Source organism: Rhinoderma darwinii, unplaced genomic scaffold, assembly GCF_050947455.1.
Source record: "Rhinoderma darwinii isolate aRhiDar2 unplaced genomic scaffold, aRhiDar2.hap1 Scaffold_1020, whole genome shotgun sequence".
NCBI lineage: Eukaryota > Metazoa > Chordata > Amphibia > Anura > Rhinodermatidae > Rhinoderma > Rhinoderma darwinii.
Genome location: NW_027461902.1, coordinates 19,396 through 91,484, shown reverse-complemented (window position 1 = coordinate 91,484; position 72,089 = coordinate 19,396). Strand labels below are relative to the sequence as shown.

General features: G+C 45.8%; 1 protein-coding gene across 1 annotated transcript; it reads right to left on the bottom strand.

The window, feature by feature from the left end:
* Positions 1-32,418: 32,418 nt before the first annotated feature.
* On the bottom strand, positions 32,419-45,247 carry LOC142698338 (gastrula zinc finger protein XlCGF66.1-like). The gene is made up of 5 exons (XM_075847900.1): positions 45,159-45,247; positions 36,552-36,706; positions 32,698-32,883; positions 32,490-32,613; positions 32,419-32,435 (listed from the first exon to the last, which is right to left on the bottom strand). The coding sequence occupies exons 2-5, from the start codon at positions 36,672-36,674 to the stop codon at positions 32,419-32,421; spliced, it is 450 nt and encodes a 149-aa protein (XP_075704015.1). The 5' UTR covers positions 36,675-36,706; positions 45,159-45,247.
* Positions 45,248-72,089: the final 26,842 nt, after the last annotated feature.

Below are 72,089 nucleotides of genomic sequence, written 5' to 3'. Positions count from 1 at the left end.
AGGGGTATTCCCAACACGGACATTTCTCCCCAGGATATGCCAGAAATGTCTGGTAGATGCGGCTCCACCTCTGGCCGTGCTCGGCTGTTTCTGGAACTCCTATACAAGTGAATGGAGAGAGTCGTGTACATGTGTGGTCACCTCTCCATTCATTCTCCACCTGGATGTAGTCATCACCTCACCAGGCGGGTCAGGTGACCCCCGTTCTCCACATAGAGGTGGGTCCCCCATATATCAGACATTTATGGCATATCTCAGGTGAGAAGAGTAAAATGAAGACACACCCCCCCCCCCAGACAATGAAGACCTGACTCCTGACAACCTGACACATGGCGGATAGCGGGGAGACATTGCTGACATCTCACAAGACGTGGTGCAGACTATGCAGTCAGTGTTTGATATGAACTGTGAGGTTCTGAAGCAGCTGAGGTAACATTATATATAGGGAACATGCAGTGTGATCTCTTATCATCATGGAAGGAATAAAAAGAAGAAAAAACGGGTACTTTTCCAGGCGCTGCCGGTCGGAATATCATCCGTGATGAGTGCGATCCATATGTCTCATGGATGGAGACAAGGTCAGTGGTTGAAGGATTTATTGGTGCAGGTATATATAACAGCAGCGGACTGTTTCGGAACCGGACCGGTTGGGGTGGGTGGGGTGTGGGTTATATAACCGAGTTAACGGTCGGTTTGAGGTAAGAACTACCGGGTCAGGTATACAGGTCAAATCTGATAAACATACGTATGAAACACAAATAATTATAAACAATTAGATAAAAATGTTAGATAAAAAAAGTGTCTGTTGTGTTAAAAACTTATTTGACTTCCAATTATTATATAATAAATAACAATTAAAAAATTCCTTTATTATTATTAATGTGTGTGAGTTGGTAAAAGGATCTATGAAGAAATCTTCGATAATTTTCTTATTATATTAATAGTTTAAGATCCATCTGTGGTTTATTTCACATCCGTGATTGTCATAGAAGAAGCTCAGCATACAAATGGAGTATCATCCTATTTTTCCATTATTCTTGGGATTGTACTGGAGTCTACATTCCACTTTGCTCATTTTATTTTGTTCTTAAATTGAATATATAGATTCGTAGGGATTAAGCTAAGAAAACTGATTTGATAGTTTTTTGTATATTATGTGCATATATATATATGTATATGCGCTTTCACTATAAATGTGCTTTTTTCGTGACAGATGGTAATAGATGTACTGATTCTTTTCTGATCTCAGTCTTGCTTACGAGACTGTTTCAGTATTTCTTTGAAACGGAGTGGTTATATTTTGTGTCTTTTATGTTTTCTTCTTTCGTACAGTCTCTGCCGTTTATTTAAAAAAAAATTGTGATATATAACGAATGTATTAGCTATTTATGTCCGATGGACCTCATCTAAGATAAATTTGTTTCATTAAATTATTATCTCTGTGATTTCATTGAGACCTTCAGGTTTTAAGGTCTTAAGTTTATAGATCCAGTAGATTTCTCTTTTACAGAGTGAGTCGAACCTCTCCACTCGGCTTTCGTTTATATGTTCAATGGGTATGATGTTAAAACATTTAAAATCATCATTGTGAAACAAAGTGCAGTGTTTAGAGATACTATGTAGAAGGATTGTTTTCTACAATTAGAGCGATGCTTATTTGTAAAGGTTGTGCGGTTCTTCCCACGTATTGGAGACCACAAATACAATTGATGAGATATATGACATCATTTGACTGACAGTTTAGATGGGTTTCAATTTGATATTCATTTTTCGTTTGATTTGATCGAAAAATGTCTGTAGTGAGTATGCTGGAGAGTGTGCTGGAGAGAGTATACTGGAGAGAGTATGCTGGAGAGAGTGTGCTGGAGAGAGTATGCCGGAGAGAGTGTGCTGGAGAGAGTATGCTGGAGAGAGTGTGCTGGAGAGAGTGTGCTGGAGAGTGTGCTGGAGAGAGTATGCTGGAGAGAGTGTGCTGGAGAGAGTGTGCCGGAGAGAGTATGCCGGAGAGAGTGTGCCGGAGAGAGTGTGCCGGAGAGAGTGTGCTGGAGAGTGTATGTTGGAGAGTGTGCTGGAGAGAGTATGCTGGAGAGTATGTTGGAGAGTATGCTGGAGAGTATGCTGGAGAGTATGTTGGAGAGTGTGCTGGAGAGAGTATGCTGGAGAGAGTATGCTGGAGAGAGTATGCTGGAGAGAGTATGCTGGAGAGAGTATGCTGGAGAGTATGTTGGAGAGTATGCTGGAGAGTATGCTGGAGAGTGTGCTGGAGAGTGTATGCTGGAGAGAGTATGTTGGAGAGTGTGCTGGAGAGAGTGTGCTGGAGAGTGTGCTGGAGAGTATGCTGGAGAGTGTGCTGGAGAGTGTATGCTGGAGAGAGTATGCTGGAGAGTGTGCTGGAGAGTGTGCTGGAGAGTGTGCTGGAGAGTGTGCTGGAGAGAGTGTGCTGGAGAGAGTGTGCTGGAGAGTGTGCTGGAGAGTGTGCTGGAGAGTGTGCTGGAGAGTGTGCTGGAGAGTGTGCTGGAGAGTGTGCTGGAGAGTGTGCTGGAGAGTGTGCTGGAGAGTGTGCTGGAGAGTGTGCTGGAGAGAGTATGCCGGAGAGAGTATGCTGGAGAGTATGCTGGAGAGTATGCTGGAGAGTGTGCTGGAGAGTATGCTGGAGAGAGTGTGCTGGAGAGTGTGCTGGAGAGTGTGCTGGAGAGTATGCTGGAGAGAGTGTGCTGGAGAGTGTGCTGGAGAGTGTGCTGGAGAGTGTGCTGGAGAGTGTGCTGGAGAGTGTGCTGGAGAGTGTGCTGGAGAGTGTGCTGGAGAGTGTGCTGGAGAGAGTATGCCGGAGAGAGTATGCTGGAGAGTGTGCTGGAGAGTGTGCTGGAGAGTATGCTGGAGAGAGTGTGCTGGAGAGTGTGCTGGAGAGTGTGCTGGAGAGTGTGCTGGAGAGTGTGCTGGAGAGTGTGCTGGAGAGTGTGCTGGAGAGTGTGCTGGAGAGTGTGCTGGAGAGAGTGTGCTGGAGAGTGTGCTGGAGAGTGTGCTGGAGAGTGTGCTGGAGAGTGTGCTGGAGAGTATGCTGGAGCAGCATAAGCATCTCTTTTTTCTACATTTTGAGTTCCATTTTGTATATAAACATGAATTCACGGTAATTTGTTGAGGTATTTCTTGTTTCCCAGAAAAATTTATCCGGCTAGGTGCCAAGATATTTTTGACAGTCTTTGCTCTTTTAAATGTTATTATCGGTTTCGTTGGTAAACTATTTTTTAAAAAGGGGTCAACGCGTAGGATGTGCCAGTGTCTATTCATAATATCTTTTATGTTTTTATGTGCTGCATTGTATTTTGTTATAAAATTGAAGGAAAGAGAGTTTTTTTGTGGTTTTTCCTTCGCCTTTTTTGTACCCATTGTGTCCTTCTCTTTAGTTCCGTTTGATGTTGTCTCGTTAGAAGGTAAGCATTCTTCTTGGCTTAAAATTACTGTCTTTTATATGCATCTGAAAGGAGTGTCTGTGGGTAGTTTTTTTCTTTAAACCGTTTTTGCAGAATGCGGCTTTGATTATTGAAGTCTTTGTTTAATGTACAGTTTTTTCGGATCCTCTTGTACTGGCTAGATCGTATATTTTTTAGCCACTTCAGATAGTGACTGCTCTTATAGTCCAGATAGCTGTTGCTATCCACTTTTTTAAAATGTGTACGGGTGATAATTTTATTTGTTGTTTTTGCTATGGTAAGATCTAAAAAATCAATTTCAGTCGACTGTATATTGAAGGTGAATTTTATCCCCAGGTGTTATTATTTAGTGTCTGACAGAAATCTGTCGCTGTTGTAAAATCACCTTCCCAAATCAGGAACAGATCGTCTATGTATCTCCTAAATAGTAAAATATTAGTAGTTGCCCACGGGTGTTGCCAAATGTGTTCTTCTTCAAACATTCCCATGAAAATGTTGGCATAACTGGGTGCTACTCGCGTCCCCATAGCCGTGCCTTTTGTTTGATGGTCCAGTTTCTGGTCCAATGTAAAAATGTTATTTTTTAGGATGAATTCCATACTCTTGCATAAAAAGTCGGATTGTGCAGAAAGTAATTCAGTATCTCTCTCATCTTATTTTCAGGTTTTCCAGGCCTAATGTATGTTCGATATTGCTGTACAATGAGGTCACATCTAGAGTGATAAACAATACATTTTCTTTGATCGAAATTTTGTTTAAATCCTTTATCAGTTGTGTTGAATCTTTGAGGAAGCCGGGGAACTCCATCACATACTTTTGTCAAATGAAATCCAGATAATGGGAGAGATGGCAGGTGGGAGATGGCAGACCTGATATAATGGGTCTGCCTGGGGGATTGGTTGGGTTTTATGTATTTTTGGTAAATGGTAGAAATAAGGCATGTTGGTGTTTCTCGGGATCAGATCGTTTTTATCATTTTTATTGAGAATGTGGTTGGATAAGGCTTGGTTGACCATGGTTTTGAGGTCTTCCATAATGGTCGATAGTGGATTATCTGTAAGGTTAATAGAATAGTTCTTGTCTGATAACATTTTCATGGCTTCTGCATGATAATCCATAATGTTTTGTACTACTGTACCCCCTCCCGTGTCTGCTGATCGGATGACTATTTGATCATTGCTTTTTACATTTTTTAGAGCCATTTTCTCTTTAGGAGTTCGATTGTTTTTACCACGGATTTTATACGAGTCTAGCTCCTCCAGATCTTTAAGAACTAGGTGGTGGAAGGTGTTAATGAAATGTCCTTGGTTTCCCACAGGATAGAACTTAGATATGGGTTTGAGATCTGTATGTCTAAATGCATCAGGTGTCTCTGTATCTAGGATTGCATTTACTTTATTAACATTGTCTGAGTTAGGAGAATTGTTTTTTGTGGCTGTGACTTGAAAGTGTCTATGTAGTGTTCATTTCCTAGTCAGTCTGTGTAGATCTAGGAATAAGTCAATGCCATTGGTACTGGCCGTTGGACAGAAAGCCAGACCTTTATTCGGGAGTGACGTTTCCGAGCCATTTAGAGTGCGGTTTTAGAGATTAAAGATAGAGGTTTGTCGTGTGGGGGAGGTGGTTATTCTTTTTTTCTTTTTGTCTCCCCTGGTTCCTCTGTATCGTTTTTTCTTTTTTTGGGATGAAAAAAATGAGTGATCGTTAACATTTGTGAGTTGGATGGGGGGATTGATTCTAAAAAAAGAGAAGAAGGTTGAGAGCTGGAGTGTATAGGCTCTTCTAATTGCGTAGAAAATGCAGAGGCTAGGAATGGAACGGACATATTCGAACCAGCTCTGGTGTTATCAATAGTATTGGTTCCCGAGGGGAGGGAACAATCAATGGGGCACAGCGATAAAGGGTTAGGGGAAGACATAGGTGTATTGGGTGGGTGGGAAAGGGAGGGGTTCAATTGAGTTCTGATTGGGGAATTGTTGGGTGAGTTGTGAACTGTCAGTATAGACATGTCAATTGATGATTTTCTTGTGGATAGGTTCTGAACTGTGGAAGAATCAGAGAAACTGGGGTTAACTGAATTTGCATTTTTGATATTCTGTTCTATTGGTTTGGGTTTGTTGTTTGGTGAATTTCCATGATTTACTTTGCCAAATTTGCTGTTAAGGAATATTCTACGTGATTGGGTCATTTCAAATCTTTTTTCTAATTCAATTTTTTTAGGGTCTAATTGAGGAAGGGTACTGATTGGCTGAGGGATATTATTCATTGTATGTGTTCGTTCGGGACGAATATATTGGGAAGGGTGTTTATTCCAAGATCTGATTTGGTTAGTTTGATAGTCTGTTCTATCTCTGGTGAGTTTATTGGCTTTGAAGATTCTATGATTGATATTATGGTTGATGTGATGGAACTCTTGATGTTTGGAGTAAGTTTTTAGTTGTTCTATAATTGTTTCAATTCTACTGGTGAGTTTGACACATAGTATTTTCCGTTTGGATAACAATCTATTGATCATCCCACACGACCGGGTCGCGTCCGAGCCCGAGTGCCGGCCGGTAAAATCGGCCATTCTGCCCGGCCGGTTTGCATAAAGTTATGCATCCGTGCCGGGCAGATCCGGACAGTGACATCAGCGGCAACTCCTGAAGGGGAATCCCCATGTGTTTGGGGATTCTGCTTCAGGAGTTTCTCCTGATGTCACTGCCCAGATATGGACAGAGACATCAAGCGCTCTGTCCAGGAGCGGAATCCCCGAACACACGGGGATTCCGCTCCTTCAATGAGCTAAAGTGCGGCTAGCACATAGCAGAGCGGGGAGATACCTCCCCGCTCTGCTATAGTGGCGTCGCTACAGTAGTAGCAGCAGCAGCAGCAGCTGCTGCAGCTGCTAGCGGCGCCATCAAAGGTGTCGCCGGGCCAGGGCGCTTTTAAAACAAGCAGGAGAAGGGAGCCAGCGCAGCGCTCCCTTCCACCTGCTGTACACCCCGGCCCTGCCACACCGTGTACAGCGATGCCATTCGTCAGAATGGCATCAACTCCTCCTCCTCACATGCACTCTGCGCTGTGAGGAGGAGGAGATAGAGCGCAAGAGCCGGAAAACCCGGCCGTCACTCGGGACACATCCCGGTGATGGCCGGGTATTACCCGGCCCCATAGACTTCTATGGGAGCCGGGCGGCCGGGTACCCGGGCGAAAATAGAGCATGTCCTATTTTTTGACGGGCGGTTTTCCCGGCCGTCAAAAAATCGGTCGTGTGAATAGCCCCATTAGGGGTCTATTATTCCTAATGCAGCCGTGTGCCGGCCGATTTATGAACGGCCGGCACCCGGCCGGGAAACCCTGCCGTGTGAATGAGGCCTTAGTGCATTCTTCCATATACTCTTCCCAATCTGTTGTGAAGATAATGTCATCTTTGAATGTAGAAAGGCATTGTAAGCCCTCTGGGTGTGATTTTTTCTTTTAGATACATAGATAAAAAGATGACATCAATATGATGTTGCATTTCTAATCTAGATGTGTCTTCAAGCTCATTAAAAAGATGGGTCATTTTCTGTGAATCCTCATCATTAAGTTCTACAGTCTCGGAATCCGTTTGTGGCCGGATAGAGGGATTACTTGCAGTCAGTAGTTTTAGGAGTCTCTCTCGGGACTCTTTTCGGTGTTTAAAATGTTCCATCGTTGCAGGGAGTCAGCTGTAGGATGATATAGATAGTTTTTCCTTTTTCTTTGATGTTCCAAAGACTATCTTTTGCGGCTTGGTAGAGAACACTTGGGTTCAATCTATGGGTTCCTAGGACAATCCCAAAGACGTGGCTAGACAATGACAGAGAAAACAACAAAGCGCACAATAGTGCATGAAACTGTGTATACAGGTGTGAACAGAGTGCAAGTGATGCTAACCTGGTGTGGTTATGACATCCAGAGTGCAAGTGATGCTAAGGTTAGCACTCTGTTCACACCCGTATACACAGTTTCATGCACTATTGTGCGCGTTCTTGTTTTCTCTCTGTCATTGTCTCTTATCATCATGTTATAGCGCAGGTGGAGCGGAGCAGAGTGATACATTGTTTTGTGGGATAAGATTCTGTATAAACTTGTATTTGACTCATTTAACCCCTTCTTGCACAGGAGTTGTTCACATGACATAGGGAAGACCGGACACCTGCTGCAAAGGCCGGAGACCGGAGAGGACGTCGACCCCGGACATTTAACTACTTAGATGCCGTGGTCAATAGCGACTGCAGAATCTAAGCTGTAAGAAAGAGAGGGGGGGTCCTCTGTGACAGATTATCGGCCCCTCTCACTACGATCACGGGGTATGGATGGCTGTCATGGCAGCCTGTGGTTATGAAGGTCCGCCATCTTTCTGCTCCCATTAACCCCTTAAACGTAATCACGATATACTGCGATATTAGTGTTACAGTGTATTGTACCAGCGATCTAATCATCACTAGATCACGTCCCCCAGAAGAGTAATGCCATTTGGTAATAATAGTTAGATAAAGTTTTTAGTTCTCTACAAAATATTATTAACCCCTTCACGACCAGCCCACGTAGATTAACGGGCTGCCGTGCTGGGCTTCTCTCCTGCAGCCCGTTAATTCACGTGGTGCCAGAACAGAGTGCACAGCGCTCTCCCTGTGCTCTGAATCTCTCAGCACACGCTGCTACTAGCAGCCTAAGTGCTGAGAGAAGACATCAGGACCGGATTGGTGTCGGTCCTGATCACGTGATCACCATGATAAAGCTATCATGGTGTTCACAGCAAAGTTTGTTGCAGCAACAAACTTTCTGTGCTGTTCGTTACAATGTGTGTGTGTATATATATATATATTTATATACTGTGTGTGTATATTATATATATATACACACACACACACACACGTAATATATAGATTATATATAGACATATATTTGAAATTTGTTAATACTAAATATTAATAATTAGGGATGTTATATATCTATAGCATCATATAGATATATACGTACATGTAATATATACATATACACACATATACACACATATACATACATATACACACATATACACACATATACACACATATACACACATATACACACATATACACACATATACACACATATACATACATATACATACATATACATACATATACACACATATACACACATATACACACATATACATACATATACACACATATACACACATATACATACATATACATACATATACACACATATACACACATATACACACATATACACACATATACATATACACACATATACATACATATACACACATATACACACATATACATACATATACACACATATACATACATATACACACATATACTTATATAAATCTCTTCATATATTTTACACGTCAAAAAATTTAATTGTATGTAAATTCTAAATACATTGATTCATTGTTAGGCTGTGTTCACACTGAGTTTTTTGCAGGAGGAAAATTCCTCTTGCAAAAACTGCTCCAGACGTTTTTTGCAGAGTGGTTTGACAAAAACTCGCCAAAACACTCGTCGAGGTGTATTTTTTACCCTTCTGACTGATTGAAATGGGGTTTTGGAGGCGGAAACCGCCTCAAGATAGGTCATGTTGCTTCTTTTTACCGCGATGCGTTTTTTTTGCTCACGGTAAAAAAACTCGTCCAACTCCCATTGAAATCAATGGGAGACATTTTTGGGCGGTTTTTGACGAGTTTTGCGGAGCGGTTTCCGCGCCGAAAAACTCGTAAAAAAAACTCTGTGTGAACAGGGCCTTAGGGTTGTTCATAAATTTATTGATCAATGGATTAGTGGACTTTTTCTTTGTTACTTTTATTAAAACGGTTACAAAAAATAAGTAAAAAAACAAATACGTAAAAAATGGCACGCAAGTTATATACCACTGAAGAGGCATTTGCGCTCTTGGATTCTGATAGTGAATGGGGTCACTTTTGGGGGGTTTCTGCTGTTTTGGTCCCTCCAGGGCGTTGCAAATGGGACATGGCACCGAAAACCATTATAGCAAAATTTGAGCTCCAAAACCCAAATGGCGCTCCTTCCCTTCTGAGGGCTGTAATGCGTTCAAATATAAGTTTATGACCACATATGGGGTATTGCCGTAATCAGGATAAATTTCTTTACAAATGTTGGGCGGCTTTTTCTCCTTTATTCCTTGCAAAAATTAAAAATATCTATGTTTCTTCAGAAGAAATGTCGATTTTCATTTTCACAGACTAACGCCAATAAATTCAGCAAAAAACCTGTGGGGTTAAAATGCTCACTATACAACTAGATAAATTCCTTGAGGGGTGTAGTTTCCAAAATGGGGTCACTTTTTGGGGGTTTCCACTGTTTAGGTACCACAAGACCTCTTCAAACCTGACATGGTGCCTAAAATATATTGTAATAAAAAGGAGGCTTCAAAATCCACCAGGAGCTCCTTTGCTTCTGAGGCCGGCGTTTCAGTCCATTATCACACTAGGGCCACATGTGGGGTATTTCTAAAAAGTGCAGAATCTGGGCAATAAGTATTGAGTTGCGTTTCTCTGGTAAAACCTTCTGTGTTACAGAAAAAACTGTATTACAAATGAATTTCTGCAAAAATAATTACATTTGTAAATCACACCTCTACTTTGCTTTATTTCCTGTGAAACGCCTAAAGGGTTAAGAAACTTTCTGAATGCTGTTTTGAATACTTTGAGGGGTGAAGTTTTTAAAATGGGGTGATTTATGGGGATTTTCTAATATATAAGGCCCTCAAAGCCACTTCAGAACTGAACTGGTCCATGAAAAAATAAGTTTTGGAAATTTCTTGAAAATGTGAGAAATTGCTGCTAAAGTTCTAAACCTTGTGAGGTCATAGAAAAATAAAAGGACGTTCAAAAAACGATGCAAACATAAAGTAGACATGTGGGGAATGTTAACTAGTGACTATTGTGTGTGGTATTACTATCTGTTTTACAAGCAGATACATTCAAATTTAGAAAAATGCAATTTTTTGCAAATGTTCTCTAAATTTTGGTGTTTATTATAAATAAATACTGAATTTATCGACCAAATTTTTTCACAGACGTAAAGTACAATATGTCACGAGAAAACAATCTCAGAATCGCTTGGATAGGTAAAAGCATTCCCAAGCTATTACCACATAAAGTAACACATGTCCGATTTGAAAAAATCGCCTGCATCCACAAGGCCAAAACAGGCTGTGTCCTGAAGGGGTTAAATATAAAAAACTGCAGCTCGTCCTACAAAAAAAAAAGCCCTCACTCCGCTCCATCGACAGAAAAATAAAAAGTTCAGGGACACTTAGGTTGTGGCTTCCTTGGTGGGTGTGTCTTATGGGGTGTGACTTATCCGGTGGGAGTGGGTTATGGGGCGTGACTTTCTTCCCAGAAGGGGGGGCTGTGTGGCAGGCACTGCCTACGGGGGGGCTGTGTGACAGGCACTGCCTACGGGGGGGCTGTGTGACAGGCACTGCCTACGGGGGGGCTGTGTGACAGGCACTGCCTACGGGGGGGCTGTGTGACAGGCACTGCCTACGGGGGGGCTGTGTGGCAGGCACTGCCTACGGGGGGCTGTGTGGCAGGCACTGCCTACGGGGGGCTGTGTGGCAGGCACTGCCTACGGGGGGGCTGTGTGGCATTACCCACAGGGGGGGCTGTGTGGAATTAACTACAGGGGGGGCTGTGTGGAATTACCTACAGGGGGGCTGTGTGGCATTACCTACAGGGGGGCTGTGTGGCATTACCTACAGGGGGGCTGTGTGGCATTACCTACAGGGGGGCTGTGTGGCATTACCTACAGGGGGGCTGTGTGGCATTACCTACAGGGGGCTGTGTGGCATTACCTACAGGGGGCTGTGTGGCATTACCTACAGGGGGCTGTGTGACATTACCTACAGGGGGCTGTGTGACATTACCTACAGGGGGCTGTGTGACATTACCTACAGGGGGCTGTGTGGCATTACCTACAGGGGGCTGTGTGGCATTACCTACAGGGGGCTGTGTGGCATTACCTACAGGGGGCTGTGTGGCATTACCTACAGGGGGCTGTGTGGCATTACCTACAGGGGGCTGTGTGGCATTACCTACAGGGGGCTGTGTGGCATTACCTACAGGGGGCTGTGTGGCATTACCTACAGGGGGCTGTGTGACATTACCTACAGGGGGCTGTGTGGCATTACCTACAGGGGGCTGTGTGACAAAATCTACAGGGGGCTGTGTGACACTATCTACAGGGGGCTGTGTGACATTACCTACAGGGGGCTGTGTGGCATTACCTACAGGGGGCTGTGTGGCATTACCTACAGGGGGCTGTGTGACATTACCTACAGGGGGCTGTGTGGCATTACCTACAGGGGGCTGTGTGACACTATCTACAGGGGGCTGTGTGACATTACCTACAGGGGGCTGTGTGACATTACCTACAGGGGGCTGTGTGACATTACCTACAGGGGGCTGTGTGACATTATCTACAGGGGGCTGTGTGACATTATCTACAGGGGGCTGTGTGACATTATCTACAGGGGGCTGTGTGACATTATCTACAGGGGGCTGTGTGACATTATCTACAGGGGGCTGTGTGACATTATCTACAGGGGGCTGTGTGACATTATCTACAGGGGGCTGTGTGACATTATCTACAGGGGGCTGTGTGACATTACCTACAGGGGGCTGTGTGACATTACCTACAGGGGGCTGTGTGACATTATCTACAGGGGGCTGTGTGACATTATCTACAGGGGGCTGTGTGACATTATCTACAGGGGGCTGTGTGACATTACCTACAGGGGGCTGTGTGACATTATCTACAGGGGGCTGTGTGACATTATCTACAGGGGGCTGTGTGACATTATCTACAGGGGGCTGTGTGACATTACCTACAGGGGGATCTGTGACATTACCTACAGGGGGCTGTGTGACATTACCTACAGGGGGCTGTGTGACATTACCTACAGGGGGCTGTGTGACATTACCTACAGGGGGCTGTGTGACATTACCTACAGGGGTCTGTGTGACATTACCTACAGGGGTCTGTGTGACAAAATCTACAGGGGGCTGTGTGACATTATCTACAGGGGGCTGTGTGACACTACCTACAGGGGGCTGTGTGACATTATCTACAGGGGGCTGTGTGACATTATCTACAGGGGGCTGTGTGACACTACCTACAGGGGGCTGTGTGACATTATCTACAGGGGGGGCTGTGTGACATTACCTACAGGGGGCTGTGTGACATTACCTACAGGGGGCTGTGTGGCATTACCTACAGGGGGCTGTGTGACATTATCTACAGGGGGCTGTGTAACATTATCTACAGGGGGCTGTGTGACATTACATACAGGGGGCTGTGTGACATTATCTACAGGGGGCTGTGTGACATTATCTACAGGGGGCTGTGTGACATTACATACAGGGGTCTGTGTGACATTATCTACAGGGGGCTGTGTGACATTACCTACAGGGGGGCTGTGTGACATTACCTACAGGGGGCTGTGTGACATTATCTACAGGGGGCTGTGTGACATTATCTACAGGTCTGTGTGACATTATCTACAGGGGGCTGTGTGACACTACCTACAGGGGGCTGTGTGACACTACCTACAGGGGGCTGTGTGACACTACCTACAGGGGGCTGTGTGACACTACCTACAGGGGGCTGTGTGACATTATCTACAGGGGGCTGTGTGACATTATCTACAGGGGGCTGTGTGACATTATCTACAGGGGGCTGTGTGACATTATCTACAGGAGGCTGTGTGACATTATCTACAGGGGGCTGTGTGACATTATCTACAGGAGGCTGTGTGACATTATCTACAGGAGGCTGTGTGACATTATATACAGGGGGCTGTGTGACATTATCTACAGGGGGCTGTGTGACATTATCTACAGGGGGCTGTGTGACATTACCTACAGGGGGCTGTGTGACATTACCTACAGGGGGCTGTGTGACATTACCTACAGGGGGCTGTGTGACATTTTCTACAGGGGGCTGTGTGGCATTTTCTACAGGGGTCTGTGTGACATTATCTACAGGGGGCTGTGTGACATTATCTACAGGGGTCTGTGTGACATTATCTACAGGGGGCTGTGTGACATTACCTACAGGGGGCTGTGTGACATTACCTACAGGGGGCTGTGTGACATTACCTACAGGGGGCTGTGTGACATTATCTACAGGGGGCTGTGTGACATTATCTACAGGGGGCTGTGTGACATTATCTACAGGGGGCTGTGTGACATTATCTACAGGGGGCTGTGTGACATTATCTACAGGGGGCTGTGTGACATTATCTACAGGGGGCTGTGTGACATTATCTACAGGAGGCTGTGTGACATTATCTACAGGGGGCTGTGTGACATTATCTACAGGGGGCTGTGTGGCATTACCTACAGGGGGCTGTGTGACATTATCTACAGGGGGCTGTGTGACATTACCTACAGGGGGCTGTGTGACATTATCTACAGGGGGCTGTGTGGCATTACCTACAGGGGGCTGTGTGACATTACCTACAGGGGGCTGTGTGACATTATCTACAGGGGGCTGTGTGACATTATCTACAGGGGGCTGTGTGACATTATCTACAGGGGGCTGTGTGACATTACCTACAGGGGGCTGTGTGACATTATATACAGGGGGCTGTGTGACACTACCTACAGGGGGCTGTGTGACATTACCTACAGGGGGCTGTGTGACATTATCTACAGGGGGCTGTGTGACATTATCTACAGGGGGCTGTGTGACATTACCTACAGGGGGCTGTGTGACATTACCTACAGGGGGCTGTGTGACATTATCTACAGGAGGCTGTGTGACATTATCTACAGGGGGCTGTGTGACATTATCTACAGGGGGCTGTGTGGCATTACCTACAGGGGGCTGTGTGACATTACCTACAGGGGGCTGTGTGACATTACCTACAGGGGGCTGTGTGACATTACCTACAGGGGGCTGTGTGACATTATCTACAGGGGGCTGTGTGGCATTACCTACAGGGGGCTGTGTGACATTATCTACAGGGGGCTGTGTGACATTATCTACAGGGGGCTGTGTGACATTACCTACAGGGGGCTGTGTGACATTATATACAGGGGGCTATGTGACACTACCTACAGGGGGCTGTGTGACATTACCTACAGGGGGCTGTGTGACATTATATACAGGGGGCTGTGTGACACTACCTACAGGGGGCTGTGTGACATTATCTACAGGGGGCTGTGTGACATTACCTACAGGGGGCTGTGTGACATTATCTACAGGGGGCTGTGTGACATTATATACAGGGGGCTGTGTGACATTACCTACAGGGGGCTGTGTGACATTACCTACAGGGGGCTGTGTGACATTATCTACAGGAGGCTGTGTGACATTATCTACAGGGGGCTGTGTGACATTATCTACAGGGGGCTGTGTGACATTATCTACAGGGGGCTGTGTGACATTATCTACAGGGGGCTGTGTGACATTATCTACAGGGGGCTGTGTGACATTATCTACAGGGGGCTGTGTGACATTACCTACAGGGGGCTGTGAGACATTATCTACAGGGGGCTGTGTGGCATTACCTACAGGGGGGGCTGTGTGACATTACCTACAGGGGGCTGTGTGGCATTACCTACAGGGGGGGCTGTGTGACATTATCTACAGGGGGCTGTGTGGCATTACCTACAGGGGGCTGTGTGACATTATCTACAGGGGGCTGTGTGGCATTACCTACAGGGGGCTGTGTGACATTATCTACAGGGGGCTGTGTGACATTATCTACAGGGGGCTGTGTGACATTATCTACAGGGGGCTGTGTGACATTACCTACAGGGGGCTGTGTGACATTACCTACAGGGGGCTGTGTGACATTATCTACAGGGGGCCGTGTGACATTATCTACAGGGGGCCGTGTGACATTATATACAGGGGGCTGTGTGACATTATCTACAGGGGGGCTGTGTGACATTATCTACAGGGGTCTGTGTGACATTATCTACAGGGGGCTGTGTGACATTATCTACAGGAGGCTGTGTGACATTATATACAGGGGTCTGTGTGACATTATCTACAGGGGGCTGTGTGACATTATCTACAGGGGGCTGTGTGACATTATCTACAGGGGGCTGTGTGACATTATCTACAGGGGGCTGTGTGACATTATATACAGGGGGCTGTGTGACATTATCTACAGGGGGGCTGTGTGACATTATCTACAGGGGTCTGTGTGACATTATCTACAGGGGGCTGTGTGACATTATCTACAGGAGGCTGTGTGACATTATATACAGGGGGCTGTGTGACATTATATACAGGGGGCTGTGTGACATTATCTACAGGGGGCTGTGTGGCACTACCTACAGGGGGCTGTGTGACACAACCTACAGGGGGCTGTGTGACATTATCTACAGGGGGCTGTGTGACATTATCTACAGGGGGCCGTGTGACATTATCTACAGGGGGCTGTGTGACATTATATACAGGGGGCTGTGTGACATTATCTACAGGGGGGCTGTGTGACATTATCTACAGGGGTCTGTGTGACATTATCTACAGGGGGCTGTGTGACATTATCTACAGGAGGCTGTGTGACATTATATACAGGGGGCTGCTGTCCATACGTCGGCCGGATGCAGCTGAGAGTTTGCTGTGTCTCCCCCGCTGCTATTGGCTATTGGGCCTGACACACCTCCGAATTTGTCATCCGGCGTATCTATATCAGGATCAGTTTCATTTCGCGCCGCCATTAGCCCCGTGGACCCCTGAGGACGCTACTTAGTAGCGAAACATGTAGGGGGGGCTGCTAATGTTTTAAACACTGCCGCCGACCGGACCTACTGATACTTACTAATTCTAACTGGATAGGGAGAAACACTGATAATCCTACGTCTAATACTATATGTGTCTGTTGAATCAGATGACACATATGTGTGCCCGGTCCTCGGCTGCTGACAATTTTAAATTCATTTCATGTGGTCTGTCTGAGCTATACGTAGCTGAATAAAAGTTATTTATTTTATCCATTGTGGTGGCTGGGAAATTGGGCTTGGCTGTTGCAGACAGCCTTTCTTTGTGTAGTTTTTAAAATGGGGTCACTTCTCGGGGGTTTCAACTCTACTGGTACCTCAGGGGCTTCTGCATACATGACTTAGCACCAGAAAAGCTCCAGTAGGCCAAATGGTGGTCCTTTCCTTCTGAGCCCTTCCCTGGGCCCAAACGGCAGTTTATCACCACAAATGGGGTATTGCCGCACTAAGGACAAATTGGGCAACAAAATGGGGTATGTTGTTCCTTGTGAAAATAAGAAATTTTGATCAAAAATGACATCTTATTGGAAAAAATATCATTTTTTTCATTTCACAGCCCAATTCAAATAGGTGCTGTGAAAAAACTGTGCTGTCAAAATGATAACAAAAACCATAAATGAATTCCTTGAGGGGTGTAATTTCCAAAATGGGGTCACTTCTGGTGGGTTTCCATTGTTTTGATACCTCAACACCTCTTCAAACCTGGCATGCTGCCTAAAATATATTCTAATAAAAAAAGAGGCCTCAAAATGCACTAGGTGCTTCTTTGCTTCTAGGGCTTGTGTTTTAGTCCACGAGCGCAGTAGGGCCACACGTGGGACATTTCTAAAAACTGCAGAATCTGGACAATACATATTTAGTAGTATTTCTCTGGTAAAACATTCTCTGTTACAGAAAAATTTTGAAAACATTTTAAATTCAGCAGAAAAAATGAAATTTGCAAATTTCATTTCCACTTTGCTTTAATTCCTGTGAAATGCCTGAAGGGTTAAAAAACTTTCTATATGCTGTTTTGAATACTTTGAGGGGTCTAGTTTTTAAAATGGGGTGTTTTATGGGGGTTTCTAATACATAGGCCCCTCAAATCCACTTCAGAACTGAACAGGTACCTTAAAAAAAGGCTTTTGAAATTTTCTTAAGAATATGAGAAATTGCGGTTTATGTTCTAAGCCTTGTAACGTCCAAGAAAAATAAAATAATGTTCAAAATACGATGCCAATCTAAAGTAGACATATGGGAAATGTGAACTAGTAACTATTTTGGGTGGTATAACCGTCTGTTTTTCAAGCAGATGCATTTAAATTCTGAAAAATGCTATTTTTTGTAAATTTTCTCTAAATTTTGCAATTTTTCACAAATAAAGACTGAATATATTGACCAAATTTTACCACGAACATGAAGCCCAAAGTGTCACGAGAAAACAATCTCAGAATCGCTTGGATAGGTTTAAGCATTCCGACGTTATTACCACATAAAGTGAAATATGTCAGATTTGAAAAATGGGCTCTGAGCCTTAAGGCCCAAACTAGGCTGCGTCCTTAAGGGGTTAAGGATACACTCGGCACTTTCTTCGCTGTGCATGCTCATGACTACTTCGTTACCACTACAGTGGGAGGCATTGAAGTGCGTGGTTAGGGGTGTCCTAATTCAGCATGGGGCTCGATTGAAGAGGGAAAAAGGGGTAGCTATTGTACGGCTCCTTGCGCGGATACGGGAGTTGGAATCCAGTCATAAGCGCGCTCCTTCACAGGTTTTTTCTGCGCTTACTACAATGCGACAATTCTTGCGTTCTCTGCTAGACCAATCGCATGCTAGATTTCGGGATCGGATGCGCAAACACTCGTACGAATTTGCAGATAAATGTGGCAGGTCCTTGGCAAGGATTTTACATCCCCATACACAAGCATCGTATGTTCCTAAAATTACGTCTCCCACTGGCGGTGAGGTTTATGACCCGGTCGGTATCACTGAAGGTTTCAGACATTATTACTCTACCTTGTATAATCTCAAAAGGTCACTTTCATAATATGCAAGCTGATGTGCTGCGTGAAAAATTTGATTATTATGTACAGGACACTGCCTTGCCGTCTTTGGGGGCTGGGGACGCCTTGGGACTTGAGGAACATTTTTTGGATTCGGAAGTGTTGCAGGGAATTGTGGACTCTCCTCTGGGCAAAAGTCCAGGACCTGATGGGTTTAACAATAGATTTTAGAAGACATTTAAGGATCAACTCGCTCCTTTTTTTACAAAAGTCTTTAACTTCATGTCTTCCTCTTGTCCCTTTGTGCCTCAGTCTCTCGAGGCTCATATTACCCTTCTGCCAAAACTGGGTAGGGACCCAACGATGTGCAAATTTTAGGCCCATTTCATTGATTAATGTTGATGTGAAAATCTTTGCGCAATTGATTGCCTCTCGCCTCTCTCCGTTATTGCCTGACTTGGTCACGAATGATCAGGTGGGGTTTATGCGTGGTAGAGAAGCCCGGGATAATACCAACAAGACCCTTCTTTTAACATCATATTGCCAGACACGCAAGATATCGATGTTTACTTTCTATTGATGCCGAAAAGGCTTTTGATAGGGTACACTGGGTGTTTCTCCGCATTGTCTTGACTCAGGTCGGACTTGGCTCTACAATGGTAGATAGGATTATGGCGCAATACCACAGGCCTTCAGCTCGGGTACGAGTTAATGGTCTTTTGTCTGACTCCTTGCCTATTACAAATGGGACGAGACAGGGGTGTCCACTTTCGCCTCTGTTATAGGTTTTGGTCATGGAACACCTGGATGTGGCAATGTGGAACAACCCTAGCATTTGTGTTGATGCTCAGCATCACAAGTTAGTACTGTATGCTGATGATCTTCTCGTGTACCTTACAAATCCCATGATTTCTTTGCCGCCTTTGGCTGGGGAGATTGAGCGATTTGGTCACTTGAGTAATTTTAAGGTCAATTATTCTAAATCGGAGGTGTTGAATGTATCTCTGGACACTCCTCTAACTGCTCATCTCGCTCGGGTTTTTCAGTTTAAGTGGCAATCTGCATCTTTAAAATACTTGGGGATATATATCCCCACACATTTGTCTGACCGGTTTACCATGAACTACACACCTATCCTACAGCGTACATTGCGAGAGTTGGAGGCGTTTGGTGGTAGACGCATGTCGTGGTTCGGGCGCATTAACACTGTTAAAATAGATACATTGCCCAAATTTCTGTATATGCCCTATTGTGGTTCCTGCGGCCTTCTTCAAGACCTTGAATAGGGCCATAACCAAATTTGTGTGGGGCTCTTCTAAGCCTCGGATTAGATTTTCTGTCCTCAGTAGGCCCAAAGTCGAGGGGGGAGCGGGTTTACCGTACTTTAAAACGTTACCATCAAGCTGCAATCCTCATGAGATTGGTGGAATGGTTCAGCTCGGCTGCGGATAGGCAATGGGTGCGCATTGAGAAAGGTATGTCCTCTCTTGCATTGTCCTCTCTGCCTTGGTTGATTGGTCCCCAGCGACCAACATCTTCTCTGCCTTTCCTCACACGTCTGTTTCTTGTAGTCTGGGAGCAGATCATTGGTACCCTGGACCTTGCTCACCCTCCGGGTCCTTTGACTCCTCTTTTTGATAACCCTTCCTTCCCTCCAGCGGTGGGTGTGGACACATTCCTATGTTGGGGGAGACAGGACAGCGGATACTTAGCTCAGACCCTTATGCCCGATGGTGCTATTTTGTCACTTGCTGCTGTCTCTGAGGCTTGCCCAGGGAGACGATCAATATGGTGGTCTTATTTCCGGCTGCCTTTGTATCTCTCCTCCATTAGTGATTGTTTTGCGTTGCTTCAGGAGAAGACTCCTTTAGAACTTTCTGTCCTTGACTTCTGCTCCTTCTCACATGCTGTCCTACCTGCATGGGATTCTTCACCCTAGCTATTCTTCTCAGTTGGTGTTCACTACAGCCTGAGATGAGGAAATGGGGGTTCGACACTCTGAAGAAGATTGGGGGACTTCCTTTTTCTTGGCTCACAAATTGCCGACTTCTTGTTTTGCTCAGGAGAAAAATTATAAAATCTTTACCAGATTGTACCGTTGTCCTTCGTCTCTGCATAGGATATTTCCTGATGTGCCTGCTGATTGTTGGAGGTGTGGGGAGGCTCCTGGAACCATGTTGCACATTTAGTGGGATTGCCTCAAGCTCCGTGCCTTTTGGGAAACATTTTTTGACCTCGGAAACAAGCTTTTTGACATTGAAGTTCCTACATCTCCTTCTATCGGCTTGCTTTCCATGGTTCCTGGATCACTCCCACACCTCAAAAAGGGAATCTTTCGGCATTTTCTGGCTGCAGCTCGAACTATCCTACTACGTCACTGGAAGTCCATTCATGTGCCTTCTTTGCATGAATGGGTAATTGAAATGAACGGGATTATGAGGACGGAGGAGTTGATGTCTGCTGATCAGGGTAAATCTGAAATCTTTGTTCAAAATTGGTCAGTCTGGTCGGTATGTCGGGGTGGTGCTGATTTGCCTCTCTGGTTGGATGGCCTCTTTTGAACGTTGCTATCGCCAATTCTGTGTGCTTTTGTTTGTGCTTCCTTCTGTTGTCTTGTGTTTATGTCACTTTGTGTTGAAATAAACACTTAAAAATTGTCATTCTTACTTGTTTTTTGGGACTGGTTTCCCTACATATTGCACTACCTTCGAATATGGATATTGTGCTGTTATTTGCCATTGGATGTTATTATTTCCTCCTTTCTTAGTTTTTTGGATGTTTGGGAGAATACCTCCTACCTTTTATGTACCTGTAAATTTGTACATCTTGAATTTTCTGAAAGTTTTGAAATATCGTACGATGTCTTATATGCGGTTTTATATTCTAATAAAAAATTGTTTATAAAAGAAAAAAAATAAAAAGATTTGATAAAAAAAAGGGGTATAAATACAATAGCAATTATAATGTTGGTCACAAAAAAAGGGAACCGCATAAATACACAAATCTGCCCCAAGTGTCAATAATTTTACAAGTGATAATAAAATAAATTTTACTGTGAATATAGATCGAGACCCCCCTAGGGTGAGAGGAAAAATATAAGTGAAACTTTCATGGCCACAAAGTTATTTTCAAACAATCCACGGTCGTGCAGTTGGTACGGAGGGAAAACTTGAGACTCTTTGATTCTCCAGTAAAACTGGTTGATTGGCTGGATAAGAATTTTTCAAAATCATAGACAATGTTGGGCCTATTTGCTTATTTATGCGTTTTATAGATTTTTTAAAAGTTTTATTTTTAATGTTCGGGGTAATGGTTAAAAGGGTGGGAGAACATTTCTGATGTATTCCTAACAAATCTCTTTAGGTGCTCACCAAGTCCTGTAACTGAGTCTTCGTTGCATCATGACTAATTACTAACGGGGTAACTTAATCCTCTAAGTCACTCACACGTTGAGACATTTCTCCCATTTTTTTCTTTATGTTTAGCAAAATAATTTCTAAAAAATTGAAACCAATTTGGAAACTTCTGGAGGCGGGGCATCCTGAGTGGCCGCATCTTACCTCGGCTCCATGCAGGGAATCCGGCTGTTATCGGAGGCTCGCTGTCCTCCTTGTGGTGGGTGCACAGGACACCCTCCCCTGCACCGTTGGAGCCGCTCATTTGCTCCGGGAGTCATCAGTGTCTCCATCGAGGCAGCCACCCTAGCGACCGCTGGCCATCTTGTGGCCTACTGCTCCGCCACGGGTGGGGACGTCCAGGTAGTAGTGCCGGAGCTGCTGCCTTCCATCTTCCCCTCAGGGAAGGTCTCGGCGCCCCTATTTTGCCTCCCAGGGACATTTTCTTGCCGATGAGGGCTGCTGGCGTCGCATGCTTGTCCTCATCACTGAGGAGTCGGCCATCTTGGGGCCTGCCATGCCGCCTCATCCGGAGTCGGCTGGTCACGGCTGCTGGCCTTGAGGCTGCTGGAGCGTTTCCCCATTACATCCCCAGTCGCCTCGCGGAGGGGGATTGTGAGGCGGATATCATTCCCATAGACAGGGGACACTGGAGGGAGCTGAAACACCTTTGCCTGGCTCTCTAAGGGGGAAGAACTGAGTGACCTGGCTCCTTCCTCATCATCAGGAAGTTGGCGGCCATCTTGAGCGCTGTTCGCCCTCTCAAAGTAAAGCAACCGGACCGGAGATATCGCCTGGTACTGAGTGAGTACAGTGTCTCCCCTTTCAAGGACTGAGTATAATCTTCTGCTAAATACAGGGGCCACATAGAGACCTGTTGCATGTACACTTTGAACTATTTGTCTCAACCCTGGGTTGCACGCTTGTAATCTGGCATATATGTCATCTGGTTAACTACATTGCCTGTTGTACCGGCCTGACTGCTCATACTTCACTATCATCTGACCTCCGTAATAGCTGAATGCTTGTGACGTTGCTGCCACCTAGTGGTCGTTCTAGTCTTATTTGTTGCACCATCTTTTGTTCTACAAATTGAAAATTCTGATAAAATGCTGATGCCGTAACCCTGAAATGTAGAAGATGACCCGTCTGACCTAATCTAGCCCTTCCATCTCTCTCCCGGTCTTGATAATGGACAAATTTCTTCATAGACACGCTCAGCCTCCACGTGTTACTAGGCAATCTCAGGGGACCAACCCTAAAACAGAAGCAATGACAAAGGGACAAGCCGGTAAAGACAAACAGGGGCCTAGACCTCCTCAAACTCCATCTGCATCACTGTCTTGTCCTCATTCACCGGAACTTCTCCAAACTGGAGACATCACTCCACCAAACCTATCTCCGGTTGACAGTCCTATGTCCTCTCCGCTTATGGATCGTCATCATGTCACTGCAGTGGCAGAAGAGGTGTGTCACTTAATGATGCCTTTATTTGACAGGAGACTGGATCTGATCCATGCCTCCATTAACTCAGCACTGGCGCAGATTACCGAACGCGCACAAAAAATAGCAGATCTGGAAAATCGTGTGCTGGCATGCGAAACTACAGTGTCTGATCTGAAGAACTCGGTGGCTCAACACCAAAATGCAGAAATAATTCTGAGAGATAAGCTGGAAGACCTGGAAAACCGGGACAGGCGGAACAATCTGCGCTTTGTAGGAATTCCTTAAAGCGTTGTGGGCGACGATCTCACGCAGCTTCTCACAGCAGCCATCCCATCCGCCCTCCAACTGGATCTTCCACCGGACCCGTTCAGCATTGAGCGTGCTCACAGAATTGGCCCCCCGCGGGGAGAGAGAGTAAGCATCGCCCAGTTATAGCGAAATATCTTAACTGGGCAATCAAGGAACGTGTCTTAAGGGCTTATAGACAGGACAGGAACTTGCAGGTCAGAGGATCTAAACTCCTTATTTTCCAGGACTTCTACTCAGCAGTCTCCTTGAAACGAAAGGCGTTCACGCCAATATGCCGTCACCCACATGAGAAGGGAATACGTTTCCAACTTCTGTACCCGGCTAAGCTCAAGGTGACTGAAAATGGCCGGACCAACATCTACGAAGATCCTGGAGCAGCTCGACGTCACTTCTTCAGAGATGTCCCTGACTGACCTGTCATCATCCTGTGATAATTTGGGGACTCTTCTACCTCATGTTTTGCAGTGCCTCACCACATGTTGCGTATTTGCACTGGAGCGCTGCTATTGTTTTCTTTTACTACGCCTTCCATTGCTAATTTTTATTGTTATGTGGTGCACATATTGTTCACTTTATTTACCTATATATTTTTCTTAACTCAGGTTTTTTCCTACTCCCTTCTTCCCGGTACACGTGTTATCCTCCTAGGTCGCTACATCGTGGGATTTACTGCTCGCTGGGACAGTGGACCCCGATCTTGTAATTCATCACACTTCTACTTTGAGGTGGCCCCTACTGAGATAGGATGATTACCCTTTAAAACACTATAGACACACCTGTCATCACGCCTTCTACACTACGAATGGTCAACTGGAACGTTGCTGGCTTAAACACTGTGGTCAAGCGTAAAAAGGTCGTAACTCACTTAAAGCGACTGAGATCCCATGTCATTTTCTTATAGACACACTGGCGCGAGGGTGATGGGGGTTCACTGAAGGCCTCAAGGTTGGGTGACTGTTACACAGCCTCCTACACTTCTAAATCTAGGGGGGGTGGCAACTCTCTTTAATAAATCTCTGGGCCTGACTGTTCACGATACATACTCGAACCCGTACATCGACGCTACTATTAACACGCACAGATATAGCCTGGTTAAAATATACTCACCTCTGTATCCTAACGCAGACTTTTACTCCTCTCTTTTCACTTTCCTACTACAGAGACAAACATACACTCTGATTTTGGGAGGTGACTTTAATCTCACCTTGAACTCAGACAACGACCGGTCCAAACCGACCACACGGGACCGCGCGGGGGCCTCGGTACTCCTTACACTCATGGAACACCTATCAGTGTGTGATCCCTGGCGTGTAACCCACACCTCCTCACGAGAATATACGTATTTTTCGCATGTCCAGTCCACAACTCACTCGAGAATAGATTTTCTTATACCGGATTCCCTTTTTCCATCACTCACCTCGGTAGACCTGACGCCCATATGTATATCAGATCACGCTCCAGTATGCATGGAATTTACCACGAGCACTCCAACGTCCTATAGTACAGACATTGACGAGGACCTTACAAGCCATATTTAGTGGGGAAATCGACCTGCCTAACTTTCATGAGTCCAGGACCATATTGCTTCCCAAACCTGATGGGGATCTAACCCTCCTTTCCTCCTATCGCCCGATTTCACGTTTAAACCAAGACTATAAGCTCCTAACAAAGATTTTGGCCGACCGTCTCCAAACCACGCTTGGACCGATCATTGCCCCAACCCAGCTAGGTTTCTTGAGGAATAGACATTCCACTAAAGGTATTCGCCAGGCTGTAGCAGCCACGGTGTCTTCCCTAGACCCCTCCTCCCCAGTGACCATGCTGCTGGGACTAGACCCCTCCTCCCCAGTGACCATGCTGCTGGGACTAGACCCCTCCTCCCCAGTGACCATGCTGCTGGGACTAGACCCCTCCTCCCCAGTGACCATGCTGCTGGGACTAGACCCCTCCTCCCCAGTGACCATGCTGCTGGGACTAGACCCCCTCCTCCCCAGTGACCATGCTGCTGGGACTAGACCCCTCCTCCCCAGTGACCATGCTGCTGGGACTAGACCCCTCCTCCCCAGTGACCATGCTGCTGGGACTAGACCCCTCCTCCCCAGTGACCATGCTGCTGGGACTTGACGCGGAAAAGGCGTTTGACTCTGTATCACGGCCATTTCTCACAGCGGTGTTGCAGTCCTGGGACTTCGGGGACCGCTTTCTAACATTCCTTTCACGCTCACAGGCCTGTTCTGCCACATCCCTTACCATCAATGGGCTTAACTTGCCTCCTATCTCCATTTTCAGAGGTACACTTCAGGGATGCCCTCTCACCGTTCCTTTTTAATTTATCCCTAGATCCCCTTCATCATCTCCAGTCCCTAGCATGTTTTCAAGGCATACAAATTGGAGATTCTCAAATTAAACTATCGGCATTTGCACATGATATTTTGTTGTTCATATCTAACCCTGCCTCTATTTTACAACCAATCCTCCATGATATCTCAATCTAGAAAAATCAGAAGCCCTAATTCTTAAGGGTCCCTCCAGGCCACTCTGGTCTTCTAAGAATGCATTTAAATGGAACTCTGATTACATTCCATATTTGGGGGTGCGCATCACGAGACAACCATCACGTTTATATCAACGAAACCTTAATTCCTTTGTTGCATGTTTGGAATCCCGGCTTGTGGCTTGGAGGCACTTTACTCTATAATTTCTTGGTAGGGCTAATCTATTAAAAATGGTTGACTTCCCTAAATTGTTATACTTAATACAATCCTTGCCTATATACTTGAGACCAGTGGACGTTAGGCGGCTGAATACTCTCTTTCGGGCTTCATTTGGAACTAAAAGAGACCAAAAGTGACCTGTGCATATTGCAGCAACACCGTGAGCATGGTGAGATTAACTTTCCCCAGATTCACTTATACAATACGGCAGCTCAACTGTGAGTGATTGGGGATTGGATAACTGGTAGCTCCTGCTTTACTGATTCTACATTAGATCAACAATTTTCAAGACCCATTTCCTTAACATGCCTCTTACATACTCACTACTCGGCTCTAACGCCTGATCAACGGGCTAACCCCCTAGTCATGTCCTCCTGGAAGACGTGGACCAAGGTCAGACAGCATTTAGGATTAAACCCTAGATTTTCCCTGCTCCTTCCCTGGATCCATAACTTTGATTTCCAAAACGCCAATCCCCATGTGATCTTTCGTGGATGGGCTCGGAGGGGGTTGACATGTATTAGTCAGATAATTAACATGCTCACTCGTCGTCCATACTCATTTAATGAGCTACGTATTCAATACGATTTTTTGGGCCAACACCCATTTTAGTACATGCAGGCCAGGCTTTGCTCACAAGGTCATTAGACACTTACAAGATCAAGACTGGGATGACTTCTTCTGTCACTTAACTCCATCTCACCAATGCCGAAAAAGACTAATCACTACCTACTGTAATATTTTTAAGACAGCCATTGGACTACGCTAAATCGTGATCGGGTGTATCTTACTGGGTTGACCGCTTAGATCAAATAACTCATGATGATATCCTATCATCTGTAACTACGGCGGCCAAATACCTCCCATCAGCCATGTACTGGGAGATGTCTTTTAAAATAGCTCATAGGGCTTACGTGTCCCCTTACAGGGGCTTCCTCATGGGTAATTCCCCTGACCATTCGTGTTTAAAGTGTGGAGCGCCGCAGGCAGACTTATTACATTGTCTCTGGTTGTGCCCAACTATTGTTGACTTTTGGCAAAAGATTCAATATTTTGTGTCGAACACCCTGTCCATACAATGCCCCTCAACCCAAAAGCGGGGTCTCTTTGGGATCCTGCCACCTTCCATGCTCTTTATCCCGAAACCTCACAAAAAAACTTTAATACGATGTCTCTGCGGCTACTAGGAAGGCGATTCTCCAGGTTTGGATAATTAATACACCCCCCCACACATCGTATTTTCCTAGACAAAATATCTTATCTTTTCCGAATGGACTGGGTGGAAACCTCCCTTCGAAAAGAGCACGAAACTGAAGCTTTTTTTACGTTGTGGGAGAACTTTATACCGCTCAACACTTCATATAAAACAAAAACTAATTGCATGCTTTGGCTCCACAACTTGGTATGTGGAACATCAGCTGTCTGGTGTGACACCAATCCTGATGATTCCTTAAATATCTGTGTGGAATCGTGGTACCGATGGGGAATACACATGTCCACCCCCACCCCCCCTTCTTTATGGTTTATTTAGTGTGTTACATGTCCTATGAATATTGACACCTTTTCCCTTTGTCTTTGGGGTAAAGTCTCTAAATCTGTCCTTGTTCCAACTAGGACCCTTTGAAGTAATTTATACAAATTGAAGATTATATTCTATGCAAAATAATGATATTCGTGTTCAGAGATGCTATTGCCATGGGACATGTTCGATTGTTGAATTTTTGTTCACTTGTCTGTAATGTTTGGAAAAATAAAAAAAAACATACATTAAAAAATAAATAAATTATAATTTGGAGTCTAAACTAGAGATTTGTATTTTATGGAAATTTGATATCTCTGATATTTCTGTTAAAACTGCGATCTCTAGAATGTTATTTGCTCCAGGAAAATGCTTGACTAGAAAATGGATGAACAAATTGATCCCCCTCCTCTGCAGCCAGAAAAAAAGCTTATTTAAAAAAACACTTTTCTTCATCGGTCTCTTTTTATTCTGTTGCACTCTATCTTATTCTGTCTCCATGGTCGTATGGATTAAAAGTCTGTAGCAGGGTTATGGATCTGGGTGAGTAAATTAGTTCGTTACATTTTGTATCAAGAAGAAAGTATTGTTATGGAATCACTGGTTGATTCATTCCCAGGATGGACGTTTATGGAATTGCTAGGTGAGCGATTCCCCAAAGGCTGCTGGAGACTGTCAGGAATGAGCGTGCAAATAAATCTGCAACCCCAAATCCATCACAACTCTGATCAACAGAATCTAAGACTACTCTATCATAAGGTTAAACCACATGGTTCCAGTAAGTGTTCTCTCTCCCCCCCAGTGCTGGGAGTCACAGCTACACTGCTCATCACTGCTGTATAATGTCCTCCATGCTGCTTCCAGTAAGTATTCCCTCTCACCCCAGTGCTGGGAGTCACAGCTACACCGCTGATCACTGCTGTATAATGTCCAGTGCTGGGAGTCACAGCTACACAAGCCCATCACTGCTGTATAATGTCAAACATGCTGCTTCCAGTAAGTATTCCCTCTCACCCCAGTGCTGGGAGTCCCAGCTACACTGCTCATCACTGCTGTATAATGTCCTCCATGCTGCTTCCAGTAAGTGAAATCTCACCCCAGTGCTGGGAGTCACAGCTACACTGCCCATCACTGCTGTATAATGTCCTCCATGCTGCTTCCAGTAAGTATTCCCTCTCACCCCAGTGCTGGGAGTCACAGCTACACCGCTGATCACTGTTGTATAATGTCTTCCATGCTGCTTCCAGTAAGTGTTCTCTCTCCCCCCCCCAGTGCTAGGAGTAACAGCTACACTGCTCATAACTGCTGTAGAATGTCCTCCATGCTGCTTCTAATAAGTGCTCTCTCGCACCCCAGTGCTGGGAGTCACAGCTACACAGCTCATCTCTGCTGTATAATGTCCTCCATGCTGCTTCCAGTAAGTTCTCTCTCACCCCAGTACTGGGAGTCCCAGCTACACTGCTCATCTCTGCTGTATAATGTCCTCCATGCTGCTTCCAGTAAGTGTTCTCTCTCCCCCCCCAGTGCTGGGAGTCACAGCTACACTGCTCATCAGTGCTGTATAATGTCCTCCATGCTGCTTCCAGTAAGTGCTTTCTCTCACCCAAGTCCTAGGAGTCACAGCTACACCGCTGATCACTGTTGTATAATGTCTTCCATGCTGCTTCCAGTAAGTTCTCTCTCACCCCAGTACTGGGAGTCCCAGCTACACTGCCCATCACTGCCGTATAATGTCCTCCATGCTGCTTCCTGTAAGTATTCCCTCTCACCCCAGTGCTGGGAGTCACAGCTACACTGCTCATCACTGCTGTATAATGTCTTCCATGCTGCTTCCAGTAAATGTTCTCTCTCCCCCCCCAGTGCTAGGAGTAACAGCTACACTGCTCATAACTGCTGTATAATGTCCTCCATGCTGCTTCTAATAAGTGCTCTCTCGCACCCCAGTGCTGGGAGTCACAGCTACACAGCTCATCTCTGCTGTATAATGTCCTCCATGCTGCTTCCAGTAAGTTCTCTCTCACCCCAGTACTGGGAGTCCCAGCTACACTGCTCATCACTGCTGTATAATGTCCTCCATGCTGCTTCCAGTAAGTGTTCTCTCTCCCCCCCCAGTGCTGGGAGTCACAGCTACACTGCTCATCAGTGCTGTATAATGTCCTCCATGCTGCTTCCAGTAAGTGCTTTCTCTCACCCAAGTCCTAGGAGTCACAGCTACACCGCTGATCACTGTTGTATAATGTCTTCCATGCTGCTTCCAGTAAGTTCTCTCTCACCCCAGTACTGGGAGTCCCAGCTACACTGCCCATCACTGCCGTATAATGTCCTCCATGCTGCTTCCTGTAAGTATTCCCTCTCACCCCAGTGCTGGGAGTCACAGCTACACTGCTCATCACTGCTGTATAATGACCTCCATGCTGCTTCCAGCAAGTGTTCACTGTCACCCCAGTGCTGGGAGTCACCGCTACACTGCACATCACTACTGTATAATGTCCTCCATGCTACTTCCAGTAAGTGTTCTCCCCCAGTGCTGGGAGTCACAGCTACACTGCTTATCACTGCTGTATAATGTCCTTCTTGCTGCTTCCAGTAAGTGTTCTCTCACCCGAGTGCTGAGAGTCACAGCTACACTGCCCATCACTGCTGTATAATATCCTCCATGCTGCTTCCAGTAAATGTTCTCGCTCACCCCAGTGCTGGGAGTCACAGCTACATTGCTCCTTACTGCTGTATAATGTCCTCCATGTTGCTTCCAGTAAGTGTTCTCTCACCCCAGTGCTGGGAGTCACAGCTACACTGCTCATCACTGCTGTATAATGTCCTCCATTAACTATTCTCCTTCCAGTAAATAATCTCTCTAACCCTAGTGCAGGAACACACAGCTTCAATGCACATCACTGCTGTATAATGTCCTCCATGCTGCTTCCAGTAAGTATTCCCTCTCACCCCAGTACTGGGAGTCCCAGCTACACTGCTCATCTCTGCTGTATAATGTCCTCCATGCAGCTTCCAGTAAGTGTTCTCTCACCCGAGTGCTGAGAGTCACAGCTACACTGCCCATCACTGCTATATAATGTCCTCCATGCTGCTTCCAGTAAATGTTCTCGCTCACGTCAGTGCTGGGAGTCACAGCTACATTGCTCCTTACTGCTGTATAATGTCCTCCATTAAGTATTCTCCTTCCAGTAAGTATTCTCTCTAACCCTAGTGCTGGAACACACAGCTTCAATGCACATCACTGCTGTATAATGTCCTCCATGCTGCTTCCAGTAAGTGTTCTCTCTCACCCCAGTGTTGGGAGTCACAGCTACACTGCTCATCACTGATGTATAATGTCCTCCATGCTGCTTCCAGTAAGTGTTCTCTCTCACCCCAGTGCTGGAAGTCACAGCTACACTGCTGTATAATGTCCTCCATGCTGCTTCCAGTAAGTGTTCTCCCCCAGTGCTGGGAGACACAGCTACACTGCTCATCACTGCTGTATAATGTCCTTCATGCTGCTTCCAGTAAGTACCCTCTCTCACCTGAGTGCTGGGAGTCAAAGCTACACTGCCCATCACTGCTGTATAATGTCCTCCATGCTGCTTCCAGTAAGTGTTCTCTCTCACCCCAGTGCTGGGAGTCACAGCTACACTGCTCATCACTGCTGTATAATGTCCTTCATGCTGCTTCCAGTAAGTACCCTCTCTCACCTGAGTGCTGGGAGTCAAAGCTACACTGCCCATCACTGCTGTATAATGTCCTCCATGCTGCTTCCAGTAAGAGTTCTCTCTCACCCAGTACTGGTAGTCACAGCTACACTGCTCATCACTGCTGTATAATGTCCTCCATGCTGCTTCCAGTAAGTGTTCTCTCTCACCCAGTACTGGTAGTCACAGCTACACTGATGTATAATGTCCTCCATGCTGTTTCCAGTAAGAGTTCTCTCTCACCCAGTACTGGTAGTCACAGCTACACTGCTCATCACTGCTGTATAATGTCCTCCATGCTGCTTCCAGTAAGTGTTCTCTCTCACCCAGTACTGGTAGTGACAGCTACACTGCTCATCACTGCTGTATAATGTCCTCCATGCTGCTTCCAGTAAGTGTTCTCTCTCACCCCAGTGCTGGTAGTCACAGCTACACTGCTCATCACTGCTGTATAATATCCTCCATGCTGATTGCAGTAAGTGTTCTCTCACCCGAGTGCTGAGAGTCACAGCTACACTGCTGTATAATGTCCTCCATGCTGCTTCCAGTAAGTGTTCTCTCTCACCCCAGTGCTCTGAGTCACAGCTACATTGCTCCTTACTGCTGTATAATGTCCTCCATGTTGCTTCCAGTAAGTGTTCTCTCTCCCCCAGTGCTGGGAGTCACTGCTACACTGCTCATCACTGCTGTATAATATCCTTCATGCTGCTTCCAGTAAGTGTTCTCTCTCACCCCAGTGTTGGGAGTCACAGCTACACTGCTCATTACTGCTGTATAATATCCTTCATGCTGCTTCCAGTAAGTGTTCTCCCCCAGTGCTGGGAGTCACAGCTACACTGCTCATCACTGCTGTATAATGTCCTCCATGCTGCTTCCAGTAAGTGTTCTCTCTCACCCCAGTGTTGGGAGTCACAGCTACACTGCTCATTACTGCTGTATAATATCCTCCATGCTGCTTTTGCTTCGGAGGGTGTGCTATTGAGATATAGTGGAGTAGGATCTCCCCTTCCCTGTAATTGCTGTGCAAGGGAGACATCATAGTAGCTCATGAACGCCCCCTCTGGAGTTCAGGGACAAAGGACAATTAGAAATAGAGATTACAGAGGGGAAAACGGATGATTACTCATGTACACACACACACATAGTAAATTATTCTGATAAGTCACCTGAAATGACAGGTATTATTTAACGGGTTAAAACAAATATATATATTGTTTTACCTTGTGATGTGCACGGCCGGTGGTCCTCCATCATGACCTCCTTGTACAGAGCCTTGTGTTCTTCTACATACTCCCACTCCTCCATGGAGAAATAGACAGCAACATCCAGACACCTTATAGGAACCTGACACACACAATGACACAGTCATTACCCAGACTCCTCCAGTGCTGATATTGTATAATTTCCCAGCATTCCCAGCAGTGTCACCTCTCCAGTCAGCAGCTCAGTCATCTTGTGGAGAAGTTCTAGGATCTTCTGCTTATTGTTCCTCTCATGTATCAGGGAGTGAGGAGGGACCTCTGTGATGGGGTTCCGGCTCCTGCTCCGCCCTCCTGACTCATGACTGCTGGGGGCCACACAGTCACCCCATGTCTTCTTCACTATTGTGTAATCCTGTGTATGGAGAGAAAGAAACTTAAAAAACGACATTTGTATAACAAGGGAAAATGGGACACGATGGAAAACTTTATATATTACAGGAGGAAAGAAACTACAAACACAAGAACACGAGGGCACAATCTGACATTAATGTGGGGCAAGATCAGAAATGTAAACCTGCCCGGTGTAATCCTAGATCTATCCTAAGAGAAATATAAGTAGGAAATAATATAAATGTCAACTAGATGGACCATGTGATTCTCCTCCTGCCGTCATCTTCTATGTTTCTATATAGTAGGTCAGACTAGTGGTAGAAATCCTCGTCTCCAGGACAGACTCCGGACATGTGATTCTTCTGCCGTCATCTTCTATGTTTCTATATAGAGGTCAGACTAGTGGTAGAAATCCTCATCTCCAGGACAGACTCCGGCCATGTGATTCTCCTCCTGCCGTCATCTTCTATGCGTCTATATAGAGGTCAGACTAGTGGTAGAAATCCTCATCTCCAGGACAGACTCCGGCCATGTGATTCTCCTCCTGCCGCCATCTTCTATGTTTCTATATAGAGGTCAGACTAGTGGTAGAAATCCTCATCTTCAGGACAGACTCCAGCCATGTGATTCTCCTCCTGCCGTCATCTTCTATGTTTCTATATAGAGGTCAGACTAGTGGTAGAAATCCTCATCTTCAGGACAGACTCCGGCCATGTGATTCTCCTCCTGCCGTCATCTTCTATGCGTCTATATAGAGGTCAGACTAGTGGTAGAAATCCTCATCTCCAGGACAGACTCCGGCCATGTGATTCTCCTCCTGCCGTCATCTTCTATGTTTCTATATAGAGGTCAGACTAGTGGTAGAAATCCTCATCTTCAGGACAGACTCCGGCCATGTGATTCTCCTCCTGCCGTCATCTTCTATGCGTCTATATAGAGGTCAGACTAGTGGTAGAAATCCTCATCTCCAGGACAGACTCCGGCCATGTGATTCTCTTCCTGCCGTCATCTTCTATGTTTCTATATAGAGGTCAGACTAGTGGTAGAAATCCTCATCTCCAGGACAGACTCCGGCCATGTGATTCTCCTCCTGCCGCCATCTTCTATGTTTCTATATAGAGGTCAGACTAGTGGTAGAAACCCTCGTCTCCAGGACAGACTCCGGCCATGTGATTCTCCTGGTTCCTGTGCTCCTTCTCCTCCTGGTCCCTGTGCTCCTTCTCCTCCTGCCGTCATCTTCTATGTTTCTATATAGAGGTCAGACTAGTGGTAGAAATCCTCATCTCCAGGACAGACTCCGGCCATGTGATTCTCCTCCTGCCGTCATCTTCTATGTTTCTATATAGAGGTCAGACTAGTGGTAGAAATCCTCATCTTCAGGACAGACTCCGGCCATGTGATTCTCCTCCTGCCGTCATCTTCTATGCGTCTATATAGAGGTCAGACTAGTGGTAGAAATCCTCATCTCCAGGACAGACTCCGGCCATGTGATTCTCTTCCTGCCGTCATCTTCTATGTTTCTATATAGAGGTCAGACTAGTGGTAGAAATCCTCATCTCCAGGACAGACTCCGGCCATGTGATTCTCCTCCTGCCGCCATCTTCTATGTTTCTATATAGAGGTCAGACTAGTGGTAGAAACCCTCGTCTCCAGGACAGACTCCGGCCATGTGATTCTCCTGGTTCCTGTGCTCCTTCTCCTCCTGGTCCCTGTGCTCCTTCTCCTCCTGCCGTCATCTTCTATGTTTCTATATAGAGGTCAGACTAGTGGTAGAAATCCTCATCTCCAGGACAGACTCCGGCCATGTGATTCTCCTCCTGCCGTCATCTTCTATGTTTCTATATAGACGTCAGACTAGTGGTAGAAATCCTCATCTCCAGGACAGACTCCGGCCATGTGATTCTCCTCCTGCTGTCATCTTCTATGTTTCTATATAGAGGTCAGACTAGTGGTAGAAATCCTCATCTTCAGGACAGACTCCGGCCATGTGATTCTCCTCCTGCCGTCATCTTCTATGCGTCTATATAGAGGTCAGACTAGTGGTAGAAATCCTCATCTCCAGGACAGACTCCAGCCATGTGATTCTCTTCCTGCCGTCATCTTCTATGTTTCTATATAGAGGTCAGACTAGTGGTAGAAATCCTCATCTCCAGGACAGACTCCGGCCATGTGATTCTCCTCCTGCCGCCATCTTCTATGTTTCTATATAGAGGTCAGACTAGTGGTAGAAATCCTCATCTCCAGGACAGACTCCGGCCATGTGATTCTCCTCCTGCCGTCATCTTCTATGTTTCTATATAGATATCAGACTAGTGGTAGAAATCCTCATCTCCAGGACAGACTCCGGCCATGTGATTCTCCTCCTGCCGTCATCTTCTATGTTTCTATATAGAGGTCAGACTAGTGGTAGAAATCCTAGTCTCCAGGACAGACTCCGGGCCATGTGATTCTCCTCCTGCCGTCATCTTCTATGTTTCTATATAGAGGTCAGACTAGTGGTAGAAATCCTCGTCTCCAGGACAGACTCCGGCCATGTGATTCTCCTCCTGCCGTCATCTTCTATGTTTCTATATAGAGGTCAGACTAGTGGTAAAAATCCTCATCTCCAGGACAGACTCCGGCCATGTGATTCTTCTGCCGTCATCTTCTATGTTTCTATATAGAGGTCAGACTAGTGGTAGAAATCCTCGTCTCCAGGACAGACTCCGGCCATGTGATTCTCCTCCTGCCGTCATCTTCTATGTTTCTATATAGATGTCAGACTAGTGGTAGAAATACTCGTCTCCAGGACAGACTCCGGCCATGTGATTCTCCTGGTTCCTGTGGTCCTTCTCCTCCTGGTCCCTGTGCTCCTTCTCCTCCTGGTCCCTGTGCTGCTTCTCCTCCTGGTCCCTGTGCTGCTTCTCCTCCTGGTCCCTGTGCTCCTTCTCCTCCAGGTCCCTGTGCTCCTTCTCCTCCAGGTCCCTGTGCTCCTTCTCCTCCAGGTCCCTGTGCTCCTTCTCCTCCAGGTCCCTGTGCTCCTTCTCCTCCAGGTCCCTGTGCTCCTTCTCCTCCAGGTCCCTGTGCTCCTTCTCCTCCAGGTCCCTGTGCTCCTTCTCCTCCAGGTCCCTGTGGTCCTTCTCCTCCAGGTCCCTGTGGTCCTTCTCCTCCAGGTCCCTGTGGTCCTTCTCCTCCAGGTCCCTGTGGTCCTTCTCCTCCAGGTCCCTGTGGTCCTTCTCCTCCAGGTCCCTGTGGTCCTTCTCCTCCAGGTCCCTGTGGTCCTTCTCCTCCAGGTCCCTGTGGTCCTTCTCCTCCAGGTCCCTGTGGTCCTTCTCCTCCTGGTCCCTGTGGTCCTTCTCCTCCTGGTCCCTGTGGTCCTTCTCCTCCTGGTCCCTGTGGTCCTTCTCCTCCTGATCCCGGTGGTCCTTCTCCTCCTGATCCCGGTGGTCCCTCTCCTCCTGGTCCCTGTGGTCCTTCTCCCCCTGGTCCCGGTGGCCCTTCTCCTCCTAGTTACAACGTGACTACTTACTATTCTCATTACTCTACATTACTATTACCATGACACATAACGGACCATATTGCTGGCTGATCTTCACTTCTTCCCGTCACTTGGAAGGTCTCGTAGATGGTATACAGGACACCGGCTTCTTCCTCTTATGTGTGACTTGTTACATAATACAATAAAGAACATAGAAATATAGAAACGTTTACCTCTCCGCTCAGCAGGTAGATGATCTCCAGGGTGAAGTTTAATATTCTTGTGGTCACCTCATTGCTGTCCTTGTCCATCGTTGGTGGGTCATTCAGGAGAAGGAACGTTCTGGATGAGAACATGGATCCACTGGAGGTTGTAGTACTGCAGGCGTCTTTATGAGAAGAGGAGAGAATCATACAGGGGACGACGTCATGTGGGAAATACAGAATCTCACTTATTGAGAGGAACCGGTTCTCCGAGTCTCCACCACATGGAATAAAGGGACATGACCGGGACCGACAATTATCTACAGGATAGATCATAAATGTCTGATTGATAAGAGGTCCGGGTCCCAGAGGGGTGACCCGTACCCACGTGGACTAGGGGGGACCCGGACCTATGTGGATAAAGGGGGCTGCTGGTGACCGGTACAGGCAGAGAATTAATAAAGAGGTGGTCACACATGTACGACTCGTTCTATTCACTTCTACAGGTGTAAAGGAAACAGACGAGCTTGGCCCCCTCTACATTCATTGTCCTCCTGGACGCAGCTACCACCTCATCAGGCGGGTCAGGGGACCCCTCTTCTCTACATAGGTGGGGTTCCCATAGGAGGGACCCGCATCTATCAGATATTTATGGAATATCCGGTTAAAGGGACACTCCGGCCTAAACTAAACTCTCCCATGTGCTTCATTCTGGTTTTCCATGTGTCCCTCACCTGTTATTTATCTCTATATATCAGACTGGGGCGGTTGCTTAGCAGCAGTGTGGATCGGGCTCGGTGACACGCTTTCTCTACTTGAGTCTATGGAGATCAATGTGTCACCCATCAGCAGTTCCTGTACGACACACGTTCTGTACGGGGAGGGGGGGGGGGGGCTTCTATCTTCAGCTACAACTGATACTTAGGTTACCGTCACAAAGGTATTGAAGAATATAGTGCATCCTCCCTGTCTGTATACTTATGGTTTCTCAGAGACAATGATAATCAGTGTGTCCCCAGCATGAAGAAATGGTATGGTCTGTAGCTGGTCATGTGATGCTGTGCTGAATCATCATGGAATTGATAGCAAAGCAGAGAGGAAGAGAAAGCCGGGGAAATCTCATTATCAGGATGGAGACTTTTATAAAGAACAGACAAGGCAGCATTGAAGTCCATTATATATAAAAGACGTGTAGAGAGAGGTATACAGCCGGGTGGGGGGTGCAGACATGGAAAGTTGTGTTACCACTGGAGGTCTCATCGAATATGTTCTACATGTGACGGAAATACCTCTTTATATCATGTAACACGTGTCACCGGCAGCCTCTCTCCTCACATATAACATGTGTCATGTCACCGGCAGCCTCTCTCCTCACATATAACACGTGTCATGTCACCGGCAGCCTCTCTCCTCACATATAACATGTCACCGGCAGCCTCTCTCCTCACATATAACGTGTCACCGGCAGCCTCTCTCCTCACATATAACACGTCACCGGCAGCCTCTCTCCTCACATATAACACGTCACCGGCAGCCTCTCTCCTCACATATAACACGTCACCGGCAGCCTCTCTCCTCACATATAACACGTCACCGGCAGCCTCTCTCCTCACATATAACACGTCACCGGCAGCCTCTCTCCTCACATATAACACGTCACCGGCAGCCTCTCTCCTCACATATAACACGTCACCGGCAGCCTCTCTCCTCACATATAACACGTCACCGGCAGCCTCTCTCCTCACATATAACACGTCACCGGCAGCCTCTCTCCTCACATGTAACACGTCACCGGCAGCCTCTCTCCTCACATGTAACACATCACCGGCAGCCTCTCTCCTCACATGTAACACGTCACCGGCAGCCTCTCTCCTCACATTTAACACGTCACCGGCAGCCTCTCTCCTCACATGTAACACGTCACCGGCAGCCTCTCTCCTCACATGTAACACGTCACCGGCAGCCTCTCTCCTCACATGTAACACGTCAGCGGCAGCCTCTCTCCTCACATATAGCACGTCACCGGCAGCCTCTCTCCTCCCATATAACGCGTCACCGGCAGCCTCTCTCCTCCCATATAACACGTGTCACGTCACCGGCAGCCTCTGCTCACATATATCACATCACCGGCAGCCTCTCTCCTCACATATAACACGTCACCGGCAGCCTCTCTCCTCACATATAACACGTCACCGGCAGCCTCTCTCCTCACATATAACACGTCACCGGCAGCCTCTCTCCTCACATATAACACGTCACCGGCAGCCTCTCTCCTCACATATAACATGTCACCGGCAGCCTCTCTCCTCACATATAACACGTCACCGGCAGCCTCTCTCCTCACATATAACACGTCACCGGCAGCCTCTCCTCACATATAACACGTGTCATGTCACCGGCAGCCTCTCTCCTTACATATAACACGTCACCGGCAGCCTCTCGCCTCACATATAACACGTCACCGGCAGCCTCTCTCCTCACATATAACACGTCACCGGCAGCCTCTCTCCTCACATATAACACGTCACCGGCAGCCTCTCTCCTCACATATAACGTCACCGGCAGCCTCTCTCCTCACATATAACATGTCACCGGCAGCCTCTCTCCTCACATATAACACGTGTCACGTCACCGGCAGCCTCTGCTCACATATATCACGTCACCGGCAGCCTCTCTCCTCACACGTAACACGTCACCGGCAGCCTCTCTCCTCACATATAACACGTCACCGGCAGCCTCTCTCCTCACATATAACATGTCACCGGCAGCCTCTCTCCTCACATATAACGCGTCACCGGCAGCCTCTCTCCTCACATATAACGCGTCACCGGCAGCCTCTCTCCTCACATATAACACGTGTCATGTCACCGGCAGCCTCTCTCCTCACATATAACACGTCACCGGCAGCCTCTCTCCTCACATATAACACGTCACCGGCAGCCTCTCTCCTCACATATAACACGTCACCGGCAGCCTCTCTCCTCACATATAACACGTCACCGGCAGCCTCTCTCCTCACATATAACACGTCACCGGCAGCCTCTCTCCTCACATATAACACGTCACCGGCAGCCTCTCTCCTCACATATAACACGTCACCGGCAGCCTCTCTCCTCACATATAACACGTCACCGGCAGCCTCTCTCCTCACATATAACACGTCACCGGCAGCCTCTCTCCTCACATATAACACGTCACCGGCAGCCTCTCTCCTCACATATAACACGTCACCGGCAGCCTCTCTCCTCACATATAACACGTCACCGGCAGCCTCTCTCCTCACATATAACACGTCACCGGCAGCCTCTCTCCTCACATATAACACGTCACCGGCAGCCTCTCTCCTCACATATAACACGTCACCGGCAGCCTCTCTCCTCACATATAACACGTCACCGGCAGCCTCTCTCCTCACATATAACACGTCACCGGCAGCCTCTCTCCTCACATATAACACGTCACCGGCAGCCTCTCTCCTCACATATAACACGTGTCATGTCACCGGCAGCCTCTCTCCTCACATATAACACGTCACCGGCAGCCTCTCTCCTCACATATAACATGTCACCGGCAGCCTCTCTCCTCACATATAACACGTCACCGGCAGCCTCTCTCCTCACATATAACACGTCACCGGCAGCCTCTCTCCTCACATATAACACGTCACCGGCAGCCTCTCTCCTCACATATAACACGTCACCGGCAGCCTCTCTCCTCACATATAACACGTCACCGGCAGCCTCTCTCCTCACATATAACACGTCACCGGCAGCCTCTCTCCTCACATATAACGCGTCACCGGCAGCCTCTCTCCTCACATATAACACGTCACCGGCAGCCTCTCTCCTCACATATAACACGTCACCGGCAGCCTCTCTCCTCACATATAACACGTCACCGGCAGCCTCTCTCCTCACATATAACACGTCACCGGCAGCCTCTCTCCTCACATATAACACGTCACCGGCAGCCTCTCTCCTCACATATAACACGTCACCGGCAGCCTCTCTCCTCACATATAACACGTCACCGGCAGCCTCTCTCCTCACATATAACATGTCACCGGCAGCCTCTCTCCTCACATATAACATGTCACCGGCAGCCTCTCTCCTCACATATAACACGTGTCATGTCACCGGCAGCCTCTCTCCTCACATATAACACGTCACCGGCAGCCTCTCTCCTCACATATAACACGTCACCGGCAGCCTCTCTCCTCACATATAACACGTCACCGGCAGCCTCTCTCCTCACATATAACACGTCACCGGCAGCCTCTCTCCTCACATATAACACGTCACCGGCAGCCTCTCTCCTCACATATAACATGTCACCGGCAGCCTCTCTCCTCACATATAACATGTCACCGGCAGCCTCTCTCCTCACATATAACACGTCACCGGCAGCCTCTCTCCTCACATATAACACGTCACCGGCAGCCTCTCTCCTCACATATAACACGTCACCGGCAGCCTCTCTCCTCACATATAACACGTCACCGGCAGCCTCTCTCCTCACATATAACATGTCACCGGCAGCCTCTCTCCTCACATATAACACGTCACCGGCAGCCTCTCTCCTCACATATAACCGGTCACCGGCAGCCTCTCTCCTCACATATAACACGTCACCGGCAGCCTCTCTCCTCACATATAACACGTCACCGGCAGCCTCTCTCCTCACATATAACACGTCACCGGCAGCCTCTCCTCACATATAACACGTGTCACCGGCAGCCTCTCTCCTCACATATAACATGTCACCGGCAGCCTCTCTCCTCACATATAACACGTCACCGGCAGCCTCTCTCCTCACATATAACCGGTCACCGGCAGCCTCTCTCCTCACATATAACACGTCACCGGCAGCCTCTCTCCTCACATATAACACGTCACCGGCAGCCTCTCCCCTCACATATAACACGTCACCGGCAGCCTCTCTCCTCACATATAACACGTCACCGGCAGCCTCTCTCCTCACATATAACACGTCACCGGCAGCCTCTCTCCTCACATATAACCCGTCACCGGCAGCCTCTCTCCTCACATATAACCCGTCACCGGCAGCCTCTCTCCTCACATATAACACGTCACCGGCAGCCTCTCTCCTCACATATAACACGTCACCGGCAGCCTCTCTCCTCACATATAACACGTCACCGGCAGCCTCTCTCCTCACATATAACACGTCACCGGCAGCCTCTCTCCTCACATATAACACGTCACCGGCAGCCTCTCTCCTCACATATAACACGTCACCGGCAGCCTCTCTCCTCACATATAACACGTCACCGGCAGCCTCTCTCCTCACATATAACACGTCACCGGCAGCCTCTCCCCTCACATATAACACGTCACCGGCAGCCTCTCTCCTCACATATAACACGTCACCGGCAGCCTCTCTCCTCACATATAACACGTCACCGGCAGCCTCTCTCCTCACATATAACACGTCACCGGCAGCCTCTCTCCTCACATATAACACGTCACCGGCGGCCTCTCTCCTCACATATAACACGTCACCGGCAGCCTCTCTCCTCACATATAACATGTCACCGGCAGCCTCTCTCCTCACATATAACACGTCACCGGCAGTCTCTCTCCTCACATATAACATGTCACCGGCAGCCTCTCTCCTCACATATAACACGTCACCGGCAGCCTCTCTCCTCACATATAACACGTCACCGGCAGCCTCTCTCCTCACATATAACACGTCACCGGCAGCCTCTCTCCTCACATATAACACGTCACCGGCAGCCTCTCTCCTCACATATAACACGTCACCGGCAGCCTCTCTCCTCACATATAACACGTCACCGGCAGCCTCTCTCCTCACATATAACATGTCACCGGCAGTCTCTCTCCTCACATATAACACGTCACCGGCAGCCTCTCTCCTCACATATAACACGTCACCGGCAGCCTCTCTCCTCACATATATCACGTCACCGGCAGCCTCTCTCCTCACATATAACATGTCACCGGCAGCCTCTCTCCTCACATATAACACGTGTCATGTCACCGGCAGCCTCTCTCCTCACATATAACACGTCACCGGCAGCCTCTCTCCTCACATATAACACGTCACCGGCAGCCTCTCTCCTCACATATAACACGTCACCGGCAGCCTCTCTCCTCACATATATCACGTCACCGGCAGCCTCTCTCCTCACATATAACATGTCACCGGCAGCCTCTCTCCTCACATATAACACGTCACCGGCAGCCTCTCTCCTCACATATAACATGTCACCGGCAGCCTCTCTCCTCACATATAACACGTCACCGGCAGCCTCTCTCCTCACATATAACACGTCACCGGCAGCCTCTCTCCTCACATATAACACGTCACCGGCAGCCTCTCTCCTCACATATAACACGTCACCGGCAGCCTCTCTCCTCACATATAACACGTCACCGGCAGCCTCTCTCCTCACATATAACACGTCACCGGCAGCCTCTCTCCTCACATATAACATAACACCGGCAGCCTCTCTCCTCACATATAACACGTCACCGGCAGCCTCTCTCCTCACATATAACATGTCACCGGCAGCCTCTCTCCTCACATATAACACGTCACCGGCAGCCTCTCTCCTCACATATAACACGTCACCGGCAGCCTCTCTCCTCACATATAACACGTCACCGGCAGCCTCTCTCCTCACATATAACACGTCACCGGCAGCCTCTCTCCTCACATATAACATGTCACCGGCAGCCTCTCTCCTCACATATAACATGTCACCGGCAGCCTCTCTCCTCACATATAACAGGTCACCGGCAGCCTCTCTCCTCACATATAACATGTCACCGGCAGCCTCTCTCCTCACATATAACACGTCACCGGCAGCCTCTCTCCTCACATATAACATGTCACCAGCAGCCTCTCTCCTCACATATAACATGTCACCGGCAGCCTCTCTCCTCACATATAACACGTCACCGGCAGCCTCTCTCCTCACATATAACGCGTGTCACCGGCAGCCTCTATTCTCACATATAACACGTCACCGGCAGCCTCTCTCCTCACATATAACACGTCACAGGCAGCCTCTCTCCTCACATATAACATGTCACCGGCAGCCTCTCTCCTCACATATAACACGTCACCGGCAGCCTCTCTCCTCACATATAACATGTCACCAGCAGCCTCTCTCCTCACATATAACATGTCACCGGCAGCCTCTCTCCTCACATATAACACGTGTCACGTCACCGGCAGCCTCTCTCCTCACATATAACACGTCACCGGCAGCCTCTCTCCTCACATATAACACGTCACCGGCAGCCTCTCTCCTCACATATAACATGTCACCGGCAGCCTCTCTCCTCACATATAACACGTCACCGGCAGCCTCTCTCCTCACATATAACACGTCACCGGCAGCCTCTCTCCTCACATATAACACGTCACCGGCAGCCTCTCTCCTCACATATAACATGTCACCGGCAGCCTCTCTCCTCACATATAACACGTCACCGGCAGCCTCTCTCCTCACATATAACACGTCACCGGCAGCCTCTCTCCTCACATATAACACGTGTCATGTCACCGGCAGCCTCTCTCCTCACATATAACATGTCACCGGCAGCCTCTCTCCTCACATATAACATGTCACCGGCAGCCTCTCTCCTCACATATAACACGTCACCGGCAGCCTCTCTCCTCACATATAACACGTCACCGGCAGCCTCTCTCCTCACATATAACATGTCACCGGCAGCCTCTCTCCTCACATATAACACGTCACCGGCAGCCTCTCTCCTCACATGTAACATGTCACCGGCAGCCTCTCTCCTCACATATAACATGTCACCGGCAGCGTCTCTCCTCACATATAACACGTGTCACCGGCAGCCTCTCTCCTCACATATAACATGTCACCGGCAGCCTCTCTCCTCACATATAACACGTCACCGGCAGCCTCTCTCCTCACATATAACACGTCACCGGCAGCCTCTCTCCTCACATATAACATGTCACCGGCAGCCTCTCTCCTCACATATAACACGTCACCGGCAGCCTCTCTCCTCACATGTAACACGTCACCGGCAGCCTCTCTCCTCACATATAACATGTCACCGGCAGCCTCTCTCCTCACATATAACACGTCACCGGCAGCCTCTCTCCTCACATATAACATGTCACCGGCAGCCTCTCTCCTCACATATAACATGTCACCGGCAGCGTCTCTCCTCACATATAACACGTGTCACCGGCAGCCTCTCTCCTCACATATAACACGTCACCGGCAGCCTCTCTCCTCACATATAACATGTCACCGGCAGCCTCTCTCCTCACATATAACACGTCACCGGCAGCCTCTCTCCTCACATATAACACGTCACCGGCAGCCTCTCTCCTCACATATAACACGTCACCGGCAGCCTCTCTCCTCACATATAACATGTCACCGGCAGCCTCTCTCCTCACATATAACATGTCACCGGCAGCCTCTCTCCTCACATATAACACGTGTCATGTCACCGGCAGCCTCTCTCCTCACATATAACATGTCACCGGCAGCCTCTCTCCTCACATATAACACGTCACCGGCAGCCTCTCTCCTCACATATAACATGTCACCGGCGGCCTCTCTCCTCACATATAACGCGTGTGACGTCATCTTACCTTACACTGCAGTCACACGCCGCGTCTTCTTCTACTAATAATGTAAGACAGGGGAGAATGCAGCTTAGTAGCAGGTAATATATATATATATATATCCTCTGTATACACCGCTGTGAATCATGGGAAATCTTCTACTGACTGATAACAGAGAGAACACAACAGTAGTGACGACCAGTCCTCCACCGACCAGGACCTGCTACGTATCTGTAATAGGACTCTGTCTGAAGGACCTGTGATGACGTCACCGTCATGTGATCAACACCGGACGGGGCGGAGCTTAACTGTGCAGCAAAGTGGATCAAGGACCTGTGTGACGTCACCGTCATGTGATCAGCACCGGAGGGGCGGAGCTTAGCTGTTTGGCGGAGAGAAGCGCAAATAATAATAAATCACGGGGCTATGCGAGGAGGCGGGGCTTCTGTGCCGTATAAAGTGTGGCCAGGCGATAACCACGTGCCATGAAGGGCGGGGCTCTTTGATGGGGCGGGGCTCTGTGACGTGTGATCAGGTGATGTTTCAGTGTTTTCTCTTCTATATGTTGTCAGCAATTGTGTGAGGGGAGGAGCCAGAGGAATGCTGGGAGTTGTAGTTCTCTCCTCTTATACCTCCTCCTGTAATGTCCTCTGATATCACATAATAACAGTCTGGACATGCTGGGAGTTGTAGTCCTCTCCTCTTATATCTCCTCCTGTAATGTCCTCTGATATCCCATAATAACAGTCTGGACATGCTGGGAGTTGTAGTTCTCTCCTCTTATACCTCCTCCTGTAATGTCCTCTGATATCCCATAATAACAGTCTGGACATGCTGGGAGTTGTAGTTCTCTCCTCTTATACCTCCTCCTGTAATGTCCTCTGATATCACATAATAACAGTCTGGACATGCTGGGAGTTGTAGTTCTCTCCTCTTATACCTCCTCCTGTAATGTCCTCTGATATCCCATAATAACAGTCTGGACATGCTGGGAGTTGTAGTTCTCTCCTCTTATACCTCCTCCTGTAATGTCCTCTAATATCACATAATAACAGTCTGGACATGCTGGGAGTTGTAGTACTCTCCTCTTATATCTCCTCCCTCTAATGTTCTCTGATATCACATAATAACAGTCTGGACATGCTGGGAGTTGTAGTTCTCTCCTCTTATACCTCCTCCTGTAATGTCCTCTGATATCCCATAATAACAGTCTGGACATGCTGGGAGTTGTAGTACTCTCCTCTTATATCTCCTCCTGTAATGTCCTCTGATATAACATAATAACAGTCTGGACATGCTGGGAGTTGTAGTCTTCTCCTCTTATATCTCCTCCCTCTAATGTCCTCTGATATCACATAATAACAGTCTGGACATGCTGGGAGTTGTAGTTCTCTCCTCTTATATCTCCTCCTGTAATGTCCTCTGATATCACATAATAACAGTCTGGACATGCTGGGAGTTGTAGTCCTCTCCTCTTATACCTCCTCCCTGTAATGTCCTCTGATATCACATAATAACAGTCTGGACATGCTGGGAGTTGTAGTTCTCTCCTCTTATATCTCCTCCTGTAATGTCCTCTGATATCACATAATAACAGTCTGGACATGCTGGGAGTTGTAGTTCTCTCCTCTTATACCTCCTCCTGTAATGTCCTCTGATATCCCATAATAACAGCCTGGACATGCTGGGAGTTGTAGTCCTCTCCTCTTATATCTCCTCCTGTAATGTCCTCTGATATCACATAACAGCCTGGACATGCTGGGAGTTGTAGTTCTCTCCTCATCTCCTCCTGTAATGTCCTCTGATATCACATAATAACAGTCTGGACATGCTGGGAGTTGTAGTCCTCTCGTCTTATATCTCCTCCTGTAATGTCCTCTGATATCACATAATAACAGCCTGGACATGCTGGGAGTTGTAGTTCTCTCCTCTTATATCTCCTCCTGTAATGTCCTCTGATATCACATAACAGTCTGGACATGCTGGGAGTTGTAGTCCTCTCCTCTTATATCTCCTCCTGTAATGTCCTCTGATATCACATAATAACAGTCTGGACATGCTGGGAGTTGTAGTTCTCTCCTCTTATATCTCCTCCTGTAATGTCCTCTGATATCACATAACAGTCTGGACATGCTGGGAGTTGTAGTTCTCCTCCTCTTATATCTCCTCCTGTAATGTCCTCTGATATCACATAATAACAGTCTGGACATGCTGGGAGTTGTAGTTCTCTCCTCTTATATCTCCTCCTGTAATGTCCTCTGATATCACATAATAACAGTCTGGACATGCTGGGAGTTGTAGTCCTCTCCTCTTATATCTCCTCCTGTAATGTCCTCTGATATCACATAATAACAGTCTGGACATGCTGGGAGTTGTAGTTCTCTCCTCTTATACCTCCTCCTGTAATGTCCTCTGATATCCCATAATAACAGTCTGGACATGCTGGGAGTTGTAGTTCTCTCCTCTTATACCTCCTCCTGTAATGTCCTCTGATATCCCATAATAACAGTCTGGACATGCTGGGAGTTGTAGTTCTCTCCTCTTATACCTCCTCCTGTAATGTCCTCTGATATCACATAATAACAGTCTGGACATGCTGGGAGTTGTAGTTCTCTCCTCTTATACCTCCTCCTGTAATGTCCTCTGATATCCCATAATAACAGTCTGGACATGCTGGGAGTTGTAGTTCTCTCCTCTTATACCTCCTCCTGTAATGTCCTCTGATATCCCATAATAACAGTCTGGACATGCTGGGAGTTGTAGTACTCTCCTCTTATATCTCCTCCCTCTAATGTTCTCTGATATCACATAATAACAGTCTGGACATGCTGGGAGTTGTAGTTCTCTCCTCTTATACCTCCTCCTGTAATGTCCTCTGATATCCCATAATAACAGTCTGGACATGCTGGGAGTTGTAGTACTCTCCTCTTATATCTCCTCCTGTAATGTCCTCTGATATAACATAATAACAGTCTGGACATGCTGGGGGTTGTAGTTCTCTCCTCTTATATCTCCTCCTGTAATGTCCTCTGATATCACATAATAACAGCCTGGACATGCTGGGAGTTGTAGTTCTCTCCTCTTATATCTCCTCCTGTAATGTCCTCTGATATCACATAATAACAGTCTGGACATGCTGGGAGTTGTAGTCCTCTCCTCTTATACCTCCTCCCTGTAATGTCCTCTGATATCACATAATAACAGCCTGGACATGCTGGGAGTTGTAGTTCTCTCCTCTTATATCTCCTCCTGTAATGTCCTCTGATATCACATAATAACAGTCTGGACATGCTGGGAGTTGTAGTTCTCTCCTCTTATACCTCCTCCTGTAATGTCCTCTGATATCCCATAATAACAGCCTGGACATGCTGGGAGTTGTAGTCCTCTCCTCTTATATCTCCTCCTGTAATGTCCTCTGATATCACATAACAGCCTGGACATGCTGGGAGTTGTAGTTCTCTCCTCATCTCCTCCTGTAATGTCCTCTGATATCACATAATAACAGTCTGGACATGCTGGGAGTTGTAGTCCTCTCGTCTTATATCTCCTCCTGTAATGTCCTCTGATATCACATAATAACAGCCTGGACATGCTGGGAGTTGTAGTTCTCTCCTCTTATATCTCCTCCTGTAATGTCCTCTGATATCACATAACAGTCTGGACATGCTGGGAGTTGTAGTCCTCTCCTCTTATATCTCCTCCTGTAATGTCCTCTGATATCACATAATAACAGTCTGGACATGCTGGGAGTTGTAGTTCTCTCCTCTTATATCTCCTCCTGTAATGTCCTCTGATATCACATAACAGTCTGGACATGCTGGGAGTTGTAGTTCTCCTCCTCTTATATCTCCTCCTGTAATGTCCTCTGATATCACATAATAACAGTCTGGACATGCTGGGAGTTGTAGTTCTCTCCTCTTATATCTCCTCCTGTAATGTCCTCTGATATCACATAATAACAGTCTGGACATGCTGGGAGTTGTAGTCCTCTCCTCTTATATCTCCTCCTGTAATGTCCTCTGATATCACATAATAACAGTCTGGACATGCTGGGAGTTGTAGTTCTCTCCTCTTATATCTCCTCCTGTAATGTCCTCTGATATCACATAATAACAGTCTGGACATGCTGGGAGTTGTAGTCCTCTCCTCTTATATCTCCTCCTGTAATGTCCTCTGATATCACATAATAACAGACTGGACATGCTGGGAGTTGTAGTCCTCTCCTCTTATATCTCCTTCTGTAATGTCCTCTGATATCACATAATAACAGTCTGGACATGCTGGGAGTTGTAGTCCTCTTATATCTCCTCCTGTAATGTCCTCTGATATCACATAATAACAGCCTGGACATGCTGGGAGTTGTAGTCCTCTCCTCTTATATCTCCTCCTGTAATGTCCTCTGATATCACATAATAACAGACTGGACATGCTGGGAGTTGTAGTCCTCTCCTCTTATATCTCCTTCTGTAATGTCCTCTGATATCACATAATAACAGTCTGGACATGCTGGGAGTTGTAGTCCTCTTATATCTCCTCCTGTAATGTCCTCTGATATCACATAATAACAGTCTGGACATGCTGGGAGTTTTAGTTCTCTCCTCTTATATCTCCTGTAATGTCCTCTGATATCACATAATAACAGTCTGGACATGCTGGGAGTTGTAGTTCTCTCCTCTTATATCTCCTCCTGTAATGTCCTCTGATATCACATAATAACAGGCTGGACATGCTGGGAGTTGTAGTTCTCTCCTCTTATACCTCCTCCTGTAATGTCCTCTGATATCACATAATAACATTCTGGACATGCTGGGAGTTGTAGTCCTCTCCTCTTATATCTCCCTGTAATGTCCTCTGATATCACATAATAACAGTCTGGACATGCTGGGAGTTGTAGTTCTCTCCTCCTATACCTCCTCCTGTAATGTCCTCTGATATCACATAATAACAGCCTGGACATGCTGGGAGTTGTAGTTCTCTCCTCTTATACCTCCTCCTGTAATGTCCTCTGATATCACATAATAACAGTCTGGACATGCTGGGAGTTGTAGTTCTCTCCTCTTATATCTCCTCCTGTAATGTCCTCTGATATCACATAATAACAGTCTTGACATGCTGGGAGTTGTAGTTCTCTCCTCTTATACCTCCTCCTGTAATGTCCTCTGATATCACATAATAACAGTCTGGACATGCTGGGAGTTGTAGTCCTCTCCTCTTATATCTCCCCCTGTAATGTCCTCTGATATCACATAATAACAGTCTGGACATGCTGGGAGTTGTAGTCCTCTCCTCTCTTATATCTCCTCCTGTAATGTCCTCTGATATCACATAATAACAGTCTGGACATGCTGGGAGTTGTAGTTCTCTCCTCTTATATCTCCTCCTGTAATGTCCTCTGATATCACATAATATCAGTCTGGACATGCTGGGAGTTGTAGTCCTCTCCTCTTATACCTCCTCCTGTAATGTCCTCTGATATCACATAATAACAGTCTGGTCATGCTGGGAGTTGTAGTTCTCTCCTCTTATATCTCCTGTAATGTCCTCTGATATCACATAATAACAGTCTGGACATGCTGGGAGTTGTAGTCCTCTCCTCTTATATCTCCTCCTGTAATGTCCTCTGATATCACATAATAACAGTCTGGACATGCTGGGAGTTGTAGTTCTCTCTTATATCTCCTCCTGTAATGTCCTCTAATATCACATAATAACAGTCTGGACATGCTGGGAGTTGTAGTTCTCTCCTCTTATACCTCCTCCTGTAATGTCCTCTGATATCACATAACAGTCTGGACATGCTGGGAGTTGTAGTTCTCTCCTCTTATATCTCCCCCTGTAATGTCCTCTGATATCACATAATAACAGTCTGGACATGCTGGGAGTTGTAGTCCTCTCCTCTTATATCTCCTCCTGTAATGTCCTCTGATATCACATAATAACAGTCTGGACATGCTGGGAGTTGTAGTCCTCTACTCTTATACCTCCTCCTGTAATGTCCTCTGATATCACATAATGACAGTCTGGACATGCTGGGAGTTGTAGTTCTCTCCTCTTATACCTCCTCCTGTAATGTCCTCTGATATCACATAATAACAGTCTGGACATGCTGGGAGTTGTAGTTCTCTCCTCTTATACCTCCTCCTGTAATGTCCTCTGATATCACATAATAACAGCCTGGACATGCTGGGAGTTGTAGTCCTCTCCTCTTATACCTCCTCCTGTAATGTCCTCTGATATCCCATAATAACAGCCTGGACATGCTGGGAGTTGTAGTCCTCTCCTCTTATATATCCTCCTGTAATGTCCTCTGATATAACATAACAGCCTGGACATGCTGGGAGTTGTAGTCCTCTCCTCTTATATCTCCTCCTGTAATGTCATCTGATATCACATAATAACAGTCTGGACATGCTGGGAGTTGTAGTCCTCTCCTCTCATACCTCCTGTATTGTCCTCTGATATCACATAACAGACTGGACATGCTGGGAGTTGTAGTTCTCTCCTCTTATACCTCCTCCCTGTAATGTCCTCTGATATCACATAATAACAGCCTGGACATGCTGGGAGTTGTAGTCCTCTCCTCTTATACCTCCTGTAATGTCCTCTGATATCACATAATAACAGCCTGGACATGCTGGGAGTTGTAGTTCTCTCATCTTATACCTCCTGTAATGTCCTCTGATATCACATAACAGCCTGGACATGCTGGGAGTTGTAGTTCTCTCCTCTTATATCTCCTCCTGTAATGTCCTCTGATATCACATAACAGCCTGGACATGCTGGGAGTTGTAGTTCTCTCCTCTTATACCTCCTGTAATGTCCTCTGATATCACATAATAACAGCCTGGACATGCTGGGAGTTGTAGTTCTCTCCTCTTATATCTCCTCCTGTATTGTCCTCTGATATCACATAACAGTCTGGACATGCTGGGTGTTGTAGTTCTCTCCTCTTATACCTCCTCCCTGTAATGCCCTCTGATATCACATAATAACAGCCTGGACATGCTGGGAGTTGTAGTTCTCTCCTCTTATACCTCCTCCTGTAATGTCCTCTGATATCACATAATAACAGCCTGGACATGCTGGGAGTTGTAGTTCTCTCCTCTTATACCTCCTCCTGTAATGTCCTCTGATATCACATAATAACAGTCTGGACATGCTGGGAGTTGTAGTTCTCTCCTCTTATATCTCCTCCTGTAATGTCATCTGATATCATATAATAACAGTCTGGACATGCTGGGAGTTGTAGTTCTTTCCTCTTATATCTCCCCCTGTAATGTCCTCTGATATCCCATAATAACAGTCTGGACATGCTGGGAGTTGTAGTCCTCTCCTCTTATACCTCCTGTAATGTCCTCTGATATCACATAATAACAGCCTGGACATGCTGGGAGTTGTAGTTCTCTCCTCTTATATCTCCTGTAATGTCCTCTGATATCACATAATAACAGTCTGGACATGCTGGGGGTTGTAGTCCTCTCCTCTTATACCTCCTCCTGTAATGTCCTCTGATATAACATAATAACAGTCTGGACATGCTGGGGGTTGTAGTCCTCTCCTCTTATACCTCCTCCTGTAATGTCCTCTGATATAACATAATAACAATCTGGACATGCTGGGAGTTGTAGTTCTCTCCTCTTATACCTCCTTCTGTAATGTCCTCTGATATCACATAATAACAGTCTGGACATGCTGGGAGTTGTAGTTCTCTCCTCTTATACCTCCTCCTGTAATGTCCTCTGATATCACATAATAACAGTCTGGACATGCTGGGAGTTGTAGTCCTCTCCTCTTATATCTCCTCCTGTAATGTCCTCTGATATCACATAATAACAGTCTGGACATGCTGGGAGTTGTAGTTCTCTCCTCTTATATCTCCTCCTGTAATGTCCTCTGATATCACATAATAACAGTCTGGACATGCTGGGGGTTGTAGTTCTCTCCTCTTATACCTCCTCCTGTAATGTCCTCTGATATCACATAATAACAGTCTGGACATGCTGGGAGTTGTAGTCCTCTCCTCTTATATCTCCTCCTGTAATGTCCTCTGATATCACATAATAACAGTCTGGACATGCTGGGAGTTGTAGTTCTCTCCTCATATCTCCTCCTGTAATGTCCTCTGATATCACATAATAACAGTCTGGACATGCTGGGAGTTGTAGTCCTCTCCTCTTTTATCTCCTCCTGTAATGTCCTCTGACATCACATAATAACAGTCTGGACATGCTGGGAGTTGTAGTCCTCTCCTCTTATATCTCCTCCTGTAATGTTCTCTGATATCACATAATAACAGTCTGGACATGCTGGGAGTTGTAGTTCTCTCCTCTTATATCTCCTCCTGTAATGTCCTCTGATATCACATAATAGCCTGGACATGCTGGGAGTTGTAGTCCTCTCCTCTTATACCTCCTCCTGTAATGTCCTCTGATATCACATAATAACAGTCTGGACATGCTGGGAGTTGTAGTTCTCTCCTCTTATATCTCCTCCTGTAATGTCCTGTGATATAACATAACAGCCTGGACATGCTGGGAGTTGTAGTCCTCTCCTCTTATATCTCCTCCTGTAATGTCCTCTGATATCACATAATAACAGCCTGGACATGCTGGGAGTTGTAGTTCTCTCCTCTTATACCTCCTCCTGTAATGTCCTCTGATATCCCATAATAACAGTCTGGACATGCTGGGAGTTGTAGTTCTCTCCTCTTATACCTCCTCCTGTAATGTCCTCTGATATCCCATAATAACAGTCTGGACATGCTGGGAGTTGTAGTTCTCTCCTCTTATACCTCCTCCTGTAATGTCCTCTGATATCCCATAATAACAGTCTGGACATGCTGGGAGTTGTAGTACTCTCCTCTTATATCTCCTCCCTCTAATGTTCTCTGATATCACATAATAACAGTCTGGACATGCTGGGAGTTGTAGTTCTCTCCTCTTATACCTCCTCCTGTAATGTCCTCTGATATCCCATAATAACAGTCTGGACATGCTGGGAGTTGTAGTACTCTCCTCTTATATCTCCTCCTGTAATGTCCTCTGATATAACATAATAACAGTCTGGACATGCTGGGGGTTGTAGTTTTCTCCTCTTATATCTCCTCCTGTAATGTCCTCTGATATCACATAATAACAGCCTGGACATGCTGGGAGTTGTAGTTCTCTCCTCTTATATCTCCTCCTGTAATGTCCTCTGATATCACATAATAACAGTCTGGACATGCTGGGAGTTGTAGTCCTCTCCTCTTATACCTCCTCCCTGTAATGTCCTCTGATATCACATAATAACAGTCTGGACATGCTGGGAGTTGTAGTTCTCTCCTCTTATATATCCTCCTGTAATGTCCTCTGATATCACATAATAACAGTCTGGACATGCTGGGAGTTGTAGTTCTCTCCTCTTATATCTCCTCCTGTAATGTCCTCTGATATCACATAATAACAGTCTGGACATGCTGGGAGTTGTAGTTCTCTCCTCTTATACCTCCTCCTGTAATGTCCTCTGATATCCCATAATAACAGCCTGGACATGCTGGGAGTTGTAGTCCTCTCCTCTTATATCTCCTCCTGTAATGTCCTCTGATATCACATAACAGCCTGGACATGCTGGGAGTTGTAGTTCTCTCCTCATCTCCTCCTGTAATGTCCTCTGATATCACATAATAACAGTCTGGACATGCTGGGAGTTGTAGTCCTCTCGTCTTATATCTCCTCCTGTAATGTCCTCTGATATCACATAATAACAGCCTGGACATGCTGGGAGTTGTAGTTCTCTCCTCTTATATCTCCTCCTGTAATGTCCTCTGATATCACATAACAGTCTGGACATGCTGGGAGTTGTAGTCCTCTCCTCTTATATCTCCTCCTGTAATGTCCTCTGATATCACATAATAACAGTCTGGACATGCTGGGAGTTGTAGTTCTCTCCTCTTATATCTCCTCCTGTAATGTCCTCTGATATCACATAACAGTCTGGACATGCTGGGAGTTGTAGTTCTCCTCCTCTTATATCTCCTCCTGTAATGTCCTCTGATATCACATAATAACAGTCTGGACATGCTGGGAGTTGTAGTTCTCTCCTCTTATATCTCCTCCTGTAATGTCCTCTGATATCACATAATAACAGTCTGGACATGCTGGGAGTTGTAGTCCTCTCCTCTTATATCTCCTCCTGTAATGTCCTCTGATATCACATAATAACAGTCTGGACATGCTGGGAGTTGTAGTTCTCTCCTCTTATACCTCCTCCTGTAATGTCCTCTGATATCCCATAATAACAGTCTGGACATGCTGGGAGTTGTAGTTCTCTCCTCTTATACCTCCTCCTGTAATGTCCTCTGATATCCCATAATAACAGTCTGGACATGCTGGGAGTTGTAGTTCTCTCCTCTTATACCTCCTCCTGTAATGTCCTCTGATATCCCATAATAACAGTCTGGACATGCTGGGAGTTGTAGTTCTCTCCTCTTATACCTCCTCCTGTAATGTCCTCTGATATCACATAATAACAGTCTGGACATGCTGGGAGTTGTAGTTCTCTCCTCTTATACCTCCTCCTGTAATGTCCTCTGATATCCCATAATAACAGTCTGGACATGCTGGGAGTTGTAGTTCTCTCCTCTTATACCTCCTCCTGTAATGTCCTCTGATATCCCATAATAACAGTCTGGACATGCTGGGAGTTGTAGTACTCTCCTCTTATATCTCCTCCCTCTAATGTTCTCTGATATCACATAATAACAGTCTGGACATGCTGGGAGTTGTAGTTCTCTCCTCTTATACCTCCTCCTGTAATGTCCTCTGATATCCCATAATAACAGTCTGGACATGCTGGGAGTTGTAGTACTCTCCTCTTATATCTCCTCCTGTAATGTCCTCTGATATAACATAATAACAGTCTGGACATGCTGGGGGTTGTAGTTCTCTCCTCTTATATCTCCTCCTGTAATGTCCTCTGATATCACATAATAACAGCCTGGACATGCTGGGAGTTGTAGTTCTCTCCTCTTATATCTCCTCCTGTAATGTCCTCTGATATCACATAATAACAGTCTGGACATGCTGGGAGTTGTAGTCCTCTCCTCTTATACCTCCTCCCTGTAATGTCCTCTGATATCACATAATAACAGCCTGGACATGCTGGGAGTTGTAGTTCTCTCCTCTTATATCTCCTCCTGTAATGTCCTCTGATATCACATAATAACAGTCTGGACATGCTGGGAGTTGTAGTTCTCTCCTCTTATACCTCCTCCTGTAATGTCCTCTGATATCCCATAATAACAGCCTGGACATGCTGGGAGTTGTAGTCCTCTCCTCTTATATCTCCTCCTGTAATGTCCTCTGATATCACATAACAGCCTGGACATGCTGGGAGTTGTAGTTCTCTCCTCATCTCCTCCTGTAATGTCCTCTGATATCACATAATAACAGTCTGGACATGCTGGGAGTTGTAGTCCTCTCGTCTTATATCTCCTCCTGTAATGTCCTCTGATATCACATAATAACAGCCTGGACATGCTGGGAGTTGTAGTTCTCTCCTCTTATATCTCCTCCTGTAATGTCCTCTGATATCACATAACAGTCTGGACATGCTGGGAGTTGTAGTCCTCTCCTCTTATATCTCCTCCTGTAATGTCCTCTGATATCACATAATAACAGTCTGGACATGCTGGGAGTTGTAGTTCTCTCCTCTTATATCTCCTCCTGTAATGTCCTCTGATATCACATAACAGTCTGGACATGCTGGGAGTTGTAGTTCTCCTCCTCTTATATCTCCTCCTGTAATGTCCTCTGATATCACATAATAACAGTCTGGACATGCTGGGAGTTGTAGTTCTCTCCTCTTATATCTCCTCCTGTAATGTCCTCTGATATCACATAATAACAGTCTGGACATGCTGGGAGTTGTAGTCCTCTCCTCTTATATCTCCTCCTGTAATGTCCTCTGATATCACATAATAACAGTCTGGACATGCTGGGAGTTGTAGTTCTCTCCTCTTATATCTCCTCCTGTAATGTCCTCTGATATCACATAATAACAGTCTGGACATGCTGGGAGTTGTAGTCCTCTCCTCTTATATCTCCTCCTGTAATGTCCTCTGATATCACATAATAACAGACTGGACATGCTGGGAGTTGTAGTCCTCTCCTCTTATATCTCCTTCTGTAATGTCCTCTGATATCACATAATAACAGTCTGGACATGCTGGGAGTTGTAGTCCTCTTATATCTCCTCCTGTAATGTCCTCTGATATCACATAATAACAGCCTGGACATGCTGGGAGTTGTAGTCCTCTCCTCTTATATCTCCTCCTGTAATGTCCTCTGATATCACATAATAACAGACTGGACATGCTGGGAGTTGTAGTCCTCTCCTCTTATATCTCCTTCTGTAATGTCCTCTGATATCACATAATAACAGTCTGGACATGCTGGGAGTTGTAGTCCTCTTATATCTCCTCCTGTAATGTCCTCTGATATCACATAATAACAGTCTGGACATGCTGGGAGTTTTAGTTCTCTCCTCTTATATCTCCTGTAATGTCCTCTGATATCACATAATAACAGTCTGGACATGCTGGGAGTTGTAGTTCTCTCCTCTTATATCTCCTCCTGTAATGTCCTCTGATATCACATAATAACAGGCTGGACATGCTGGGAGTTGTAGTTCTCTCCTCTTATACCTCCTCCTGTAATGTCCTCTGATATCACATAATAACATTCTGGACATGCTGGGAGTTGTAGTCCTCTCCTCTTATATCTCCCTGTAATGTCCTCTGATATCACATAATAACAGTCTGGACATGCTGGGAGTTGTAGTTCTCTCCTCCTATACCTCCTCCTGTAATGTCCTCTGATATCACATAATAACAGCCTGGACATGCTGGGAGTTGTAGTTCTCTCCTCTTATACCTCCTCCTGTAATGTCCTCTGATATCACATAATAACAGTCTGGACATGCTGGGAGTTGTAGTTCTCTCCTCTTATATCTCCTCCTGTAATGTCCTCTGATATCACATAATAACAGTCTTGACATGCTGGGAGTTGTAGTTCTCTCCTCTTATACCTCCTCCTGTAATGTCCTCTGATATCACATAATAACAGTCTGGACATGCTGGGAGTTGTAGTCCTCTCCTCTTATATCTCCCCCTGTAATGTCCTCTGATATCACATAATAACAGTCTGGACATGCTGGGAGTTGTAGTCCTCTCCTCTCTTATATCTCCTCCTGTAATGTCCTCTGATATCACATAATAACAGTCTGGACATGCTGGGAGTTGTAGTTCTCTCCTCTTATATCTCCTCCTGTAATGTCCTCTGATATCACATAATATCAGTCTGGACATGCTGGGAGTTGTAGTCCTCTCCTCTTATACCTCCTCCTGTAATGTCCTCTGATATCACATAATAACAGTCTGGTCATGCTGGGAGTTGTAGTTCTCTCCTCTTATATCTCCTGTAATGTCCTCTGATATCACATAATAACAGTCTGGACATGCTGGGAGTTGTAGTCCTCTCCTCTTATATCTCCTCCTGTAATGTCCTCTGATATCACATAATAACAGTCTGGACATGCTGGGAGTTGTAGTTCTCTCTTATATCTCCTCCTGTAATGTCCTCTAATATCACATAATAACAGTCTGGACATGCTGGGAGTTGTAGTTCTCTCCTCTTATACCTCCTCCTGTAATGTCCTCTGATATCACATAACAGTCTGGACATGCTGGGAGTTGTAGTTCTCTCCTCTTATATCTCCCCCTGTAATGTCCTCTGATATCACATAATAACAGTCTGGACATGCTGGGAGTTGTAGTCCTCTCCTCTTATATCTCCTCCTGTAATGTCCTCTGATATCACATAATAACAGTCTGGACATGCTGGGAGTTGTAGTCCTCTACTCTTATACCTCCTCCTGTAATGTCCTCTGATATCACATAATGACAGTCTGGACATGCTGGGAGTTGTAGTTCTCTCCTCTTATACCTCCTCCTGTAATGTCCTCTGATATCACATAATAACAGTCTGGACATGCTGGGAGTTGTAGTTCTCTCCTCTTATACCTCCTCCTGTAATGTCCTCTGATATCACATAATAACAGCCTGGACATGCTGGGAGTTGTAGTCCTCTCCTCTTATACCTCCTCCTGTAATGTCCTCTGATATCCCATAATAACAGCCTGGACATGCTGGGAGTTGTAGTCCTCTCCTCTTATATATCCTCCTGTAATGTCCTCTGATATAACATAACAGCCTGGACATGCTGGGAGTTGTAGTCCTCTCCTCTTATATCTCCTCCTGTAATGTCATCTGATATCACATAATAACAGTCTGGACATGCTGGGAGTTGTAGTCCTCTCCTCTCATACCTCCTGTATTGTCCTCTGATATCACATAACAGACTGGACATGCTGGGAGTTGTAGTTCTCTCCTCTTATACCTCCTCCCTGTAATGTCCTCTGATATCACATAATAACAGCCTGGACATGCTGGGAGTTGTAGTCCTCTCCTCTTATACCTCCTGTAATGTCCTCTGATATCACATAATAACAGCCTGGACATGCTGGGAGTTGTAGTTCTCTCATCTTATACCTCCTGTAATGTCCTCTGATATCACATAACAGCCTGGACATGCTGGGAGTTGTAGTTCTCTCCTCTTATATCTCCTCCTGTAATGTCCTCTGATATCACATAACAGCCTGGACATGCTGGGAGTTGTAGTTCTCTCCTCTTATACCTCCTGTAATGTCCTCTGATATCACATAATAACAGCCTGGACATGCTGGGAGTTGTAGTTCTCTCCTCTTATATCTCCTCCTGTATTGTCCTCTGATATCACATAACAGTCTGGACATGCTGGGTGTTGTAGTTCTCTCCTCTTATACCTCCTCCCTGTAATGCCCTCTGATATCACATAATAACAGCCTGGACATGCTGGGAGTTGTAGTTCTCTCCTCTTATACCTCCTCCTGTAATGTCCTCTGATATCACATAATAACAGCCTGGACATGCTGGGAGTTGTAGTTCTCTCCTCTTATACCTCCTCCTGTAATGTCCTCTGATATCACATAATAACAGTCTGGACATGCTGGGAGTTGTAGTTCTCTCCTCTTATATCTCCTCCTGTAATGTCATCTGATATCATATAATAACAGTCTGGACATGCTGGGAGTTGTAGTTCTTTCCTCTTATATCTCCCCCTGTAATGTCCTCTGATATCCCATAATAACAGTCTGGACATGCTGGGAGTTGTAGTCCTCTCCTCTTATACCTCCTGTAATGTCCTCTGATATCACATAATAACAGCCTGGACATGCTGGGAGTTGTAGTTCTCTCCTCTTATATCTCCTGTAATGTCCTCTGATATCACATAATAACAGTCTGGACATGCTGGGGGTTGTAGTCCTCTCCTCTTATACCTCCTCCTGTAATGTCCTCTGATATAACATAATAACAGTCTGGACATGCTGGGGGTTGTAGTCCTCTCCTCTTATACCTCCTCCTGTAATGTCCTCTGATATAACATAATAACAATCTGGACATGCTGGGAGTTGTAGTTCTCTCCTCTTATACCTCCTTCTGTAATGTCCTCTGATATCACATAATAACAGTCTGGACATGCTGGGAGTTGTAGTTCTCTCCTCTTATACCTCCTCCTGTAATGTCCTCTGATATCACATAATAACAGTCTGGACATGCTGGGAGTTGTAGTCCTCTCCTCTTATATCTCCTCCTGTAATGTCCTCTGATATCACATAATAACAGTCTGGACATGCTGGGAGTTGTAGTTCTCTCCTCTTATATCTCCTCCTGTAATGTCCTCTGATATCACATAATAACAGTCTGGACATGCTGGGGGTTGTAGTTCTCTCCTCTTATACCTCCTCCTGTAATGTCCTCTGATATCACATAATAACAGTCTGGACATGCTGGGAGTTGTAGTCCTCTCCTCTTATATCTCCTCCTGTAATGTCCTCTGATATCACATAATAACAGTCTGGACATGCTGGGAGTTGTAGTTCTCTCCTCATATCTCCTCCTGTAATGTCCTCTGATATCACATAATAACAGTCTGGACATGCTGGGAGTTGTAGTCCTCTCCTCTTTTATCTCCTCCTGTAATGTCCTCTGACATCACATAATAACAGTCTGGACATGCTGGGAGTTGTAGTCCTCTCCTCTTATATCTCCTCCTGTAATGTTCTCTGATATCACATAATAACAGTCTGGACATGCTGGGAGTTGTAGTTCTCTCCTCTTATATCTCCTCCTGTAATGTCCTCTGATATCACATAATAGCCTGGACATGCTGGGAGTTGTAGTCCTCTCCTCTTATACCTCCTCCTGTAATGTCCTCTGATATCACATAATAACAGTCTGGACATGCTGGGAGTTGTAGTTCTCTCCTCTTATATCTCCTCCTGTAATGTCCTGTGATATAACATAACAGCCTGGACATGCTGGGAGTTGTAGTCCTCTCCTCTTATATCTCCTCCTGTAATGTCCTCTGATATCACATAATAACAGCCTGGACATGCTGGGAGTTGTAGTTCTCTCCTCTTATACCTCCTCCTGTAATGTCCTCTGATATCCCATAATAACAGTCTGGACATGCTGGGAGTTGTAGTTCTCTCCTCTTATATCTCCTCCTGTAATGTCCTGTGATATAACATAACAGCCTGGACATGCTGGGAGTTGTAGTCCTCTCCTCTTATATCTCCTCCTGTAATGTCCTCTGATATCACATAATAACAGCCTGGACATGCTGGGAGTTGTAGTTCTCTCCTCTTATATCTCCTCCTGTAATGTCCTCTGATATCACATAATAACAGCCTGGACATGCTGGGAGTTGTAGTTCTCTCCTCTTATATCTCCTCCTGTAATGTCCTCTGATATCACATAATAACAGCCTGGACATGCTGGGAGATGTAGTCCTCTCCTCTTATATCTCCTCCTGTATTGTCCTCTGATATCACATAACAGTCTGGACATGCTGGGAGTTGTAGTTCTCTCCTCTTATATCTCCTCCTGTAATGTCCTCTGACATCACATAATAACAATCTGGACATGCTGGTAGTTGTAGTTCTCTCCTCATATCTCCTCCTGTAATGTCCTCTGACATCACATAATAACAGTCTGGACATGCTGGGAGTTGTAGTCCTCTCCTCTTATATATCCTCCTGTAATGTCCTCTGATATCCCATAATAACAGCCCGGACATGCTGGGAGTTGTAGTCCTCTCTTATATCTCCTCCTGTAATGTCCTCTGACATCACATAATAACAGTCTGGACATGCTGGGAGTTGTAGTCCTCTCCTCTTATATATCCTCCTGTAATGTCCTCTGATATCACATAATAACAGTCTGGACATGCTGGGAGTTGTAGTTCTCTCCTCTTATATCTCCTCCTGTAATGTCCTCTGATATCACATAATAACAGTCTGGACATGCTGGGAGTTGTAGTTCTCTCCTCTTATATCTCCTCCTGTAATGTCCTCTGATATCACATAATAACAGTCTGGACATGCTGGGGGTTGTAGTCCTCTCCTCTTATACCTCCTCCTGTAATGTCCTCTGATATAACATAATAACTGTGTGGACATGCTGGGAGTTGTAGTACTCTCCTCTTATACCTCCTCCTGTAATGTCCTCTGATATCACATAATAACAGTCTGGACATGCTGGGAGTTGTAGTCCTCTCCTCTTATATCTCCTCCTGTAATGTCCTCTGATATCACATAATAACAGTCTGGACATGCTGGGAGTTGTAGTTCTCTCCTCTATCTTCTCCTGTAATGTCCTCTGATATCACATAATAACAGCCTGGACATGCTGGGAGTTGTAGTTCTCTCCTCTTATATCTCCTCCCTGTAATGTCCTCTGATATCACATAATAACAGTCTGGACATGCTGGGAGTTGTAGTTCTCTCCTCATCTCCTCCTGTAATGTCCTCTGATATCACATAATAACAGCCTGGACATGCTGGGAGTTGTAGTTCTCTCCTCTTATATCTCCTCCTGTAATGTCCTCTGATATCACATAATAACTGCCTGGACATGCTGGGAGTTGTAGTCCTCTCCTCTTATACCTCCTCCTGTAATGTCCTCTGATATCACATAATAACAGTCTGGACATGCTGGGAGTTGTAGTCCTCTCCTCTTTTATCTCCTCCTGTAATGTCCTCTGATATCACATAATAACAGTCTGGACATGCTGGGAGTTGTAGTCCTCTCCTCTTATATCTCCTCCTGTAATGTTCTCTGATATCACATAATAACAGTCTGGACATGCTGGGAGTTGTAGTCCTCTCCTCTCTTATATCTCCTCCTGTAATGTCCTCTGATATCACATAATAACAGCCTGGACATGCTGGGAGTTGTAGTCCTCTCCTCTTATACATTCTCCTGTATTGTCCTCTGATAACACATAATAGCAGTCTGGACATGCTGGGAGTTGTAGTTCTCTCCTGTTATATATCCTCCTGTAATTTCCTCTGATATCACATAACAGTCTGGACATGCTGGGAGTTGTAGTCCTCTCCTCTTATATCTCCTCCTGTAATGTCCTCTGATATCACAAAATAACAGCCTGGACATGCTGGGAGTTGTAGCCCTCTCCTCTTATAGCTCCTCCTGTAATGTCCTCTGATATCCCATAATAACAGTCTGTACATGCTGGGAGTTGTAGTCCTTTCCTCTTATATCTCCTCCTGTAATGTCCTCTAATATCACATAACAGCCTGGACATGCTAGGAGTTGTAGTTCTCTCCTCTTATGTCTCCTCCCTGTAATGTCCTCTGATATCACATAATAACAGTCTGGACATGCTGGGAGTTGTAGTTCTCTCCTCTTATGTCTCCTCCTGTAATGTCCTCTGATATCACATAATAACAGTCTGGACATGCTGGGAGTTGTAGTTATCTCCTGTTATATCTCCTCCTGTAATGTCCTCTGATATCACATAATAACAGTCTGGACATGCTGGGAGTTGTAGTCCTCTCCTCTTATATCTCCTCCTGTAATGTCCTCTGATATCACATAACAGTCTGGACATGCTGGGAGTTGTAGTTCTCTCCTCTTATATCTCCTCCTGTAATGTCCTCTGACATCACATAATAACAGTCTGGACATGCTGGTAGTTGTAGTTCTCCCCTCTTATATCTCCTCCTGTAATGTCCTCTGACATCACATAATAACAGTCTGGACATGCTGGGAGTTGTAGTCCTCTCCTCTTATATATCCTCCTGTAATGTCCTCTGATATCACATAATAACAGTCTGGACATGCTGGGAGTTGTAGTTCTCTCCTCTTATATCTCCTCCTGTAATGTCCTCTGATATCACATAATAACAGTCTGGACATGCTGGGAGTTGTAGTTCTCTCCTCTTATATCTCCTCCTGTAATGTCCTCTGATATCACATAATAACAGCCTGGACATGCTGGGAGTTGTAGTTCTCTCCTCTTATATCTCCCCCTGTAATGTCCTCCGATATCACATAACAGTCTGGACATGCTGGGAGTTGTAGTCCTCTCCTCTTATATCTCCTCCTGTATTGTCCTCTGATATCACATAACAGTCTGGACATGCTGGGAGTTGTAGTTCTCTCCTCTTATATCTCCTCCTGTAATGTCCTCTGACATCACATAATAACAGTCTGGACATGCTGGGAGTTGTAGTCCTCTCCTCTTATATATCCTCCTGTAATGTCCTCTGATATCACATAATAACAGTCTGGACATGCTGGGAGCTGTAGTTCTCTCCTCTTATACCTCCTCCTGTAATGTCCTCTGATATCACATAATAACAGTCTGGACATGCTGGGAGTTGTAGTTCTCTCCTCTATCTTCTCCTGTAATGTCCTCTGATATCACATAATAACAGCCTGGACGTGCTGGGAGTTGTAGTTCTCTCCTCTTATATCTCCTCCCTGTAATGTCCTCTGATATCACATAACAGTCTGGACATGCTGGGAGTTGTAGTTCTCTCCTCTTATATCTCCTCCCTGTAATGTCCTCTGATATCACATAATAACAGTCTGGACATGCTGGGAGTTGTAGTCCTCTCCTTTTATATCTCCTCCTGTAATGTCCTCTGATATCACATAATAACAGTCTGGACATGCTGGGAGTTGTAGTCCTCTCCTTTTATATCTCCTCCTGTAATGTCCTCTGATATCACATAATAACAGTCTGGACATGCTGGGAGTTGTAGTTCTCTCCTCATCTCCTCCTGTAATGTCCTCTGATATCACATAATAACAGCCTGGACATGCTGGGAGTTGTAGTTCTCTCCTCTTATATCTCCCTCCTGTAATGTCCTCTGATATCACATAATAACTGCCTGGACATGCTGGGAGTTGTAGTCCTCTCCTCTTATACCTCCTCCTGTAATGTCCTCTGATATCACATAATAACAGTCTGGACATGCTGGGAGTTGTAGTTCTCTCCTCTATCTTCTCCTGTAATGTCCTCTGATATCACATAATAACAGCCTGGACATGCTGGGAGTTGTAGTTCTCTCCTCTTATATCTCCTCCCTGTAATGTCCTCTGATATCACATAACAGCCTGGACATGCTGGGAGTTGTAGTTCTCTCCTCTTATATCTCCTCCCTGTAATGTCCTCTGATATCACATAATAACAGTCTGGACATGCTGGGAGTTGTAGTCCTCTCCTTTTATATCTCCTCCTGTAATGTCCTCTGATATCACATAATAACAGTCTGGACATGCTGGGAGTTGTAGTTCTCTCCTCATCTCCTCCTGTAATGTCCTCTGATATCACATAATAACAGCCTGGACATGCTGGGAGTTGTAGTTCTCTCCTCTTATATCTCCTCCTGTAATGTCCTCTGATATCACATAATAACTGCCTGGACATGCTGGGAGTTGTAGTCCTCTCCTCTTATATCTCCTCCTGTAATGTCCTCTGATATCACATAATAACAGTCTGGACATGCTGGGAGTTGTAGTCCTCTCCTCTTATATCTCCTCCTGTAATGTTCTCTGATATCACATAATAACAGTCTGGACATGTTGGGAGTTGTAGTCCTCTCCTCTCTTATATCTCCTCCTGTAATGTCCTCTGATATCACATAATAACAGCCTGGACATGCTGGGAGTTGTAGTCCTCTCCTCTTATACATTCTCCTGTATTGTCCTCTGATAACACATAATAGCAGTCTGGACATGCTGGGAGTTGTAGTTCTCTCCTGTTATATATCCTCCTGTAATGTCCTCTGATATCACATAATAACAGTCTGGACATGCTGGGAGTTGTAGTCCTCTCCTCTTATATCTCCTCCTGTAATGTCCTCTGATATCACAAAATAACAGCCTGGACATGCTGGGAGTTGTAGCCCTCTCCTCTTATAGCTCCTCCTGTAATGTCCCTCTGATATCCCATAATAACAGTCTGTACATGCTGGGAGTTGTAGTCCTTTCCTCTTATATCTCCTCCTGTAATGTCCTCTAATATCACATAACAGCCTGGACATGCTAGGAGTTGTAGTTCTCTCCTCTTATGTCTCCTCCCTGTAATGTCCTCTGATATCACATAATAACAGTCTGGACATGCTGGGAGTTGTAGTTCTCTCCTCTTATACCTCCTCCTGTAATGTCCTCTGATATCACATAATAACTGTCTGGACATGCTGGGAGTTGTAGTTCTCTCCTCTTATATCTCCTCCTGTAATGTCCTCTGATATCCCATAATAACAGTCTGGACATGCTGGGAGTTGTAGTTCTCTCCTCTTATATCTCCTCCTGTATTGTCCTCTGATATCACATAATAACAGTCTGGACATGCTGGGAGTTGTAGTTCTCTCCTCTTATACCTCCTCCTGTAATGTCCTATGATATCACATAATAACAGTCTGGACATGCTGGGAGTTGTAGTCCTCTCCTCTTATACCTCCTCCCTGTAATGTCCTCTGATATCACATAACAGTCTAGACATGCTGGGAGTTGTAGTTCTCTCCTCTTATAAATTCTCCTGTATTGTCCTCTGATATCCCATAATAACAGCATGCACATGCTGGGAGTTGTAGTTCTCTCCTCTTATACCCCCTCCTGTAATGTCCTCTGATATCACATAACAGCTTGGACAAGCTAGGAGTTGTAGTCCTCTCCTCTTATACCCCCTCCCGTAATGTCCTCTGATATCACATAAATAACAGTCTGGCCATGCTGGGAGTTGTAGTTCTCTCTTCTTATATCTCCTCCTGTAATGTCCTCTGATATCACATAATAACAGTCTGGACATGCTGGGAGTTGTAGTCCTCTCCTCTCTTATATCTCCTCCTGTAATGTCCTCTGATATAACATAATAACAGCCTGGACATGCTGGGAGTTGTAGTTCTCTCCTCTTATATCTCCTCCTGTAATGTCCTCTGATATTACATAATAACAGTCTGGACATGCTGGGAGTTGTAGTCCTCTCCTCTTATACCTCCTCCTGTAATGTCCTCTGATATCACATAATAACAGCCTGGACATGCTGGGAGTTGTAGTTCTCTCCTCTTATACCTCCTCCTGTAATGTCCTCTGATATCACATAATAACAGTCTGGACATGCTGGGAGTTGTAGTTCTCTCCTCTTATATCTCCTCCTGTAATGTCCTCTGATATCACATAATAACAGTCTGTGCATGCTGGGGGTTGTAGTCCTCTCCTCTTATACCTCCTCCTGTAATGTCCTCTGATTATAACATAATAACAGTCTGGACATGCTGGGAGTTGTAGTACTCTCCTCTTATTATCTCCTCCTGTAATGTCCTCTGATATCACATAATACAGTCTGGACATGCTGGGAGTTGTAGTTCTCTCCTCTTATATCTCCTCCTGTAATGTCCTCTGATATCACATAATAACAGTCTGGACATGCTGGGAGTTGTAGTTCTCTCCTCATCTCCTCCTGTAATGTCCTCTGATATCACATAATAACAGTCTGGACATGCTGGGAGTTGTAGTTCTCTCCTCATATCTCCTCCTGTAATGTCCTCTGATATCACATAATAACAGTCTGGACATGCTGGGAGTTGTAGTCCTCTCCTCTTATCTCCTCCTGTAATGTCCTCTGATATCACATAATAACAGTCTGGACATGCTGGGAGTTGTAGTCCTCTCCTCTTATATCTCCTCCTGTAATGTCCTGTGATATCACATAATAAACAGTCTGGACATGCTGGGAGTTGTAGTTCTCCCTCATATCTCCTCCTGTAATGTCCTCTGATATCACATAATAACAGTCTGGACATGCTGGGAGTTGTAGTCCTCTCCTCTTATATCTCCTCCTGTAATGTTCTCTGATATCACATAATAACAGTCTGGACATGCTGGGAGTTGTAGTTCTCTCCTCTTATGTCTCCTCCTGTAATGTCCTCTGATATCACATAATAACAGCCTGGACATGCTGGGAGTTGTAGTCCTCCTCTCTTATATCTCCTCCTGTAATGTCCTCTGATATCACATAATAACAGCCTGGACATGCTGGGAGTTGTAGTTCTCTCCTCTTATATCTCCTCCTGTAATGTCCTCTGATATCAATAATAACAGCCTGGACATGCTGGGAGTTGTAGTTCTCTCCTCTTATACATTCTCCTGTATTGTCCTCTGATAACACATAATAGCAGTCTGGACATGCTGGGAGTTGTAGTTCTCTCCTGTTATATATCCTCCTGTAATTTCCTCTGATATCACATAATAACAGTCTGGACATGCTGGGAGTTGTAGTTCTCTCCTCTTATACCTCCTCCTGTAAAGTCCTCTGATATCCACATAATAACAGTCTGGACATGCTGGGAGTTTGTAGTTCCCTCCTCTTATATCTCCTCCTGTAATGTCCTCTGATATCACATAAGAACAGTCTGGACATGCTGGGAGTTGTAGTTTCTCTCCTCTCTTATATCTCCTCCTGTAATGTCCTCTGATATCACAAAATAACAGCCTGGACATGCTGGGAGTTGTAGTCCTCTCCTCTTATATCTCCTCCTGTAATGTCCTCTGATATCCCATAATAACAGTCTGGGCATGCTGGGAGTTGTAGTCCTCTCCTCTCTATATCTCCTCCTGTAATGTCCTCTGATATCACATAATAACAGCCTGGACATGCTGGGAGTTGTAGTCCTCTCCTCTTATACATTCTCCTGTATTGTCCTCTGATAACACATAATAGCAGTCTGGACATGCTGGGAGTTGTAGTTCTCTCCTGTTATATATCCTCCTGTAATGTCCTCTAATATCACATAATAACAGTCTGGACATGCTGGGAGTTGTAGTTCTCTCCTCATATCTCCTCCTGTAATGTCCTCTGATATCACATAATAACAGTCTGGACATGCTGGGAGTTGTAGTTCTCTCCTCATATCTCCTCCTGTAATGTCCTCTGATATCACATAATAACAGTCTGGACATGCTGGGAGTTGTAGTCCTCTCCTCTTATATCTCCTCCTGTAATGTTCTCTGATATCACATAATAACAGTCTGGACATGCTGGGAGTTGTAGTTCTCTCCTCTTATGTCTCCTCCTGTAATGTCCTCTGATATCACATAATAACAGCCTGGACATGCTGGGAGTTGTAGTCCTCCTCTCTTATATCTCCTCCTGTAATGTCCTCTGATATCACATAATAACAGCCTGGACATGCTGGGAGTTGTAGTTCTCTCCTCTTATATCTCCTCCTGTAATGTCCTCTGATATCACATAATAACAGCCTGGACATGCTGGGAGTTGGTAGTTCTCTCCTCTTATACATTCTCTGTATTGTCCTCTGATAACACATAATAGCAGTCTGGACATGCTGGGAGTTGTAGTTCTCTCCTGTTATATATCCTCCTGTAATTTTCCTCTGATATCACATAATAACAGTCTGGACATGCTGGGAGTTGTAGTTCTCTCCTCTTATACCTCCTCCTGTAATGTCCTCTGATATCACATAATAACAGTCTGGACATGCTGGGAGTTGTAGTTCCCTCCTCTTATATCTCCTCCTGTAATGTCCTCTGATATCACATAAGAACAGTCTGGACATGCTGGGAGTTGTAGTTCTCTCCTCTTATATCTCCTCCTGTAATGTCCTCTGATATCACATAATAACAGTCTGGACATGCTGGGAGTTGTAGTCCTCTCCTCTCTTATATCTCCTCCTGTAATGTCCTCTGATATCACAAAATAACAGCCTGGACATGCTGGGAGTTGTAGTCCTCTCCTCTTATATCTCCTCCTGTAATGTCCTCTGATATCCCATAATAACAGTCTGGGCATGCTGGGAGTTGTAGTCCTCTCCTCTCTTATATCTCCTCCCTGTAATGTCCTCTGATATCACATAATAACAGCCTGGACATGCTGGGAGTTGTAGTCCTCTCCTCTTATACATTTCTCCTGTATTGTCCTCTGATAACACATAATAGCAGTCTGGACATGCTGGGAGTTGTAGTTCTCTCCTGTTATATATCCTCCTGTAATGTCCTCTGATATCACATAATAACAGTCTGGACATGCTGGGAGTTGTAGTCCTCTCCTCTTATATCTCCTCCTGTAATGTACTCTGATATTACATAATAACAGTCTGGACATGCTGGGAGTTGTAGTTCTCTCCTGTTATATATCCTCCTGTAATGTCCTCTAATATCACATAATAACAGTCTGGACATGCTGGGAGTTGTAGTTCTCTCCTCTTATATCTCCTCCTGTATTGTCCTCTGATAACACATAATAGCAGTCTGGACATGCTGGGAGTTGTAGTTCTCTCCTGTTATATCTCCTCCTGTAATGTCCTCTGATATCACATAATAACAGCCTGCACATGCTGGGAGTTGTAGTTCTCTCCTCTTATACCTCCTCCTGTAATGTCCTCTGATATCACATAATAACAGTCTGGACATGCTGGGAGTTGTAGTCTTCTCCTCTTATATCTCCTCCTGTAATTTCCTCTGATATCACATAATAACAGTCTGGACATGCTGGGAGGTTGTAGTTCTCTCCTGTTAATATATCCTCCTGTAATTTCCTCTGATATCACATAATAACATATGGCTCTTTGCTACCCCGATTCTGAATGCGGTAATATAACCGTCCTTCAGGTGTTCACTCGGGATAATGTGGGGACGAGACACCGAGTGGTCTCTTCCTTATGGGCTCATCTCCTGACCTCTGCATTCATCGGCTACAACTTAATTATTTATCTATAGCCCTTTCTCATTATGGGCTTCATATTACTATACTGCCGTCAGTATCGGCCGGTGCCCTTTGATGAGTGCGGACCAAGTAACGCCAACAATTAGGTGATGACAAGTGATATGATCGTGGGCTGTTTTGGGATGTGAGCGGCCAGAGTGCGCCAGAGTGAGATAGTCAAATCACAGACGGGAAGTGGCGCATGCGTATGGGAGCAAAGGGAGAACTTTAGTAATTTCACCCTAGTTCAGATCGCGACTTTACAAGGGAGTCGCTAGCGCATGTGCAGATAGACCACATACCAACATAGCGCCAGAGAGGACATTACAGGGGGAGGTATAAGAGAGAACTACAACTCCCAGCATGTCCAGGCTGTTGTGTGATATCAGAGGACATTACAGGAGGAGGTATAGGAGGAGAGAACTACAACTCCCAGCATGTCCAGAACGGTTATTATGTGATATCAGAGGACATTACTGGAGGAGATATAAGAGGAGAGAACTACAACTCCCAGCATGTCCAGGCTGTTGTGTGATATCAGAGGACATTACAGGAGGAGGTATAAGAGGAGAGGACTACAACTCCCAGCATGTCCAGACGGTTATTATGGGATATCAGAGGACATTACAGGAGGAGATATAAGAGGAGAGAACTACAGCTCCCAGCATGTCCAGACTGTTATTATGTGATATCAGAGGACATTACAGGAGGAGATATAAGAGGAGAGAACTACAGCTCCCAGCATGTCCAGACTGTTATTATGTGATATCAGAGGACATTACAG

Excerpts from the sequence above, each read along its gene's own strand:
- LOC142698338 (XM_075847900.1), bottom strand. The coding sequence starts at position 36,674 with ATGTTCTCATCCAGAACGTTCCTTCTCCTGAATGACCCACCAACGATG. Across the intron at positions 32,884-36,551 it reads TCTACCTGCTGAGCGGAGAG|GATTACACAATAGTGAAGAA; the intron begins GTAAACGTTTCT and ends CTCCATACACAG. Across the intron at positions 32,614-32,697 it reads CTGAGCTGCTGACTGGAGAG|GTTCCTATAAGGTGTCTGGA; the intron begins GTGACACTGCTG and ends TGTGTGTGTCAG.